The following is a 72089-nucleotide window of genomic DNA, read 5'->3' as shown; positions in this document are numbered from 1 at the left end:
GCTGATTTGCGGAATTTACCGCGATTTCGCGAGATTCACGGATCGCGAAATCGCGGAAAATCCGCAAATTCCTTGAGCGGAACGAATTTTCAGGCCATGCTTAGTTCTGACTCATTTGTTTGCCCTCTTACCCAATTCTTGTGGAGAGGTCAGATCTGAGTCCACCAGGTGCTGGTGTAGAAGCTGGTTTTGACAATTACTAAGGATCTGCTCCCTCATAATCAAATTATACAATCCTGTAAAGTCCTGTACTTTGCTGCCCAATAACCAGCCCTGCAGAGCCTTAGTAGCACAATCTACAAAATCAGTCCAGTCCTGAGTCTGTGTCTTCTGGGTATCCATGAACATCAACCTGTACTGTTCAGTGGTGAAGCCAAACCCATCAATCAGAGCACTCTTCAGGACAGTGTAATTGCTAGCATCCTCATAACTAACTGTGAGGAGCTTATTTCTGCCTTTTTCTGAAAAGGAGAGCCACAACATTGTTGCCCACTGACTTTGGGGTACCTGCTGTACTTTGAAAGCCCTCTTCAAAGCAGTTATCCATTTGTGGATGTCATCCCCATCTTTGTAGGGGGGCACAATCTTACTCAGGTGTCTATTGTCATAGGACCTGTCTTTATTCTCAGGGATGTTGCTGCCACCAGTGGGTTTTAACCCACCCAACTTCTGCTCTCTAGCTAGGTCAAGCTTCTCTTTGGCAAGGTCAACTTCTAGTTCTTGCCTCTCAATCCTTAGATTAGCTTCCCTCATCCTAGCCTGATGTTCCCTCCTTTCAGGAGAGGTCATCCTTCTCTGAGCAAGGGTATTGGATCCCCTAGAGGCCTGAGAGTGGTGGGAGTCACCTGAGTGAGACCTCCTTCTCTCATTCCCCTGGTTAAGTCTACTAATAGGTCTGTATGGGTCTTGCCCATGGTCAGCCCCATGTAGGCTTAGGTTAGCCGGGCTAAGTCTCCCAATGTGGACCTGTCTATATTGGAAAACCTCTTCTTCAGATTCTTCCTCTGGTTCATCTCCCTCCTCTCCTACAATAGGGGGGTCTGATGCATCATCTGTAGAGGGCAAGACATCTTCTGCATGAACTGAGGGACCTTGTCTAGAGGCCTTCTCAGCATCAGCCCTCTCTAGGACTTCTTTGAGATGGGAAATGGTAGGGTTGGAACCCTATTTCAATCTCCTTGAGGTACACAAGTGTCTCATATCTTGGAAATTGAATATTTCATATCTAGAGGGTGCCCTGGGAGGGTCACCTCCCACAGAGAGAGTCATACCTGTCCCACCTGTGGTAGACATGATTCTAGTGAGGAGTGGTGTGTGCACCGACCTACACTATGTGTTTTCCTACTAGAACCTCTCTAGGAGTTGTAGTCAGGGTATGCTAGGCCCTTTGGTCTACAACAACTAAGTTCAGTAGAACTTAAGTATTTTAAGTCTTGTTATATGTACCTATGGTACCTAATGTGATCTTTCAAATGATATCTCAAAGATTACAATTGGTAAAACAACAGCAAGCTCAAATCCAAACCGCTGCACACCAATGTGAGAAGTTAGCCTGGTATATGATGTTAACTATTCTAGTGAGCACCTTGCACCAGTCCAAACAACCCTTATGGTGATGGTTGTAAAGTCAACCTTATAGACCAGCTATCCTAGGGGTAGCATGGACAAAAGCAGTCGTAGGCCAAACTCAAAAGGGCATGTGAAGCCAGCTGTTTTAGCATATGCAAACCTTTTAATACCAAATGAAAGAACACCACACAGGTTATATATTCAAAATATATATGTATTTATTTCTAAAACAACCCTCTGAACTCTTTATGAGAACAGGAGCACAAGTGCATAACAAGTAACTTAATATAACATACAACATTTGCACAAATATGGATAGTCCCTGGTGGCCCGCTAAACCATATACTAAAATAGTGGTATAAGAACCACGTCATGAACAATGGTGAGGCCTAGGGCCTTAGAAATCGCTGGGACTACACTGGACTAACAGTAGTTAGGAAGCAGGAGGCCCACGGGATGCGGGTGCAGTGTCTAAATGCACACGCGTGCACACATAGAAGTCAATGGGTGCGTAAAGTTAGAAAGTTAAAGGTTTAGGAGTCTTCCGACTGGACTAGAAGCTAACCACTTGAAACTAGGACACTAGGAGAGATACTCTTTACAGGAGCAACGCAGTACTCGCGTTACCTGACCCTTAGGAAGCGGGTGCATAGGTCCCAAAGTGTTTCGGGTTTCGTCGTGGAGTTCTATGGAGCCTTGGAGAAAAGATGCGGCAGGCGACCAGGAGAGAAGAGTCCGGTTACATCCAAGGATGGATCGAGGATGAAGAGTACCTGAAAGCAGAGAGGACAGAGTCTGGGTCACTAGCCAGTGACCAGGAAGGAACCAGGAAGGAACCAGGCGTTGTCGGGAAGCAATCAGGTAATGTCGTGAAGCTTGTCTCTGCAGCCACGTGGACCAGGAGGTGTTGACGATGACCAGGAGCTGAATACGGACTGTCCCACAAAGGCTCTCGCTGTCGGAGGTGTCGGTTCTCGATTCGGAGTCAACAGACCTTGGCAAATGCAACCCATGCAGGAATCGAAGATGGCTTCTTACTCAGGCCAGCAAGGACTGAGGGGCTTCTCCTTCACAGGGAAGCAAGCGCCAGTCTGGAGCAACAAGACCAGTGGTTTAGATTTCGGGTTTCATCGTCACAGAGACCACTAGCCAACGGGCAAGTGACCGGACAGATGCATCAAGCAGGAAAATGCAAAAGGGCCCCACGCAGTGTAGTGTAGTTCCTATATTCCCAATCGGCTCTGCTCATTGGAATAATATAAACAGCAGTTTAGATGTATGACTGAGGTCGACTGGGTCTCTACTGACTATATTAGACTTAAGGTTTGCCAGCTAGCTCAGAGGTCCATAGAAACTTTACTCGAATAAACGAGGAGGAGTTTAACCTCCCAGGATAAACAAGAAGGGATTAGCTTCTGACAACCATAAAACATGACAACTTTGCTCCCTCAGAATAAGAGTGTATCTCTAGAGTTGTGTGAAAACAATAGACAGCTATTTCACTCAGTCAAGTGTGCATACTTAGTTTCACCAGAGTGCAGAGAAAAGAGAGATGGGCGTTTTCAATAAAAAGGTGTTATTTATTGAGCAGTCTTCTTTCTCATGCAAGAGAAATGAATTGCCACAATTGCAATACTCATAGTAAAGTAAAGTGCGTACAGTAAAAGGAGGATTATAAAATAATACTGTAAAAGCATTGATATGGTTTCTTAGCCATATGATACTTTAAAATAGATAAAATATATACATACATATATACATTAACTAAAGTACTCAACTGGTGCTTCTAAATACGCCGCCTACCCCGGTGTACCTGACCTAAGCCTAATACGTGGGAAGGAGTAAGTAAGTAGCAGTTTAAGTTAAGTTTGTTTTGCCAAGAATCTGACTCAAAAATTCTCTTTAAGGGTTTAGTCAGCTCCGTACCTGGGTAATAGAAAGCAGTAGGTCTTGTATCTCTCTCTCAGGACTCGATATCCCAGCAACCCGCAAGGGCGGCTGAGAATACCGGAGCTGGATTTCTCGGCAGGAGAAAAGACAGCGTCTCTCTCAGTGCGTCAAAGGGGAGGGGCAAGGGTCCGTGGGCTCTCGCATCAGCTGGGCTCTCGGGCAAGTAGATAGCTGCTTTGCTCCAAAACCACCACCGTGTGTTTGCTTAAGGCAACGTTGGTATATTTATACCTGAAAGGTGCCGGGTTTGACGTAAGGTTGGACATAAGACGTCAATAAAGATGTCACTAAGAACTGGCCGTTCTTACAGTGCTTTACAGGAGTTCTAGGAAGAAATCAAAACAAAAGCAAGGGGGATTTCCCAGGTTGCTGGAGGTTTGGTTTGTTTAGAGAACGCGTTGTGCTTTCTAGGAGTTCGGGGAAGTAGCCTTGCCTAATGTGACTGCATGGGCTACGACTAAAATATTGATATGATTCTTATGCCTTTATAGGGATATTATTGATTATAACCGTACAAGGGCATAAAATAGAAATATCGATTTAGGTTTCTAGATAAAAAACACAATAGCAGCACTCAGTGAGTGTGGAGAGGTGATCTTCGATGCAGTTGGTGCTCGGGGCTGTGGCTTCTCAATCCCCAATGCACAACTTTGAGGGTGCCTCAGAAGTTGCACGGAAAGCAATTCGCTGGCTTTCCAAGAGGGCCAGTCCCACGTCTCTCGTCACCTCCACGGGTCTCAGCTTTGCTGTGGCTGTGGATCGGGCTGTTAGATGTCTGGAAGTCCAGGTCTTGTCAGGCTCTGTGTTCGAGCTCCGGCGGGAGCAACGACAAAGCAAACCGTTGAGCGCTTGATGGTGCCTGCTTGCACAGGGTGGTCACTACTTGACCACAAGGGAGTTTCTTCAGTCTTCTACGTCGAGAAGGATGTCGAAGGTCCAGAGTTTCGTATCAGAGTTTCAGTCACGATATATCTTAAGTCTTGGACTCAGCTCCTACCTATATACCAAATCTAGGGGCTGGATTACCTGCTAGGTCCCTCCTATGGGTGGGACCCAGGATGTGGGTGGTTACACCCCTTTCCCTTTGTCGAGTTTCACGCCAGAGCTGGGGCTGTAGTGCGCCAGCACCGGTTTGAACTGGACTATGCATGGGACACCTTGTGTGCCCCAGGCAGTGTCTCATTTCATTCAGCCCTCCCTGCCCCAATACACTATAGCCTGTCTGGGGTGGTGCTAGCACCTCCCTGTGACAGGAAACCTATTGTCCGAGCCGCCCTCGCTGGAAGGACTCCCAGCAGCAGGAGGTCAGACTTGTGTCTGTGGCAGCAGCATCCATTTTGTGATGCTGAGGCTCTGGTTAACTTTAACCGGGATCAATGGAAGTAACATGTCTTCTCCCTCTAGAAGGGTGGAATGCTACCCCCGTCGCCAGAAATGACATCTTACACGACATGTTTTGATAAAGCCAACCCAAAGATAGCATTTAACCGCGAGGTTCATAATGCACTTAAGAGTATATGGTATGGCATTATCCTAGAACAGCTATAAGGATATGGTTCCGAAAGCTGTAGACAGGCTCAGCTCATGCTAGAGCACCATCTCACATAAAACCAAGCACTCTGCCTTCAAGATTGTTAAGGCCTGCCATAGGAGTGACTTATAGGTACATCTGTGTCTAGATATAAGGTTAGACATAGGTATACTATATCTAAGCAAGGGGTGATTACACGACCTTGCCCCAGCTGAGTGATCAGCCAGTTGTGTCAGTTTGGATGGCCAGCCAGGGGTGGCAAAAGAAATGCTGCAGCCCCTGGTAGGCCTTGGATGCACCTATGCCCTGGGTACCTATAGTACACTATACAGGGGCTCATAAGGTGACCCAATATCCAATTAGGTATGTACCTAGGGTACATGGAGCCCATTTGACAGAGAGAGCAGATAGCCTGGGGCCCTGATTAGCAGGATTCCAGGCCAACTAAGTCGAAAACCAGCTAAACACAAGGCAAAAAATCTGGGGTAACCATAGTCAGGTATCCACCTTCCTACACAACCCCCCCCCCCCCAAACAAAAGGAGATAAGGTTCTCCTAGACCAGGTAAGCCTATATTGCCTAAGTGGCCATATAAGGAAGTACCTGCACTAGCATGGTTACCCCCTGTCTCATGGTCCACTAAGCAATCCCTCACCCTAGGGGTATCAGAGGGTCTCCACGATAGGGAATCTGTACCTGTGGTGTGTGTTGGCAAAGTAAAAGGCTGGTGTTGAGATGGAGTACTGAAGTGAGGCTCCGCTAATGTAGGGCTCAGCTTCCTCCAATCACTATCCACCATGTGTGCCTTTCTTTCCATGACTGAGTTGCATTGTGCTCTCAGGGTCAACCTCTGGCTGCCTACAGCTGGAGGCTGGGTCCCTTTTGTTGGCTTACTGGAGGGACAGGTCAGGTTTGGGGGCTTTGGGTCCCATGTTTGGCTGTGCCCAACAGTGTCCATCTGGGGGAAGTTCCTAACTAGGAGTAAGGGAGATCCCTCAGGAGTTTCTAAATTTTCACCTTGCTAGGGCTGCTAGCTTTGATGCCCCATCTCTGCTGATGGGGGTGTTCTTGTGGACAGGGGGCCCTTTGGGGTCCACTGGCCTCCCCAACCTCTACAGCCCTGGGCTGACTGAGGCAGGGTAGAGAGGGGCAGGTTACCTGCTCCAGACTGGGTCGCACCTTGGAAGGGTCCACTGACATCAGAGGCTCTGTCAGGCCAGGCCTGGCTACCTCTGGGTAGTTTCTTCACAAGGGTTGGGGTCAGTTCCCTGAGGAGGCTGACTCTCACCTAATGTCGGGTGGGAGGGAGAATTTTCTTCCTCCCCAATACTCTCTGTCTGAGTGGAGTGATCCATAGTTGCAGGCTTCACAACACTAAAATCTGTTTGGTGACCATCACAGCCCTACCAACCTTTTCAGGAAGGAACTCTGTGTGTGGGCTGTGACCCTCACAGCCCTGCCAACCTTTTCAGGGAAGTCTGCCCGAGCTTGGGCTGTGATCATCACAGCCCTTCCAACCTCTTTAGGAAGGAATTCTGCTTGAGCTGGGGCTGTAGCCATCACAGCCCCACTAACCTTTTCTGGAAGGCCTACCATTTTGGAATGGGTTTCTTGTTCAACCCCAGCCCAGGCTGAGATCTCTAGATAATTTCCCGGTAGACAATCTACAGGCAAGTTTGTAGACATTGCCACTCTCTTGGGGCCAGTGACACCTCCCCAGCTGAGATTTACTACTGCCATGGGATGATCTTTCTGCACTCCATCATTGTTGGTCACCTGATAGGTGAACCCAGGTAAAAGTTGTCCTGAGGGGACTAGACTGCCAGTCACCATAGTGATGCTAGCCACTGTGTCTCTGTAGGCTTCAACTCTTTCTGGCCATTGATGTGGGGCTCCTGTCTGTACTTGCCCAAAGTGGTGGGACAAGCAGTGTAGTTGGAAAACCCCATGGCATCTTCACAGACAAGAGTAGCTGTGGTAGGGGACCTGGTTAGGCCAGAGTCCACCTGAGTTCCCAAAGTAAACCCAGCCAAATTCTTGGGGGCACTCCCACCACCTGGGGGATTACTGCTAACAGTAACAGGAGGTCTGGGAGTATTACTTGGGGGAATGTTTTCCTTATTGCTGGCCCTTGGGTAACTGCTGTCAGGTTTCCAGTGGCCAGGCTGTTTACATACATGGCAATAAGGTTTCTTTTGGTTAGAGGAAGTGTTTTGGGACCCACCCCCACCAGTGGAGTTTTGGGGCCCTGTGGAGGACTTGTCTTTTGATTTATCCCCACCTTTCTCTTGAGGCTTGGTAGAATCTTTCTTCTGGTCACCACCCTGATTTTTGGGCCTAATCCTAATTCGTATGGGCGAAATTTGCGAATTTGCGTTCCATGAATTCCCGCGAAATCGAATTCGCAATCCGCAAAATCCGCGAATTTGCGTGAATTTTCAGATTTTTGTTTTTTTCCGTGTTCGCTTGTTTTTTTGCGTGTTCGCGGGGTTTTTTGCGTGTTCGCTGGGCTTTTTGTGTGTTCGCGGGCCGCTTGCATGGCGAAGTTACCCATGCGGTCGTGTATGGGCACAGCACCCTCTGGTTCACCACTGCCACCCTCTGGTTCATGACTGCCACACTCTGGTTCACCACTGCCACCCTCTGGTTCCCCCCTGCCTACCTCTGATTCACCCCTGCCACCCTCTGGTTCACCACTGTCACCCTCTGGTTCACCACTGCCACCCTCTGGTTCACGACTGCCACCCTCTGGTTCATCACAGCACCTCTGGTTCACCACTGCCACCCTCTGGTTAACCACTGTCACCCTCTGGTTTAGCACCGCCACCCTCTGGTTAACAACTGCCACCCTCTGGTTCATCCCTGCCACCCTCTGGTTCAACACTGCCACCCTCTGGTTCATCACAGCACCCTCTGGTTCACCCCTGCCACCCTCTTGTGCACCACTGCCACCCTCTTGTTCACCACTGCCACCCTCTGGTTAACCACTGTCACCCTCTGGTTCAGTACTGCCATCCTCTGGTTCACCACTGCCACTCTCTGGTTCACCACTGCAACCCTCTGGTTCACCCATGCCACCCTCTGGTTCACCACTGCCACCCTCTGGTTCACCCCTGCCACTATCTGGTTCATCACTGCCACCCTCTGGTTCACCCCTGCCACCCTCTGGTTCACCCCTGCCACCCTCTGGTTCAGCACTGCCACCCTCTGGTTCAGCACTGTCACCCTCTGGTTCACCCCGCCACCCTCTGGTTCATCACTGCCACCCTCTGGTTCATCACTGCCACCCTCTGGTTCACCACTGCCACCCTCTACCGAGACCTTTTGTGACGCAGCGGCAGCACAAAAGATGCGCCATGGTGCTGGGTATTAACAAAGTGACGCATCTGAGAGATGTGTCACGTTGTAAAGCCCTGCGCCATCAGGAGGCAGTCCGGGGCAGGGGAGGGCTTTCCTGCGCAGGAATGCCTCCTAAACGTGGCTGAGGGAAATCTACAAGATTTCTCTCAGTCACTGTTAGGCCAATGCTGCGTCAATACCCTGTGCCTGCTTGAAGCAGCCGCAAGGCTTGATGCAGCCTTGGGGAGATAGGGCCCCCCAGAGCATTGCTGGAGCTGCGTCGCAAGCGCGACGCAGCTCAAGCAATGCGCTGCTTTTACGGCACAGATGCGTGACGCATCTGTGCCGTTTTTGCCACATGTTGCGCCGCATTGTAAATGCGGCGCACCATGGGTGAGACCTGTGGCGTACAATAACTGGCGCATCCCTGGGTATTCGCCAGTTATTGTAAATCTGCGCCTATATATTTAGCCAACGAGGGAGCACTTACTGATTAGACAGTAGAAAGTACTCCAGTTGAGTGGAGGTATTGCACAAAAAGGTGGCCTCTTCGTGGACAAACACGCAGGGCGAGATTCATACTCCCCCTGTTAGACTTGTTTTTTGTGCCCTTCTGCCCTCTGTTAGACTCGTCTTTCCCTTGTTTTTCTGCCCTTCTGCCCTCTGTTAGACTCATTTTCCCCTTGTTTTTCTGCCCTTCCGCCCATTGTTAGACTTGTTTTTTGTGCCCTTGTGCCCTCTGGTAGACTCATTTTTCCCTTGTTTTTCTGCCCTTCTGCCCTCTGTTAGACTCGTTTTTTGTGCCCTTCTGCCCTCTGTTATTCCCTTGTTTTTGTGCCCTTTTGCCCTCTGTTAGACTGGTTTTTTATGCCCTTCTGCCCTCTGTTAGTCTCGTTTTTGTGCCTTTCTGCCCCGTTAGACTCGTTTTTTGTGCCCTTCTGCCCTCTGTTAGACTCGTTTTTCCCTTGTTTTTATGCCCTTCTGTCCTCTGTTAGACTGGTTTTTTGTGCCCTTCTGCCCTCTGTTAGACTGCTTTTTGTGCCTTTCTGCCCTCTGCATTACCACATCATCACTCAGCACAACCCCAGCATCACTCAGCACCACCACATTATCACTCAGCACCACCACAGCACCACTCAGCACCACCACAGCATCACTCAGCACCACCACAGCATCACTCAGCACCACCACAGCACCACTCAGCACCACCACAGCATCACTCAGCACCACCACAGCATCACTCAGCACCACCACAGCACCACTCAGCATCACCACAGCACCACTCAGCGCTACCACACCATCACTCAGCGCCACCACAGCACCGCCACAGCACCGCCACAGCACCACTCAGCACCACCACAGCATCACTCAGCACCACCACAGCACCAATCAGCACCACCACAGCACCACTCAGCACCACCACAGCATCTCTCAGCACCACCACAGCATCACTCAGCACCACCACATTATCACTCAGCACCACCACAGCACCACTCAGCACCAGCACAGCATCACTCAGCACCACCACAGCATCACTCAGCACCACCACAGCACCACTCAGCACCACCCCAGCATCACTCCGCACCATCCCAGTATCACTCAGCACCACCACTGCACCACTCAGCATCACCACAGCACCACTCAGCACCACCACAGCACCACTCAGCGCCTCCCCAGCATTAATCTGCGCAACCATTCAACAACAACTGGTTCAAATATGTTCTCTCAATGTTTCAAACTTTATTACAAATGTCACAAAAAGATGTTAATATTTCACTTCTGTTCTTGGATTTTTGTCACAATAAAATACACTGAACATAATCTTCACAAAAGTTATTTACAAAAGTTTAAGCTATTGCCATTATAAATTAAAATCACTTTTATTTAAGTATTAATTATTTAAAAAAATTAAAAGCCCTTGTAATTTGTAATATCAATACAGCTAAGTCACGTAAATACAAAACATGTTGCATTACAAATGCTATAGGTGTCACATTTGCGAAAGTTATAACCATTGGCATTGTAAATGACAAAGCTATTAATTTAGATATTTTCAAAACCAACACATAAATAAAAAAAAATGTGATTTACAAGACCAATAGCTCAAACTTTCCTAATGCGAGACCTATTGCATTGCAAATGCTTGTTTTTATATCTGTCAGTGCTTCCTGTTGAGGTTTAATTTTCGTGACAGGCGTGCTTCAAGGGTCAGAGCAGGGTCAGAGAATAGTTGCAAGTAGGCAACGAGGCGCCAGGAAGCACTTACAGGCTTACAGCAGCAAGTGCCCAAGTTGAAGTTAATTTCTTTGTAACCCTTCTGTAAAAGGTTACAAAAAATTAGCTTCAACTTTTGCACCTGCTGCTGTAACCCTGTAAGTGCTTGGCTGAAAATTCGTCCCCTCTGATTCACGGATTTTACCGCGATTTCGCGAGATTCGCGGATTGCGAAATCGCGGAAAATCCGCAAATTCCGCGAGCGGAACAGATTTTCAGCCCATGCTTACTAAAATCCTTGTCTACACCACACAGGATTGATCGCTGAAGGAATGCTCTCAGTGCACACTTGGAACTACAGCCCTGAGGACTTTGCCTTGTTATAAAAAGGATTAAGGAGTGGACTCCCTGAAAGCATCAGGTTAACAGTGCTTCCCTGCACAATCTCCCTCAAGACGTCCCCAGCCTGGAGTGCGTCCAATTGACTTTTAAGTAGTTGGCCAAGTGCATTGTGGGCATTGTAACTCCAAACTTACAAGGTCCATTGCAGAGCTTCTAGACACGTGGATTTGTTTTGGACACTTTGGACCCTCAAGAGGAACTTCAGGAAGAAGTTCCCGAGCTTTGGGGACGTTTGGAGGACTTTTTGAAAAAGCTCCAAAAGTAGACTGTCACAACGTCGAGAGTCAAACAGACTACCTTCAACTGCAACCTGGATTTCAGGTTTGTCCCGCTGAAAGTTCTTGATCTCCAGACTTCAAAGATTTCACAGGGGCCTATCTGAATATCAATCCGACAATGTTGTATCTAAATCAGCCTTCTGGAGGGGATCGCACGACATTGAGAGAAAATCCTCCAGAAAAGTTTCTACGTGTGAAGGTAAAAGTTTGACTGGAGCCTCCCGCTTAGTGTATCTGATCAGGGCATCATTGCAATCAGCTTCAAACTTTGACTTTGTCTTGCTCAAGGGTGACCAGATGTCCCAGGTTGACGCTATATGTTTTTAAGCACTAGAAAGTGGTTGAAATTGAAAAATTCAGATCTCCAGTTATCGATATTGGATTTTCATCTTTTTGGTGTCATTTTAAAGAAAAAATATTTCCTATTTTTTATAAATTGGTGCATGATTTTTATTGGGTGTTGTGGCTTGCTTATTTAATGTATTTGAGTAAATTAAATGTTTTAGATACCTGTCTCCTAAGTTAAGCCTGCCTTCTCTCAACCAGCTACCAAGTGTTCAGCCAGGGCTAAGGTTTTGAGACATTGATTCAACCTAATATTGTATTGGTGGGCTTATTGCTAGTGGTAGGTACATACTTACCCTTACTAATAACCCACCTACCAACACCATTCATCTGTACTTGCTACTGTCCCTGACATCTTAGTGGGCACTGATGGATGTTTTTGGGTGTCTGGTGGAGGGGTATGAGGTCTGCACATCCATTTTCTGTGGTTTCTTCTGAGGTGATAGAATAGCGCATCCACAGATGATGTACCCGGGACTCCTCACTTATATTTGCATTTTGCATGCCGCAGGATTCCTTATCTCATTTACTATTTTAGAAGATGATTTAGATGTTCTTGTTTTGCAAGTGTGAACTTGCCAGAGTAATCTTTCTTGACCATACAAACTGCTCTCGTCGAGACAGTGTGCAATTTTCTCACCATTTCGTGTTGTGGCTTATTGCAAGGGTCCTGTTTTTAATAATCAATACTCTCTTTTTAATTCTCTTTTCAGCATATCAAGCTGTTTGTCATCCATCAATTTTCCCCTGTTGTATGTTACAGTGCACAAGGGAACCTCCTTTCTGCTGTATAATGCTAGCAGTGCCTCACAGTACTGTTCCCAGGTGGAGTGAATTGATACTCATTTAACAGATTCATGCAATCTTTAAAGATTTTGTCCTGAATCCTTGCATGCCATCTTACCCGTTTTAGATTTTCTGTGTTTGAGTCTGAAATTAGGATGTTGGATGCTGGTGGGGTGGGAGGTTTCTAACAATTGTCAGTGGATATGGTCACTTCCTTCATGCTCTTCTGTCCTTCTACTACTGCTCTTCTCTTCCATATCCTAAGAGTTTATCTCACACTATTGAACCAAATAATGCAGCCCTCAATCATGTTTCGACCCTTCTCTTACTCATGGATCAGTTCCTAAATTCTAGAAACAGGCAGTAGTTATTCCTTTATTGAAAAACAGCAGCCACAGATCCAACTAAACTGGAATATTTCTGACCCATTTATTTACCCCTGGCAACTGCACAGGTCTTGGAGAAATTGGCTAATCACCTATTAGCTTTGCAACTGGATTTTCACTCCAAACATAGTAGAGAAATGGCTCTTTAAAGTTAAAAGGAATATGATGTCAACAGTGCGATGCATTAAATAATCTCACACACCACATCAGGATTATTCAGATCTAGATAGCTCAGGAGATCAAATTTTGTCTTGATCAAGTTCAGACGGCCGTCGTCATCCTGTTGGATTTCCTGCAGCTTTTTACATTACCTCCCACTAGCTTTTTCTTTCCAGATTAGAAGATCAGGGGACTGGAATGTCAGCCTGAGCTATAGCCAATCTTTTTTATCTAACAAAGAACAAGCAGTGTATTTTGAGCCATTTTTCTCAGCACCTCAAGTAATGAAGAATGGCCTCCTTCAGGACACTTTGCTGACTGCTACATTATTTAATGTGCATATGACAAAGCTAGCATATATTGTAGAAAAAGTTTTAAAGTAATTTTCTACACCAATGGCACTCAGCTTGTCTTCTCCTTTGGGAAACAAGCTCTGGATGAGCCAGTTCAGTTCAAGAAAGGCCTGTTAGAGGTGGTTAACCAAATGAACAGAAATTGCCTAAAGTGCAAATCTTCCAAAATGGAGATCTTACTCTTTGCTGACTCTCTCTCTTCTTGGTCTAATGACTGGTGGCCCGGGAAACTATGACCTTCTCCCCACCCATCGTGGTGGTCAGAAATATAGGAGTCAAATTTGGCAACACTCACTCCTCCAGCTATCAGATCACTGCCATAGCAGGGTCTTGTTTTGCCATGATAAGGGCACTAAAATAGATGCTGGAATATGTTCCCTTTGAAGTTCAGAAAACCACTGTCTACATTGCCAGAAACTCAGGATTGAACTACGATAATGCCCTTTATCTGGGTCTCACTGCTCATTTACTTAATTGATTACAGATTGTGTCAAATGCAGCAGCCAAATTGATTGTGGGTTTGCCTGAATCTCAATCAGTCTGTTTACATATGAAATTGCTTCCGTGGCCTCCAGTCAATAAACTGATTATCTTCAAAGTCTTTGTTGTGAGGTTGAACAGGGCCCACACACAAGTCTCCTTTTAAAAACTACACGTTTAAGCTTAACATCTTTTTCTAACTGTAACTTTTTACATGCTTTGCACTTACACAATCGCATATTTAGAAATATTTTGTACGTAGCACATTTCATAGTAGGCATATTGTCATGTCATTCATACACTCTATGCAAGGATAGGTTCATTGAAAGCGATGACCGTGCATGTGGTTGCCTGGATGGAGACAGCAATGAGTCTCAAGACAAACAATCACATCAGGTCTGCACCTTTGACACAGTGTGATTGGAACAGCGCTTTTATTATATAAACTGCCTCTGTGCCACATTTCAGTAGAGGAGCACTTCTTTTGCTGGTATTATCCTCGAATGCTGTACTCTGTGACTGAGATGCAGCCATGCTGAATGTATCCTTCATCCTACAAAGGACGATTATCTGCTCTACACCGGACTGGCTTCCAGATGTACCATACACAGGTATGGGGAGAATGGGTTGTCCCAAGAGATCTGGCAGAGAGTCCTTCTGCTGTCCTCTTGCTAGTGTAGGTAGAAGTAGGTTGGAGTATAATTATTAAACTAATTATACAATCATATAATCATACATTAATTTCATAATGGTTGAACTGTTCATCTTTTTCACCATTCTTGTAATTCTAGTTAAAATGATATGTTTTTTCCTACTAATAATTGCAGCACAAGCATTTTACACAAGAAAACAGTTGCTTCAATAAATGTCTGGAAAGTCAATGTGTCTCTTTCTTCTGTCTCCCATGGCCAAACTTGAGTAACAACAAAAGGGTAGATCTGTTTACAAGATTTCCTTAGGGAATTAGAGTAGTCATGTTCTGAGGTTGCAGTTGCCATCAGGTACCCTGGGGTGGTTAGGGGTTCTGATGGGGCACTGTGAGCTAGCTAGGAATTAGGCCACCTACTCTGATGATATGTGGGGACTCAGTCCCCATATGCTGACAGTTATGTGGTCCACATACACATTCCTACTTTAATCATAGGAACTGTATAACACCTTAGTTATTATATTTCAGGACTTTTATCAGATGGCTCCGGGATATCTTTGCATAGACTCAGTCACTATCTGCCAGGAAGCCCTCAGCATTCAACGCATGCCCTTTTTTATGACGTCTATGGTTCTGTTTGAAAACCAGAGGAGGCTACTCTTTTACGTGTTAGCTGTCAAGTCCTGGAACGCTCTACCTTTAGTGTTACATCATCGTGGAAAGGAAAGACTGTTTAAGGATGATTGAAGACTTTTTTTTTTTAAACCTTTATTGAACATTTGGCATGTTACAGACAACATTTGGCAGACACTGCAGCACATATTGCAATCATGAAATAGCTGACATTGCATAATAGATACTCCATAATACACATCACAGTACGACTTGCCAGGGAAAATAGAGCATGGAACAATGAGAGTGTACAAGATTAGTGGACCATGGATGATCTGTATGACAACTGACACAATCGCATCAGGCTCCAATTCAGGGGTGTGGGTGTTAGTGATAGTAGGATACTTGAGGGGCTTGTCAGGGTTGTCTAATCTGTGAAGATAAGATATGAGAGGGCCACATATGTGCGGATGTCTGCTTGCAGCCGGCATCAGGTCCCAGAATTCAGGGTGTCTGGCAGTGAGCTGCATCAGATAGGCAGTGTTTAACATCGGCACCGGCCTCCGGCCCCAGTGCACTGCCACCCTTCTCTTGGCAAGTACCAGAAACCGGTCCTTGGATGCTTGATTCCGGTCCAGAGAAGATATGGCTTGGTAGTTCGGGCTGGACTGTTCCCATGAGGCACAGGGTCAAGACTGATTTGCATATGGCCATGTCTGAACTGGGGTGGTGTGGTGAGCAAAATAACGATGGATTAAACCCAGATCTGTGACTGGGGGTGAATGTTTTGCCAATGTGCAACATTCCATCCATCATCTTGTGTGTTTAGCTCTTGGCAAGTACCAGCAGCACTGAGACAAATAATTTAAGACTTGGTTTTTTTATCAGGATTAAGCCTTCTGTCTTCTGGTCCATTCTTGTGTTCTAGCCACAGGACACTTGTGCCACTTGAGTACTCTACAAATACAATGATTGAGTGATTGATTCTGAAGTCCCCTCTTTGCTTGAAAAAGGTCATACGGACTGCTGGGTAATCTATTATGGAGAGGGTTTTTGATGAGTTGTGTGTCCAGGCCTGGGACTTGATCCCCGTGGATCATCCATTTACAACTCACAAGCATGAAGCTGTTAACAGGGAGGCAAAGTGGAAACCTTGGCTATCCTTTCGTCTTAGTTTCAGAACTGCCTGTTATGGAGGAAGTGGTCATGGGCCTGTGAGGCCCCCTGTGTCCTATTTGTAAGGGGTGCCCCCTGCTTGATCTGCAGAAGCAGAGAAAAAATATGTGAGATCTGCATAGCCTCTCAGTTCTGCTGCCTGAAACTACAGGAAGATTGAGGACTGTCCTGTTGGAATCTTTATCTGCACCCAAGGGCCAGCATTCTGAGTTACTGTGCGTGCTGCAAACTCTGGTACATCTGCACTATATGAACACTCTTACTACAGCACTGAGGACTTTGCCTGACTTCAAGAAGGAATACGGACTGGATTCCCTGCAAGCGAAAGATTAACAGAGCTCACGTGCATCATCTTCAGCAAAATACCCCCTCCTTGAGTGAGTCCAGTGGACTTTTAAAGATTTAGCAAGGTGCATTGTAGGAACTGAAGTCCAGACCTCCCAAAGACCATTTTGGAGATTCCTGACCCTTGTATTTGTGTTTTGAAAACTTAAACTTAGAACCTACAAGGAGACCTTCTGGAAAGACTTCCATAGGTTTAGAGAGGTTTTGGGCACTTTTGTGAAAAAGCTCCACAAAATGACCGACCCGAACACGAGTGTTAAACCAGCCTCCTTCAACCAAGACTTGCTCAAGATTTCCGGTTTGCACCATTGAATGCTCTGAGATCCGAATTTCCAAGATTTGACCGGGGCCTCTCACGGAAAGTCAAGCCTGTGAACCTTCTCCGAATCGTGCCTGCTGGGGAAGGTCGAAGGCCATCAGAAGAAAAACCTCCAGAAATGTTTGTAAGTATTCAGATGAAATTTTGACCCCCACTCACCCCTCCCCCCCCCCCTTAGTGTATCCAACCAGGGCTCCATGCTCCATCGCAGTCAGCCTTAAACTTTGACTTTGTCCTAGTCCAGCACAACCAGATGTCCCAGAGTGGTGCTATAGGTTTTAAAGCACTGTAAAGTGGTTAATCCTCAAAAAGTTATACCGCTGTTTCCCTGCATTGGATGTTTATCGTTTTGGTGTCATTTTAAAGATCAAAATATGCCCCATTGTTATAAAGAAATTTTTTTAATAGTGTGTTGTATCTTACTTATTTACTGTATTGGTGTTTGAAAATGCCTTGCATTCCCGTTCCTAAGTTAAGCCTTCTTGCTCAGTGTCAGCTACCAAGCGTTGAGCAAGGGACTAATTTATAGAGACCCTCTTTAGGACCCAGTACTGTGTCATTGGCCTTGTTACTGGAGGTCGGTGCATACTTACCACCACCAATAAACCTCCTTCCAACATCACCGATTTGTGACATCTGAACTTGCATTCAGTCTCAGTAAGGGGCTTCCTATCAATAAAGAGCCATACCTATACAGGTGGAAGTGTCTACACATTCCTTCTCTGAGTACCTTCTCATTGCAGGTTTCATAGACAGACAAACATGTCTTGAAGAGACCCAACACATCATTCACAGGTCGAAACCCCTACACTCACCCCTTAGTGGTTATGCGATTCTGTCTAAATTGCATCACTTTTTAACTATTGGGCGGGATTCACTTTCTATAGTACTGGGATACCCAAGTGAGTTGTTTTCTTCAGTGTTTTTACTGTGTCTTTGTGTATATGAACCTATCTCAAGTAATGCGTCCTCGCACTTTCTTCATGTGTTCCTTTGCACCTGCCATTAAAACGTGTTTGAATAATTAAGGTACGTGTGAGAGTCTAAGTGCCTCTGAGTATTATTAATTCATGAAAGGAGCACCTGTGTGTAACTTCCTCCATACTAGATTGTGCTTGATTCCTACTAAGTACCTAGGATTAGTACTCAAGGTAGCAAGTTTAATGAGTGCCACAGGATCAATGGTTTGTATCCTATTATAGCACATTGAGCATGCTGGCAGGAGGGGTGGAGCCATACGAGAGCCACTGAGAGGATGCCTGATGCCTGGTGCATGTACATTGAATGTAACATGTTAACCTGCAGCACAACTACCCGGACACACCTGCACATCAGGCAGGAATGAGCCTGGGATGACCACTGGGAGTGAGTTCATTGGGGAATGCTGGTTGTCTTGCCTTCTTGAGACACCGGCGGACAGAGCTCCATAAACACAATCTTGCCATTTAGCACACCAACGGGTGGTTTAAAAGCCCTCATTTGATGTAGATTATCCTAAAGGCTTGTGTCATGTCACAGTCGTGGAGACATCTCTTCCCTCTGCCCCTCTCCTGGATCACCCTCGTCTCCAAGTCTCTTTTAAGAGGTTAGAGGCTCAGCCTATCTCACAAGGCATCCTGTAACCCATATTTTCTCCCCTCCTGACTTTGTGAAAATATTCTTTTTTTTAAATACTTTTACATGTATTGACAATTTCATTTAACCATTGGTGAGATGTTGCATGTACCATCCTCCCAGGAGGCAGACAACTATCTGTTAGAGAACAAACCATTTTTTATTTGAAACTTACAAAAGATGATGAGAGGAATGCTTTCAAAAGGTCTACAAACTGGCAATTTCTCTGGGGAGAATTCAGCTATTTTCGTGTTCACCATTGGGCCACTCTAGACAAAGACCTGACCCATGCACCTCAGTATTGACCCTGCTCCTCATGGGACCAGTTCACCCTGAAGTGCCATGGAGGCCTCTTCCAGAACAGAGCACAGTCCACTCCAGACTGGCCTGGGCCTTGCTTGGGATTCACAGTGACGTATCGCTTGGACCGTGTGGCACAGTGAGCACGTGGCCCATGTCTAGGAGTCACCAATGGGCACTTGCACGTGGCCCATGTCTAGGAGTCACCAATGGGCACTTGCACGTGGCCCATGTCTAGGAGTCACCAATGGGCACTTGCACGTGGCCCATGCCTAGGAGTCACCATTGCCACTTGCAGCAATTCATTGCTTCTACCTTTTTGTCTTCCTTCCACAAGGTGTTATAGAGATGGAGTGCTTTGGGGAGTAGACCCCAAAAGATAAAATGCTTTGTCGAGATTAATACAAAATTAAAAAACATATGGTAACGGTTTCTTGATAAAAGGGTAATGTAAGGCTTTGATGGGAATGGGGAAGTGGCCATGGATTTCTGGTAAAATGCTGTGCTGTGGAACTCTTTATTATGGGATTTGAGAGTCTGACATGCCTCTCGAGAGTGCTTATCATGTGTGTGTGTGTGTGTAGTTGACAATACCTAGGAACGTGTCCCTAAACATGTACTAAAGTGCATTATCAATTAAACAGTAAAAATCTTTTGGTAACAATGTATACTTTATGTTCTTTTCTGAGCTAAATATAGGATCCCACTAGTGACTACTCCTTTATAAATTGAATATCAATAATATCATGTCTTCATTATTAATAACAAAACATTCTGCATGCTTGCTCTGCTTAACATTAATGAACCCATATCACAGGCATGCTTTTTGCCTACAGATGCAGATTCTGTCCCCACACAGTCATGCTCTGCCTATCTCCAAGCACATCAACCTCAACTGCTGAAGCCACATGAACTTCTATTCAGGATGGGCAAAGTTCTCAGTCGTTATTAGACACAGTTCATCAGAGTTCCCTCCATTAAGTTGCACTTTAAAAAATCCACTTGCATATGGAGTAGCATCATTTTGATTCCACCCTGATAGGATGAAGGAGTGCGTTATAATCATGTGTAGTCAGCACCTGAAGATATTCTGTGTGATTAACGTTACTAAATGATAGTTGGGGCATTGTGTATTTCAAGTATGTTTAGAAGTGTGGCTTTTGGAAGGACTGATTTACTTATGTATTAACAATCGAGAGGGAACCGAACCTATAAACGTGTTCACGGTGTGGAGCCAATAAACGCTGCATGTAGAGAATGGTGTTTAACTGTATACACGTAACTAGAAACGTACATTGATAATGATATTGTATGTGAAGTTACATCTTTTCATGTTGTTTACATTTATTCATTTCTTAAGACATTGCATTTGCTCTATGTGTGGAGATGGGCACCTATTGAGACTCAGTGCACCCCTTACCCTAATGAGTTCAGCTCAAGCTCATAGGAACATGATACATTGCTTCATCTCCACTGAAGAAGGTTTGCTTTCATTCTGTTCCCACTGCAAGGGGTGGGACAGGGCCTCGTTAGTTAGAAGTTAGGATCTCCAATGTAACAATATGCAGACCAATGCAGCAGCATGTCTTAATGAGGAACGTAGGAAAATACCCATGTCTACCTCGGGGGAGTCCATCACCAACACAAGTCAGTGCCAACCCATGTTGGATGCCCGCGCCTGGATCATGAGTCCAGGCCAATGCAGCCATCTCCACTGAAGAAGGTGTGCTTTCATTCTGTTCCCACTGCAAGGGGTGGGACAGGGCCTCGTTAGTTACAAGGGGAGGGTTTTGTTCTCGTGAGATAGCAAGCAGTGATAAGGGGAATCTTGGCAAGCAGAAATGTGGCAACGAGCAAGGAGACGAGTTCTCATGGAGTTGGAGAAACATGGCAAGGATGAAAGAAGTAACAATTTATCGACGTGGGAAAGGTGGTGCCTGCATCCCTTTGGTGCTAGGAAGATTGAATTATTACTGAGGAGTCACATGCTTATTAACATATCTAATGCTGTATTGTGGAGCGGGACACAGCGGGACACAGAGGTCTGTACCTCGAGGGGTACAGACCTCTTCTTATGCTTTGTGTGACTCCATGCCACATGATCCTTGGTTGAATTTCTTCTACTGAAATCTTTGATGGTTGACACCTTTCTATTTGCCAACTCAAATTAAGCGCAATGCTTTCTTAGTTTAGGGTATCCCTTTTGCAGATAGTGTAGCGAAAGAGAGTGTACTCATGCTTACCATCAAGAATCACCAGATGCATTTGAATCAAATTTTTTTTCCTCCTCTCCTCTACCACTGTAATAGAGTTAGACGTATGCTTTTTGTTATATAGAGTTCATCTCTTCCGGGTATTTGGACTCACTTTGGGAGATATTCGCAAGAACGTGTGCTAACCATCACCCAAAAATGCTAACGCAACTTTACACATCGCAGCCTATCGCGGGAAAATAGCCCTGTATCGACGCGGAATTCACAACAAGGTGGTACCATGTGATAGTCTGCCGAAACCGCGCCCAATGTCTGTGATACAACTACCTCGATGGAGATAAAAACACAAACCACAACACAAAAAAACGGCGATGAAGCCCATTCGCGATGAGGAAAGCAGGGAGCACCGCCGGCCCGCGACACACACACAGCAGGTGGGAATAAGCACAACAAAAGGCCCAAAACTACAGACACAACAGCAACAGGGAGAGGAACCAGCAGGGACTGGGGCGGCGGGGGAAGATGGGCACATTAGCACAGATGCACAATTAAGCACAGCACAACTGCAGACAAACCATGCCCAAGAGTAACAATACCAACCAAGAGCAGTCACACAAACCGGCAATATCACACCCCTGAACAAGCACAGAAGTGAAAACCTCATTGCCTGAAAGGGAGAAAGGTGAGCCAATTCAGAGCTGAAGGGACATCTCACACACAATGCAGCACACACACATAGGAAGCAGAACACCCCAACATCGAACACAATGTGGTACAAACAGCAACATTTGCACAACCAATAACAGGACAAAAGTGCACCCGCCTGTGGCCAGTAAACGGCCATACGCATCTAGCAAAGCCCGAAACAGGGACATGATAATGCACAAGTACAAAACCATAGTCCTGATGGGGTAGAAATGTACGTATGGCAGGGAGCCAGAGAGTCTGTGACACATACATTGGCATACAAATCAGAACACAGTTGGAGACAAGTGAAAGTGCGGAAACTTTATCAACAAGTGCATGTCAGTACGGTCAAGAGAAGTGCAACATTATGCTGACCAATGCAGCAGCATGTCTTAATGAAGAACGTAGGAAAATGTCCATGTCTACCTCGGGGGAGTCCATCACCAACAAAAGTCAGTGCCAACCCACGTTGGATGCCCGCGCCTGGATCATGAGTCCAGGCCAATGCAGCCATGTCCACTGTCGTATTGGGACATGTGACCAGATTCCCAAAATGCAACCAGGCGTCTGAACACGTGGAATGGGTCACATCCAGTTGTGGCTGCAGGTACCTTGTCACTCATCCATAAATGTGAGTGCAGCAGCATAGGCCAAGATCTCCAATGAGCGATCGTTCTCCACCACATCCGACATGTTGTCGACGTAATCCATCAGCTGAACCGGACAGATGTGCAGACTCCAACCAAGCCCAATCGGGTAGTGGCTCAATGTGCTCCCTGCACACAACGACATGTGCAATCTCCCAGGTTCAGTATCCAGCCTGCATGCCAAACATCCATGCATGCCATAAACATGCATCACTGTGACACTCCTGGTCATGGGCCAACAGGGGCGCACACACACTTCGTAATCCAGGTCAGCTACGGTTACGTTGGAGAGGCAAACATCCATGGAGCACTCAAATATGCACGAGCGACATTGCAACACAGGCTGAACGCATGTGACGTCTGCAAGGCGGAAGCTCAGCCAGTAACTGATCCACAGCACTGCCAATGGCAGTGCCCCCAGTACATGCAGCAGACATGCATGGTACAGGTCCACGTGACTGGAGTCGATCATGTGTCTGGGATGGTCTGCAATTGCGTCAGTGGCTCTGCTTGAAGTGGCACTGGCTTTCCCTTCACCAGTCCTGTGGATGAAATGACACAGCTCGGTGCAATGAGCAGTGTCTGTGTGCAACGGGTGCGGGCCTGGGGTGGGGTGGCAGTACGTGTGAAGGCCATTTCATGCACGCTAACTTTGACCAAGGACTTCTGCATGCGGGATGTGTACACGGTCGTCTCATGTCGGGCAGTGTGCAGTGTGAGAGTCGCAGGCAAATGCTATTGTATCTGGCAGGGGGTGCTGGCCACAAGCAAGTACCTGCTCTGAGCTGCAGATGTGCTACCGCCTGATAGTTCAGACAAAGGACCTTTCATCCCTACAGTAACTTCACCATCTGCATGCATGCAGGAGATGTGCAGAGGCCTGTCATGGGTGTGGTGGGATGTCTGTGACACTGGGAATCATGGATGATATGCCCAGCATGTGGCACATGGGGGGCCTCACTGTGTGTTACGTTGCCACACAGCTGCTTCTCCCTCCCATGAGCCCCCACACTTGTGTGCGCTGCGCGGTTGCATCACGTGCACTCCCTCGGCACACCGTTGTAATGCCTGTCCGTGAATGTACAGCGGCATGCCAACAACACGGTGACGCTGGCCTTTGAAGGTCTGCGGCCACGTGAGTGTAGGCCAATGGTCCGGACAGGGCGGACACAGGTGTACAGCCCATGGCTGGCTGTGATCGGGCTGCGAATGAAACCAGGCAACTGACTCCTGCATCCGCAGGACTTAAGCACATAACACTTGCCATGCATTTGCTTAGACTCCGAGCAGATTTGCGCACCTACATGTCCCCGTATGTGCTAGCCCGCCCTCCTGGTGCATGCTACACTGCAACATCGACTACTGTGTCCCTGGTGGCAACAACACCCCAACACAGAGACACACTTACCGCACTTCCTGCCCAAGTCCAGGTCTGAGCCACGTCTTGCTCCCCCTGCCGAATCAGCACAACCCTGTGCTGACCTGATGTACGCCAGACCAGCACATGCCGCTTGTGCATTCAAGGTGGTGCGTGCGAAGCTACTTGTCCATGGTCACTGCCAATGCTGAGGTGACATGGTAACATCTGCTGAAGACAGCACACTGTGATGTTGCAGCACCCGTGCCCATCATGCTGATACAATGACCACATGGACACATTTGCTCAAATGGTGTGAATGGCTACGGGCATTTGCGCACGGCCACATTTATTAGCAGGTACGCATACCGAGTGACACCTATGTTGGATGTGTGTGGGGTGTGTGCACACCAGCCGGCAAGGGCAGCCTGGTGCAGTCAGAAATCGACAACAGTGTACATCGTAAAGGACACAACCATTCAACCACAAAGGCCCCATGACTTGTGCTGCATGGAGTTAGTGGACCGGATGCACAGCGTCCTGCATGGGCCTACCGCCACAGCCCGCTGACATGCAGGGCACTGGGGCTGGGTCAAGAGTGCAGAGCAGTTTTCCGTAGATGGCAAAAGGGCTTGTCGCGGAGTGTCTCGATGGACAGTGGAAGGTGTACCCCCAGGGCATGATGCAGAGGGCAGGACCACACTCAAACAGTCACTATGGTGGCGATGAATGGAACAGACACATGTCGGACACCAAGTCCGGTCCAGCCAGATGAAGATGCAGAAAACCAAAAGCCATGGACTCAGACGCCACCAAGGTCCAACCAGATAGTGCCCATGACTCACTGAGTACAGAGTTAGTGGCACCAGTGCTGTTAGGGGATGCTGCCTGTGATGAAGCATGTCCAATGGTGTGCACTCCTCCACATCTTACCCAAGACACAGTTCCACATGTGTGACCTACTGGACCGCAGTGTAGGCCTGAGGCAGCAGTCGGCACAGGCCATTCACCGAGTGTCTGCGGCTTAGGTTGGATGACTCCACCGGCCTACGTATTTCAGGTTCAGTGGCACCACGTGTCACCGGCATGCATTAAACAGGGTTAATTGCAAAAACAACAAGTGATGGACTGAATGTGAATCAATGTCACACACTCCCCCAGTCAAAAGATCTGGGCCCAAATCCATCGTTTTTTTGCACTCCACACCACCCTGGGTTAGACAATGGCGATATGCAAATCAGCTCTGACCCTGTTGCCCCATGGGAACAGTCCAGTCCGAACTACAAAAGCCATGTCCTTTCCAGAACGGAATCAAGCATCCGAGGACCGGACCGGTTTCGAGGTAACACCTCTCTTCAGCCCGGCTAGCTTGACTCCAAGTGGTGTGGAGTGCCTGGGACCCACGTCTGGGCATCCCCAGCGCACTTAGGGCGGCAATTGCAAAAACAACAAGTGATGGACTGAATGTGGATCAATGTCACACACTCCCCCAGTCAAAAGATCTGGGCCCAAATCCATCGTTTTTTTGCACTCCACACCACCCTGGGTTAGACAATGGCGATATGCAAATCAGCTCTGACCCTGTTGCCCCATGGGAACAGTCCAGTCCGAACTACAAAAGCCATGTCCTTCCCAGAACGGAATCAAGCATCCGAGGACCGGACCGGTTTCGAGGTAACACCTCTCTTCAGCCCGGCTAGCTTGACTCCAAGTGGTGTGGAGTGCCTGGGACCCACGTCTGGGCATCCCCAGCGCACTTAGGGCGGCAATTGCAAAAACAACAAGTGATGGACTGAATGTGGATCAATGTCACACACTCCCCCAGTCAAAAGATCTGGGCCCAAATCCATCGTTTTTTTGCACTCCACACCACCCTGGGTTAGACAATGGCGATATGCAAATCAGCTCTGACCCTGTTGCCCCATGGGAACAGTCCAGTCCGAACTACAAAAGCCATGTCCTTCCCAGAACGGAATCAAGCATCCGAGGACCGGACCGGTTTCGAGGTAACACCTCTCTTCAGCCCGGCTAGCTTGACTGCAAGTGGTGTGGAGTGCCTGGGACCCACGTCTGGGCATCCCCAGCGCACTTAGGGCGGCAATTGCAAAAACAACAAGTGATGGACTGAATGTGGATCAATGTCACACACTCCCCCAGTCAAAAGATCTGGGCCCAAATCCATCGTTTTTTTGCACTCCACACCACCCTGGGTTAGACAATGGCGATATGCAAATCAGCTCTGACCCTGTTGCCCCATGGGAACAGTCCAGTCCGAACTACAAAAGCCATGTCCTTCCCAGAACGGAATCAAGCATCCGAGGACCGGACCGGTTTCGAGGTAACACCTCTCTTCAGCCCGGCTAGCTTGACTCCAAGTGGTGTGGAGTGCCTGGGACCCACGTCTGGGCATCCCCAGCGCACTTAGGGCGGCAATTGCAAAAACAACAAGTGATGGACTGAATGTGGATCAATGTCACACACTCCCCCAGTCAAAAGATCTGGGCCCAAATCCATCGTTTTTTTGCACTCCACACCACCCTGGGTTAGACAATGGCGATATGCAAATCAGCTCTGACCCTGTTGCCCCATGGGAACAGTCCAGTCCGAACTACAAAAGCCATGTCCTTCCCAGAACGGAATCAAGCATCCGAGGACCGGACCGGTTTCGAGGTAACACCTCTCTTCAGCCCGGCTAGCTTGACTCCAAGTGGTGTGGAGTGCCTGGGACCCACGTCTGGGCATCCCCAGCGCACTTAGGGCGGCAATTGCAAAAACAACAAGTGATGGACTGAATGTGGATCAATGTCACACACTCCCCCAGTCAAAAGATCTGGGCCCAAATCCATCGTTTTTTTGCACTCCACACCACCCTGGGTTAGACAATGGCGATATGCAAATCAGCTCTGACCCTGTTGCCCCATGGGAACAGTCCAGTCCGAACTACAAAAGCCATGTCCTTCCCAGAACGGAATCAAGCATCCGAGGACCGGACCGGTTTCGAGGTAACACCTCTCTTCAGCCCGGCTAGCTTGACTGCAAGTGGTGTGGAGTGCCTGGGACCCACGTCTGGGCATCCCCAGCGCACTTAGGGCGGCAATTGCAAAAACAACAAGTGATGGACTGAATGTGGATCAATGTCACACACTCCCCCAGTCAAAAGATCTGGGCCCAAATCCATCGTTTTTTTGCACTCCACACCACCCTGGGTTAGACAATGGCGATATGCAAATCAGCTCTGACCCTGTTGCCCCATGGGAACAGTCCAGTCCGAACTACAAAAGCCATGTCCTTCCCAGAACGGAATCAAGCATCCGAGGACCGGACCGGTTTCGAGGTAACACCTCTCTTCAGCCCGGCTAGCTTGACTCCAAGTGGTGTGGAGTGCCTGGGACCCACGTCTGGGCATCCCCAGCGCACTTAGGGCGGCAATTGCAAAAACAACAAGTGATGGACTGAATGTGGATCAATGTCACACACTCCCCCAGTCAAAAGATCTGGGCCCAAATCCATCGTTTTTTTGCACTCCACACCACCCTGGGTTAGACAATGGCGATATGCAAATCAGCTCTGACCCTGTTGCCCCATGGGAACAGTCCAGTCCGAACTACAAAAGCCATGTCCTTCCCAGAACGGAATCAAGCATCCGAGGACCGGACCGGTTTCGAGGTAACACCTCTCTTCAGCCCGGCTAGCTTGACTCCAAGTGGTGTGGAGTGCCTGGGACCCACGTCTGGGCATCCCCAGCGCACTTAGGGCGGCAATTGCAAAAACAACAAGTGATGGACTGAATGTGGATCAATGTCACACACTCCCCCAGTCAAAAGATCTGGGCCCAAATCCATCGTTTTTTTGCACTCCACACCACCCTGGGTTAGACAATGGCGATATGCAAATCAGCTCTGACCCTGTTGCCCCATGGGAACAGTCCAGTCCGAACTACAAAAGCCATGTCCTTCCCAGAACGGAATCAAGCATCCGAGGACCGGACCGGTTTCGAGGTAACACCTCTCTTCAGCCTGGCTAGCTTGACTCCAAGTGGTGTGGAGTGCCTGGGACCCACGTCTGGGCATCCCCAGCGCACTTAGGGCGGCAATTGCAAAAACAACAAGTGATGGACTGAATGTGGATCAATGTCACACACTCCCCCAGTCAAAAGATCTGGGCCCAAATCCATCGTTTTTTTGCACTCCACACCACCCTGGGTTAGACAATGGCGATATGCAAATCAGCTCTGACCCTGTTGCCCCATGGGAACAGTCCAGTCCAAACTACAAAAGCCATGTCCTTCCCAGAACGGAATCAAGCATCCGAGGACCGGACCGGTTTCGAGGTAACACCTCTCTTCAGCCCGGCTAGCTTGACTCCAAGTGTTGTGGAGTGCCTGGGACCCACGTCTGGGCATCCCCAGCGCACTTAGGGCGGCAATTGCAAAAACAACAAGTGATGGACTGAATGTGGATCAATGTCACACACTCCCCCAGTCAAAAGATCTGGGCCCAAATCCATCGTTTTTTTGCACTCCACACCACCCTGGGTTAGACAATGGCGATATGCAAATCAGCTCTGACCCTGTTGCCCCATGGGAACAGTCCAGTCCGAACTACAAAAGCCATGTCCTTCCCAGAACGGAATCAAGCATCCGAGGACCGGACCGGTTTCGAGGTAACACCTCTCTTCAGCCCGGCTAGCTTGACTCCAAGTGGTGTGGAGTGGAAAAACGATGGATTTGGGCCCAGATCTTTTGACTGGGGTGAATGTGTGACATTGATCCACATTCTGTCCATCATTGTTGTTTTTGCAGTAACCGCTCTAAGTGTACTGGGGATGCTCAGACGTGAGTCCCAGGCACTCCACACCACTGGAAGCAAGCTAGCCGGGCTGATGAGAGGTGTTACCTCGAAACCAGGCCGGTCCTCGGATGCTTGTTTCCGTTCTGGGAAGGACATGGCTTTTGTAGTTCGGACTGGACTGTTCCCATGGGGCACATGGTCAGCGCTGATTTGCATATCGCCATTGTCTAACCCAGGGTGGTGTGGAGTGGAAAAACGATGGATTTGGGCCCAGATCTTTTGACTGGGGTGAATGTGTGACATTGATCCACATTCTGTCCATCATTGTTGTTTTTGCAGTAACCGCTCTAAGTGTACTGGGGATGCTCAGACGTGAGTCCCAGGCACTCCACACCACTGGAAGCAAGCTAGCCGGGCTGATGAGAGGTGTTACCTCGAAACCGGGCCGGTCCTCGGATGCTTGTTTCCGTTCTGGGAAGGACATGGCTTTTGTAGTTCGGACTGGACTGTTCCCATGGGGCACAGGGTCAGCGCTGATTTGCATATCGCCATTGTCTAACCCAGGGTGGTGTGGAGTGGAAAAACGATGGATTTGGGCCCAGATCTTTTGACTGGGGTGAATGTGTGACATTGATCCACATTCTGTCCATCATTGTTGTTTTTGCAGTAACCGCTCTAAGTGTACTGGGGATGCTCAGACGTGAGTCCCAGGCACTCCACACCACTGGAAGCAAGCTAGCCGGGCTGATGAGAGGTGTTACCTCGAAACCGGGCCGGTCCTCGGATGCTTGTTTCCGTTCTGGGAAGGACATGGCTTTTGTAGTTCGGACTGGACTGTTCCCATGGGGCACAGGGTCAGCGCTGATTTGCATATCGCCATTGTCTAACCCAGGGTGGTGTGGAGTGGAAAAACGATGGATTTGGGCCCAGATCTTTTGACTGGGGTGAATGTGTGACATTGATCCACATTCTGTCCATCATTGTTGTTTTTGCAGTAACCGCTCTAAGTGTACTGGGGATGCTCAGACGTGAGTCCCAGGCACTCCACACCACTGGAAGCAAGCTAGCCGGGCTGATGAGAGGTGTTACCTCGAAACCAGGCCGGTCCTCGGATGCTTGTTTCCGTTCTGGGAAGGACATGGCTTTTGTAGTTCGGACTGGACTGTTCCCATGGGGCACATGGTCAGCGCTGATTTGCATATCGCCATTGTCTAACCCAGGGTGGTGTGGAGTGGAAAAACGATGGATTTGGGCCCAGATCTTTTGACTGGGGTGAATGTGTGACATTGATCCACATTCTGTCCATCATTGTTGTTTTTGCAGTAACCGCTCTAAGTGTACTGGGGATGCTCAGACGTGAGTCCCAGGCACTCCACACCACTGGAAGCAAGCTAGCCGGGCTGATGAGAGGTGTTACCTCGAAACCGGGCCGGTCCTCGGATGCTTGTTTCCGTTCTGGGAAGGACATGGCTTTTGTAGTTCGGACTGGACTGTTCCCATGGGGCACAGGGTCAGCGCTGATTTGCATATCGCCATTGTCTAACCCAGGGTGGTGTGGAGTGGAAAAACGATGGATTTGGGCCCAGATCTTTTGACTGGGGTGAATGTGTGACATTGATCCACATTCTGTCCATCATTGTTGTTTTTGCAGTAACCGCTCTAAGTGTACTGGGGATGCTCAGACGTGAGTCCCAGGCACTCCACACCACTGGAAGCAAGCTAGCCGGGCTGATGAGAGGTGTTACCTCGAAACCGGGCCGGTCCTCGGATGCTTGTTTCCGTTCTGGGAAGGACATGGCTTTTGTAGTTCGGACTGGACTGTTCCCATGGGGCACAGGGTCAGCGCTGATTTGCATATCGCCATTGTCTAACCCAGGGTGGTGTGGAGTGGAAAAACGATGGATTTGGGCCCAGATCTTTTGACTGGGGTGAATGTGTGACATTGATCCACATTCTGTCCATCATTGTTGTTTTTGCAGTAACCGCTCTAAGTGTACTGGGGATGCTCAGACGTGAGTCCCAGGCACTCCACACCACTGGAAGCAAGCTAGCCGGGCTGATGAGAGGTGTTACCTCGAAACCGGGCCGGTCCTCGGATGCTTGTTTCCGTTCTGGGAAGGACATGGCTTTTGTAGTTCGGACTGGACTGTTCCCATGGGGCACAGGGTCAGCGCTGATTTGCATATCGCCATTGTCTAACCCAGGGTGGTGTGGAGTGGAAAAACGATGGATTTGGGCCCAGATCTTTTGACTGGGGTGAATGTGTGACATTGATCCACATTTAGTCCATCATTGTTGTTTTTGCAGTAACCGCTCTAAGTGTACTGGGGATGCTCAGACGTGAGTCCCAGGCACTCCACACCACTGGAAGCAAGCTAGCCGGGCTGATGAGAGGTGTTACCTCGAAACCGGGCCGGTCCTCGGATGCTTGTTTCCGTTCTGGGAAGGACATGGCTTTTGTAGTTCGGACTGGACTGTTCCCATGGGGCACAGGGTCAGCGCTGATTTGCATATCGCCATTGTCTAACCCAGGGTGGTGTGGAGTGGAAAAACGATGGATTTGGGCCCAGATCTTTTGACTGGGGTGAATGTGTGACATTGATCCACATTCTGTCCATCATTGTTGTTTTTGCAGTAACCGCTCTAAGTGTACTGGGGATGCTCAGACGTGAGTCCCAGGCACTCCACACCACTGGAAGCAAGCTAGCCGGGCTGATGAGAGGTGTTACCTCGAAACCGGGCCGGTCCTCGGATGCTTGTTTCCGTTCTGGGAAGGACATGGCTTTTGTAGTTCGGACTGGACTGTTCCCATGGGGCACAGGGTCAGCGCTGATTTGCATATCGCCATTGTCTAACACAGGGTGGTGTGGAGTGGAAAAACGATGGATTTGGGCCCAGATCTTTTGACTGGGGTGAATGTGTGACATTGATCCACATTCTGTCCATCATTGTTGTTTTTGCTTAAACAGGGTTAATGGCACCACGTGTCGCCGACTTGCGTTGAACTAGGGTTAGTGGCACCAAGTGTCAACGGCTTGCGTTGAAAAGGGTTAGTGGCACCACGTGTCGTAGGCCTGCCATATGAAATTATGCCTCACTGATTGAAGGGAGTCTGGTGCTGTGGCCACTGCCACGGACTTGGGGTCACTGCCATTAAGGACTCAGGACACAGTTCCACATGTGGGACCTACTGGGCCAAAGAGGACGCCGGTGGTGTATGTCAATGAGAAAGGAGTAATGTGGGCCAGCGCAGGGGGGACCAGCGATTGTCTGTGGAGGCTGCAGAAGTCGCGGGACTGATGCTTGGAGCTTCCACTGGCACGTGGTGGGCCCTCTTTGACACACACCGGTGTAGGCAGGTGAGCGGAGTCTCGTTGGTGCGCTAGGGCAGGCATGACAAGTCTGTGGACCAGCTGCCCGGGGTGCAGCAGGCGCACTGGGACAATGGCCCACCGAGCTCGGCACAAGACTCGTAGTGGGCTGAGAGAGGCTCCGCCCTAGCACACGCGTTGTACAAACCATATGAGAACCACGACCAGTGCAACGGGCTTTGTGTTCACAACTCTACACAGGCCTTGTGTACTCAGGTCCAACACACTATGCACACGCATGCAGGGGGGTCAGAATGTGTGCGACATTTCTGCGTTCTGCCCAACAGCCTGTGGGGACATGGTAGCGTTCATAGGCCACGACACTCTATGCACCAGTAGTTTATCTCCACATGGCCATTTCCGTGTTTTGCACTCTGGGGTCTGTCCGGCACCTCCACGCCACACCTGACATTGGGTAGGTTCACATTCCTTAGTCACTTGCCGCTCTTGCACATGCCTGCTCAATGCCTCTCCTCACATCTTGCTATTGTGTGTCTGTGGTGCCATGCCGCGGCTGGGTTGTGAAGGCATGGCTTGGCAGTTCGGGCTGGACTGTTCCCATGAGGCACAGGGTCAAACTGATTTGCATATGGCCATGTCTGAACTGGGGTGGCAGAGTGGGCTAAAGAACGGTGATGGATTAAACCCAGATCTTTTGACTGGGTGTGAGTGTTTGATTAGTTCAGATGCTGCGTCCATCACCACCCCCTTTTGTACCGCTTTGTTTGCCATAAGTTTGGCAGGGTATGCTCAGACGTGAGTCCCTTGCTCACTTTGCCACTGGATTCAAGCAAGCCTGGCTGAAGACGGCTGGAATGCCAGAAACCAGTCCTAGGAAGCTTGTTTCCAGTCCAGGGAAGGCATGGCTTGGCAGTTCGGGCTGGACTGTTCCCATGAGGCACAGGGTCAAACTGATTTGCATATGGCCATGTCTGAACTGGGGTGGCAGAGTGGGCTAAAGAACGGTGATGGATTAAACCCAGATCTTTTGACTGGGTGTGAGTGTTTGATTAGTTCAGATGCTGCGTCCATCACCACCCCCTTTTGTACCGCTTTGTTCGCCATAAGTTTGGCAGGGTATGCTCAGACGTGAGTCCTTGCTCACTTTGCCACTGGATTCAAGCAAGCCTGGCTGAAGACGGCTGGAATACCAGAATCCGGTCCTAGGAAGCTTGTTTCCGGTCCAGGGGAGGCATGGCTTGGCAGTTCGGGCTGGACTGTTCCCATGAGGCACAGGGTCAAACTGATTAGCATATGGCCATGTCTGAACTGGGGTGGCAGAGTGGGCTAAAGAAAGGTGATGGATTAAACCCAGATCTTTTGACTGGGTGTGAGTGTTTGATTGGTTCAGATGCTGCGTCCATCACCACCCCCTTTTGTACCGCTTTGTTCGCCATAAGTTTGGCAGGGTAGGCTCAGACGTCAGTCCCTTGCTCACTTTGCCACTGGATTCAAGCAAGCCTGGCTGAAGACGGCTGGAAGGCCAGAAACCGGTCCTAGGAAGCTTGTTTCCGGTCCAGGGAAGGCATGGCTTGGCAGTTTGGGCTGGACTGTTCCCATGAGGCACAGGGTCAGACTGATTTGCATATGGCCATGTCTGAACTGGGGTGGCAGAGTGGGCTAAAGAACGTGATGGATTAAACCCAGATCTTTTGACTGGGTGTGATTGTTTGATTGGTTCAGGTGCTCCGTCCATCACCACCCCCTTTTTTACCACGTGGCTGGGTTGTGGGCATGGCAAGGCCGGATTCTCAATAAAGTTGTGTTGTCGTGCCTGGTGGGTTGGCAAGTTGTATGTCATGTTGAATGTAGTTGCGCTGCGTGCCCATTGGCAGTGTTGTGAGTTGGATGACTGCGGGCCGGAGGTGTGTGGTGTGTTTATTTTGGACTTACCAAAGGGCACTGCATTTCCATGTGTGTCATCCTTGGAGCGCTGGGGGATAATGAACTGTCGGGTGATGTGAATATCATGCATTCTGCCTGGGGAGTTGGCCATGACATTGTGCCGGGCGGTCCACTATTGCCTGCATATTAATGGTAAGCGTGTGCTTTCTGTTGTGGTAGTTGTGTGCAGTGTGGGCAGGGAGCACGAGGGGTAGATGTGTGCAGTTGATTTTCCCTGAAACAGGAGGGAATCCAGCTATGACCTAGGGGCCTTGCTTGGTCTCTAGCTTCTCCTGCTCAGTGTGGGTGACGTGGGGGTGCTGGGGTACCAGGCTGATGTTGTCATCCAGGACAGGTGTGATGACCTTGGATAGGGCTGGCTGTGTAACTCATCCAACTCTGGCAGTCGTAGGTTGGATGGTACCAGAGGCCGGCATGTGCTGCACAGCCGGCAGCTTTATCTGCGGAGGGATGTTGGTTGTCCGCTGGGTTGGTACTGTCAGCAGGTGGGGGATGTGGTTCAGGATGCGGGGGATGGTTGTCCTTTTGGGCCTATAGTGGGCATTGTCCTCCTCTGGTGTTGGGTCTGGATGGCAGATGCGTTTCAGGTGGGTCCGCTGTCTTTGTGTACGCTGCCTCTGTGGTGTTCCCGGGGGTGGGGTCGGACGGGTCCTGGGGGTGGTGGCAGGCCTGGGGTGGTTGCGGTCGGTGTTGTGGCCCTCATGGGTATCCACGGTGCATGATCATTGTCTCCATGGCATCTGTGGGTTTTCAGGTTTGGCTCTTGGCTGGTCTTCCTTTTATGCTGCAGGTAGTCAGCCTGCTTAACACCAGCAAGTATTAATTCCCTGTTGCTACCGCGGCTTATCGTCTGTGTTTGGTTCGCATCGCAGATCTGGCAGTTCGTTGTGAAAGTGTTGTTGTGGTTTTTCATGTGTTTTTGCACGGGAACGTCTACTCTGCATCTCATTAGGGTTATTTGGTGGTGTCCACCATGGAGATAAATTTTGGGGCAGTTAGAGCGGGAATACTGGCAATGTCTGCAGTTTGCACCAGGTGGTGAATGTGGTGTTAGATATATCTCCACTTTTGATGCTTTAAGGTGGAGATCAATTGGAGATAAGTCCTTGTGAATGCCACCTTTGTTTGTTATGTATTTCTATACCATAATGCTGAGATTGGTTTATATCAATTTGTTTTTGAATTTGTAACTAAAATCCTTGAATTGGTTGAGTGAGTTAATATGTAGCGAAATTGGTTACACTGTATGAAATTTAAATGGTGAATGTTTTCTCCCTCTTACCTCTGAAGCAGGTAAAAAGGTTGTCAGAGTTATTGGGAATGTTTATATGGGTCTAGGCTCTATCACATATCTGGTGCAGTTTTCATATAAAAGCTCTTTTTCTGCAACATATTTTTGCAAATTTTCTGGAGATTCAGACTGATTGTTAAGTATCCTACACAACCCAACCAACTGTGTGTAAGTGTTTCCCCTTAGTTTTGCACTGCACTGCTTTCAACTCCGATTACTCTAAAAGTCCCATTTCAAGACTTTCAGTAGAAATTGATAATGTATATGATGACTATTTGGGTAATTGTATTTTAGTTTTTCTCTTTGTAACACATTTACGGCCAGATTCATGAAACGAAAATCGGCTCGCAAAATTATTGCATTATGGATTCATCATCCCAAATGCAATAATCGCTATTATAGAATTCGCAATTGTGCGAGGAATTGCATTTAAGGAATCTCTATTTGAGATTCCTTAAATGCAATTCATGAAACATATAAAAATTGCGAATTCGCAAATCTGGGATGCTATTTACCGCGAAGTCAAACCTCGTGGTAAATAGCGGAAACTAAAATGCACTTAAGTGCATTTTTCTAAGTTGTATGTTACACACACACATGTCCTTGGGACATGTGTGTGCGTAACACCAGCGTCCAATGTCATTTCAGGGGTGCAACAGGGTGTCCTTTGGACACCCCTGCAGCCTTGAAATCGCAAACTCAAAATGCCAATCGCTAATAGCGATTCGCACATTGATATGTCTTCCCATAGGCCCATAGGGATGAATGGGGAGTTATTCCTTATTTGCGATTAGCAATTAGCTAATCGCAAATAAGGAAGCTGTAGGACTCGCAAAAAAAACTGAGATTTGTACATGAATCCCGTTTTGCGAGTCTGTAATAGCGATTCCTTAATAATCGCTATTACACACTCGCAAAACTGGACTTTGATGAATCTAGGGGTAAATGTCTCAACATTTGTCCTACTTAAAAGGTTTCTAGTTGGCTTTTTTGAAAACTACCAGTGCATTAGTACTCCGGATCACCCCCACAATCTCCTGTTTACAATAGAATTGCATAAATGTCCAACAGTACTATTGATGTCTGTGGGGTCCTTCACATAATGTATCATTCGTGTTTGTCCATCTGGCTGTAGGCATTTATTTGTGCTTTTGCAACTTGATGATGGGTTTGTCCATTGTCAATGTTTGCAAACCATTGTCTGTCATGCCATGCAGGCCAGAGTGTGTCACTGTTAGGATAGGCATGTGCTTGGCCAGCAGGGTGGCTCTCTTATAGACAGAAAGACTTTTCAGGGAGGGGACCTGGTGGGCCTGACTTTGGTAGTTTGTCCATATTTTCTGTAGTAAGTCCAAACTGTTGTTGTCCTCGCATGAGGGTGAATTGCCTGACTTGTCCTGCTAATGATATGCTGATGTTTCTCTTGTGAGTTACTAAAGTTTGTGAATTACTGCTTTAAAAAAAATAATTGTATTGACATGTCATAACCAGTGTGTAGACCTGGCTCTCCAGGTGGCTCGGACCTGCACTCCCCACCCCCAGCGCCTTGAGACCCTCGCGGGTGAGTAGCGCGCTTCACAATTCCCCTATTGATTGATTGATTTAGCATGCTAATTTTAGAAATTCCATATTTACATCATGAAGGCAGTATCTCATTGTAGTCATGTCAGTGACATGATAAGCAGCGTTTCAATCAAGGCTAGGATGCCTGAAACTCTGATGTCTCAAGTACTAACACAGTCTAATGATGTCTATGCAGCTTGCTCCTGGGCCCTTTCCTGACTCATGGTTGGATTGTGAACTTATCCAGGCATATTTGTACTATTGAATATTGACCACAACAGCATTTTGGTGCAAGAAAATCAAGGGACAAATGAAGTGTGTATAGGGAAGTGTAGATATACTATAGCTAACTCCTCATCTAAGTACCCTGAAGATATATGTACTATGTAGGTACATAAATGTGTCACATTCACTTCAAATAAGGACACAAGTGCAGATTGTATGCTGTACTGGACTGAAATATGCAAGGTACGGGAATACAAGAAAAATCAAACATGAAAATATGTATCATTTTGGTAATATCCTTCTTTTCTTTCCATTATTATTATTGATGTCACTAATGGAATTGTCATTGGTACTGTAGAATGTTATACATGTAATGGAGAATTTTGTTGTGAACCTGAGTTCTAGATCTGAGAAGCGGTTGGAGCTGATCTGATCTAGATGCTTTGGTTTGTGCTCCAGTGGGTCCTTGGATTTAACATAAATAAATCCTATTTTAAACTCTTTATTGCCTCCTCCGCATCTTTACATTGGCGACGAGGTCTACTTAATAATTTATGGACCCACTGTGTTGCCAAGCGTTATCTTAAATTAATTTATTTTAAACTTGAATGAAAACCGAACTCACGGCGTGACCTTTTGACTTTTGCTCTGATGGCACCTGATGTATCTTCTATCTGCTGAACTTCGAGGTACTGTGAAGTTTCTATTTTTGGAGGATTTCAAGCCGCAAGATTGAGCATCTGTGAAGTGTTTCAACGGCTGTTTCTTTGCTCGTGCACTTGCACGCTGCTGTGTGACGTCAAGTGAAGCTTGAAACGCATTGTTGGAACGCAGCGTTTTGAAGCGTTCAACGTGGACTCCATCTTTATTTTATGAAATCGCAAGCGGCTGATTGAAGCGCAACGTTCATCTGGAACGCAACATCATGGCAGTGCTACGTCGTGGCCATTTTGCGAGTTTTATTTCTTAAGGTGTCGGAGATCTCCAGCTGAGTGAAGCAGTTCGAGGAATTTGGTCAACTTAAGGTCATTTCTTTTAATTTGAACCGCAAATTCAGTGATTCGCACACTCGTTTTTGTTATTGGCACTTTGTGGAAGCTATCTACATCGGTATTTACATTTATTTATTTACTATCTTCTACAGTGATACGCACACTTTTAATTTTGAAGTGCTTGTCACAATTTATTCCAACTGTGATCTGCACACATTTTTTTTTGTTTTTTTCAGTTTACTGGTTTGTTTGTGTAAGTGATTGAGATGGCAGTGTCTCAAATCTGTAATCAACCATCTATTTTTTTAGAAATTCCAGGGAAACCTAAACTGAGGTGGAAAAAATGGTTTGACACATTTGAGAATTATATCGTTGCCATTGATGGAACAAAATTTTCCGCAGAAAGGAAGAAAGCTATTCTTTTTAGTTATTTAGGTACAGCTGCAATAGAAATTTTAAAGAACCTTGTACCTATTGCGCCACCAGTTGAAGGGGGTGATGGATGGAATGTTTTTGTTGAAGCTGTTGCAAGACTTGAAAAACAGTTTGAAGAAGAACCTAATGTTATGATTGAAAGACATGCCTTTCATAAACGGAAACAGTCCAGTGATGAATTTGTTGAGGATTATGTGGCAGCTTTACGAGTCATAGCTGCAAACTGGGATTTTGGTGCCTATGTTGATACAGCTATAAGAGATCAGTTTGTGTTTAATTGTGCAGCTAAAAAAGTGCAAGAGCGACTCTTAGCTTGTCGTAATCCTACTCTAACAGAAGTGGTTGATTTGGCAAAAGGGATCAAGAAATCAATTGAGTCATCTAAGGTTATTGCTGCTAATGAAAACAAGAATGCTAGTGACACCTCAGTTTATGCTGTTCAAATGCATAATAGGGGTAATTTTCAAACTAGTAAAGTGTTAAGTTGTTTTAGGTGTAGGTCTAAGACACATTTGGCGAACTGTCCAGATTGTCCTGCACTTAAAAAGAAGTGTACTAAATGTGGTAAAATTGGCCATATTACTTCTTCGTGTAGGATTCAAAGGAAAGGTGGTAAGCCTAATTCTACTGTTAGTGGTGTTTCTTATGTTAATGATGATTTGGAGAATTTAGTCATCACTATTTATGATGATTCCTTTAATGGTAACATAAATAGTGTTTCTCTTGCCTTTAAAGCTCCTTTAGGGGTAGTTCATGTCGGTAAGATTGCCTTTGAAGCTATGGCTGATTCAGGTTCGCCTGTGACTATCTTATCAGATGTGTTCTTTCATGAAAAATGGAAAGGTGTCAAACTTGCTAAATCCGATATCAATCCCAAAGCTTTTGGTAATTTTGACATCAAAATGTTAGGTTTCGTAGAGGATTCGTTAAAATTTGAGACTCGTGTCATTTTTACCAAAATCTATGTTGCAATTGATGGAAAAAATATTGTTGGGTGGTATGATCTTGGTAAACTTGGCATTAATTTGTGCCCAGGATCGGATCGTCCCATTCAGTTGAGAGAAATGCCTGTTAACAATGTTTCTTTGGAGTATCCTCTATCTTCCATTCTGAATAAGTATAAGAATGTTTTTGAGGATGTTGTGGGTGAGGTCAAAGGTTTTTCACACAGGATTAAACTTAAAAAAGGAGCTTTGCCTGTACAACACAAGGTTCGCATGGTACCTATGGGTGTGAGGGACAAACTCAAATTACATTTGGATGATCTCTGTTCCCAAGGCATCATAGAACCTACTGATAGCTCAGAATGGGTTTCGGCTATCGTTATTGCTCTTAAAAAGAATCAAGAGATTAGATTGTGTGTTGATCTTCGATCTCTCAATAAAAACATTGTTGTGGAAACTTATCCTCTGCCAAGAATACAAGAAATGTTGGCTGCTGTAAATGGAGCGAAAAAATTTTCTATTATTGACTTGAAGGCAGCATACCATCAAGTTACTCTGGATCAGGATTCCAAAGATCTGACGGCGTTTATAACTCCGTTTGGGTTATTTAGATTTTTGAGGATGCCTTTTGGCCTGGCATCTGCTGCCAGCGTTTTCCAAAAGTTAATTGAAAATTTGTTTTGTAGAGTCAAAGGTGTCCAGTCTTTTCAAGACGACATTTTAATTTTGCTAAGTTAATTGATGAGCATAATGTCACTCTGGAGAAAGTTTTGAAGATCCTAAGCAGCAAAGGCATGACGGTCAGCAAGAAAAAGTGTAAATTCTCAGTTAAAGAAATAGACTATTTGGGCCATAAGATTACTCAAGAAGGGATTTTTCCAAAAAAAGATATCATCAGCAACCTTGAAAATGCTAGCAAGCCTCAGGACAAGGATGCTTTACGCTCTTTTCTGGGGTTAAGTGAATATTATGCGAAATTTGTGAAAGGGTATGCTTTGGTTGTTGAAACACTCAGACAACTACTTAAAAAAGGTTCGAGGTTTGTTTGGACTGATGTCCATGATTCAGCTTTCCAGGGTGTGATCAAGCTTATCCCTAGTGCTCCGGGTCTTAAAACTTTTGATCCTGAAGGGAAGTCTTTTGTAACTGTGGATGCAAGCACAGCTGGATTGGGGGCTGTTTTCACACAGATGGTTAATGGTAAGGAGAGAGTTATTTCGTTCATCTCAAGAGCGATTAGGGGTGCTGAAGTTCATTATAGTACCATCGAGAAGGAGGCTTTAGCCTGTGTGTGGGCTGTTGAGAAGTTAAAGAATTTTTTGTGGGGTAGGCCTTTTGTTTTGGTGACGGACCATAAGTCTTTGGTTTATATGATGGATGGCGTGAGGAGTGGTAGAGCATCTTCTAGGTTGCTTCGGTTAATAGCGAGACTGCAGGAGTTTTACTTTGAGATTCAGCATATTCCAGGTGGAAAGAATTTTGCCGCAGACTGCTTGTCTAGGTTACCTCCATCTGATGGTTCTTGTGATGAGGTCACTGATCAGCATGAGTGTGTAGTGGCTGTGTTGGGTACTGTAGAGTCCAGCAATTTTGGCATTGATGAGGATGAGTGGAATGATCATGTTGGTAAAGATAATTTGTTGGTTAAGGTCAAATCTTTTGTTGTTAATGGATGGCCCTCTGTTAAAAGTCTTGAATCATCATTGAGGAGTTTTGCACAAGTGGCGAATGAGTTATCGATTGAAAATGGAATTTTATTGAGGAATGATTTGTTTGTTCCACCAGGCAGTCTCAGAGAGAAAATTATCAAAGTAGCACATTCAGGGCATCCTGGTGTTTCAGGTACAAAGAGTTTACTTAAGTGTCATTATTGGTGGCCTGGGTTGGATGCCTCTGTTGAGAAGTTTATCAATAACTGTGCAGTGTGTGTTAGGTCTGACAAGCACTGGAAGGTTTCTACTGAACCACTGTCTATTAGTGAAGCTCCTACTGGTCCGTGGCAAAAGCTCTCTATTGACTTTTCAGGACCTTATGATTGTCTTGGCAGAGAAAATAGATTTTTAATTGTTCTTATTGATGATTTTTCTAAGTGGTTACATTATTCTTTTGTAGAGCATCCTAGTACTGATGCGGTTATTAGTTTCCTGGACAATGTTTTCAGGATTGAGGGGGCACCTATTTCTATTAGGTCTGACAATGGTGTTCAGTTTGTTTCCAATAAAATGGAAATGTTCCTTAAAAAGTTTGGAGTGTCTGACAAGAGGGCTCCTCTTTATAGTCCCCGTTCTAATGGACAGGTTGAGAGGGCCAACAGATTTTTTAAAGAAGGGATCCAAGCTGCTTTGGAGAGTAGTTTGGATGTTTTTGACTTTTTGAAAGACAAAATTTGGAGTTATCATTTGACTCCTAATTCTTGTACGGGAGTTTCTCCTTTTTGTCTGATGAGAGGCAGACAAGCTAGATCTTTGTTTTTGCCTCAACTTAAAGGTAAGAGTAATTTGACTGAAAGTTTTGAGGCTTCTGTCTCTAAAGCTAGAGATAATATCACTTCTGCACGAATGTCAGGGAAGTCCTATCATGATGATTTTCATCATTGTAAGAGTAAGGTTGTGAATGTTGGTGATTGGGTTAGGATTGCAAATCCTTCTCACACACCCAAAGGTATGTCTAAGTTCAGTAGGCCCGTTGAAGTGGAACAGGTTTCTGAATCCACCGTCTTTCTCAAGGGCAGAGGGTGGTGGAGTAAAAGTTCTGTGGTTGTTCTTAGACCTGGCCAAGAATTATTTTTTTATAAAAGGGAAGATGGTGAAGATGTTTGGTTTGATAATCCCTTTTCTGCTCCATTACAGAAGGGACAGTTTGCTTGTTCCAGTGATGGTCTTGGTTCTACACTTCGTTCAGAGTCTGATCCTATTCTGGATTCTTCTGTTTCTGATTGTGATGCTGGTACTAGTTCATCTGCTCTTGAGTCACATGTTTCTCATAAAAGATGTGTTAAGTTGCCAAAGAAATTAGATGATTATATTCTGGATTAATCTTTCTTTGTTTTGTTTTATCTTTCTTTTGTTTTGTTTTGTTATTTTATTTTGTTTTATTTGTGGAAAAGATACATGTGGTAATATCCTTCTTTTCTTTCCATTATTATTATTGATGTCACTAATGGAATTGTCATTGGTACTGTAGAATGTTATACATGTAATGGAGAATGTTGTTGTGAACCTAAGTTCTAGATCAGAGAAGCGGTTGGAGCTGATCTGATCTAGACGCTTTGGTTTGTGCTCCAGTGGGTCCTTGGATTTAACTTAAATAAATCCTATTTTAAACTCTTTATTGCTTCCTCCGCATCTTTACAATCATACAAACAATAAATCTAGAGCCAAGCATGAACACTTTATTTTCTTTTGTTTTCAAAATTTGATTTGAATTTTACAGTTGCATATATTTGGTTGGCAGTGTCAGTGATAGATTCTACGCTACAACTCAATTTAAAGCGCAATTAACATTTTTCATCTCAGGTTCTCTGTTGCCTTTTGCAGTGGTTACAATGAATGTGCCTGAAGGCTGTCGAATACAACTTCATATAATCAGCACACGTCATATTCTTTTGCCAGCAACAGAGAGAGCCTCAGGCATCGGCCCCCACCAGGCAGAAAGAGGAAAAAACATCAATTGATTTTTTTGCTGCCTCTAAGTGTTGTGTTGAGTTTGAGCGGGCAATTCTGCCCAAATACAGCCCATTGGAAGCCCTCAGAGACACCTTATGACCTTTATACTCAAGCTCAAAGTCACAGTCGGGAGACGTCTTGTTTTTGGCTGCCCTGATGGCTTGATCCGCGGGTCCTGGGCGCAGACATAGATACGCGCTCTGGTAGTCGGTGATGTCCACCTTCCCCCCGTTCACGACGCACACCTGCAGCCAGGTGCTGCTGTTCCTCTCCAACTGACCCACGAACCCCTCGGACGTCAAGCTCCAGTACAGGCCGATGTCCAGCTGCAAGGAGACCCCCCTCGGGGAGCACATGAACCCACGGGAACCATCTGTAAGAGGAAAGATGGTTTATACTTCTCATACTTTTGTAAATAAATGTCATCTTACCTAATGGTGCATTTGTACATATTATAGATGAGGCCGCTCATTGGTTAGTAAAATAACTCCGGCCTCACATCTAGGTTAATAGACCTAGCACATGTGGCTAAGCTTTCTGTTGCATCTTACCAGACGTAGCCAAGTTGTATTTTAAGTGTTTCTTTATTAAGATAAATTTGCAGGATGGCATTCAAGGACAATAGGTTGGTTTCCATGTACATCTGCCCTTTAGCCTGGTAATCCTTATACTACAGCCCCCCCAGGAGCAGCCTCCCTGCTGCTCAGCCCCTCTCCAACTGTCCCCACTCATCCGCACAGGAACCCAAGCATTCCACGCATCACAGGCACCGAGGCATTCCACGCATCACAGGCATCCAAGCATTACAAGCATCACAGGCACCCAGGCATTCCAAGCATCACAGGCACCCAGGCATTCCAAGCATCACAGGCACCCAAGCATTACAAGCATCACAGGCACCCAGGCATTCCAAACATCACAGGCACCCAGGCATTCCACGCATCACAGGCACCCAAGCATTCCAAGCATCACAGGCACCCAAGCATTCCAAGCATCACAGGCACCCAGGCATTCCAAGCATCACAGGCACCCAGGCATTCCAAGCATCACAGGCACACCGACATTCCACGCATCACAGGCACCCAGGCATTCCAAGCATCACAGGCACCCAAGCATTCCACGCATCACAGGCACCCAAGCATTCCACGCATCACAGGCACCCAGGCATTCCAAGCATCACAGGCACCCAGGCATTCCAAGCATCACAGGCACACCAACATTCCACGCTCAACACTCACACTGGCTGAGCAGCAGGGAGGTAGGTAAACTGGGATACATATACTTAAATAAACAGGATATAACACTTTCAACTTTGAAAAGGGATGCATGAACAATTACAATTAAAATCAGTGCACCCATTCAAGTGTCAAAAGCAGAACAGCAAATCAGATATCTCGGAATGTAGTCTTTAACTGTTGTGTAGGCCCACAGCAGACATCTGACAATTTAGAGGAATAGGAGAAAGGTGGGTGGAAGGAGGATGACAGGAAAATCTATCAATCAATCAATCAATCAGTACTTGTAAAGTGTGCTAATCACCCCGCTAGGTATCCAGGCGCTGCGTGAGGTGGAGCTACTTCAACAGCCAGGTCTTGAGTGCACTCCTGAATTTCGCGAAGGAGTTAGAGGTTCGGAGGTGGAAGGGGAGGTAGTTTCAGGTTTTGGCTGCAAGGTGGGAAAAGGAGCATCGCCTGGCTTGGGTACAATGGATGCGGGGGACAGTGGGAGGGCCAGGGAGGCTGACCGCAGGTGTCGGGTGGGTTGGTGAAAGATGAGGCGGTTGTCCAGGTATTCTGGTCCCATGTTGTGTAGGGCTGTGAAGGCGTATGTGAGCAGCTTGAAGTGGCATCTCCTCTTGATAGGGAGCCAGTGCAGGCTACGGAGGTGGGGGTGATGTGGGATCAGCTGGACAGGTCCAGGATCATTCTTGCTGCTGCATTCTGCATTGTTTGAAGGAGCTTGAGTAGGAGTGTGGTGGTACCTTCATAGAGGGCGTGCCGATAATCAAGTTGACTGGTGATGAGGTCTTAAGTGAAGGTTCTTCTGGTGTCGGTTGGGATCCATCTGAAGACTTTGCAGAACAGTCTGAGGGTGCTGAAGCAGGTGGAAGCAACCGAGTTGACCTTTCGTCTCATGGAGAATTCGTTGTCGAGGATGATTCTGAGGTTGCGTGTGTGGATGGTGGGGGAAGGTGCTGCAGGCCACCATCCCATAGTGAGGGGTGTTCCGAAGAGTAGAACTTTGGTTTTGTCAGTGTTGCGTTGAAGGCAGTTGGCTCTCATCCAGTTGGCGGTGTCGGTCATGGCGTTCTGGAAGTTCGCCATGGTGGTGTCAGTGTCTTTAGTGAGGGAGAGTATAAGCTGGGTGATAAAGCGCAGGGGATGATGTTGAAAACGTGGCTGTGAACGATGGGTGCCAGCAGAGTCATGTAGATGTTGAACAGTGTGGGGCTGAGTTAGGAGCCCTGGGCTAGGCCGCAGATGATGCTCTTGGGATCAGAGGTGTATAGCGGGAGACAAATTCTCTAAGTGTGTCCGGTGAGAAAAGAGTATAGCATCTTGAAGGTGTTGCCGTAGATGCCAATGTGGTAAAGTCTTTGGATGAGGAGGTGGTGGGAGACGGTGTCAAAGGCAGGTGACAGGTCGAGGAGGATCAGGGCTGCAGACTCACCGCAGTCAAGGATGGCTCTGACGTAGTCCATGGCAGCTATAAGGGCGGTTTCTGTGCTGTGGTTTGAGCGGGTAGCCGGATTGGGAGGGGTCAAGCAAGTGGTTGGATTCCTGGTAGACTGTAAACTGGCGGTTGACTGCTTTCTCCAGTACCTTGGCTGGGAAGGGGAGAATCGATATGGGGCAGTAGTTCTTGAGGTCGGACTGGCCCGCTGTGGGTTTCTTCAGAAGTGCTTTACCTTCGGTGTGCTTCCAGGTTTCCGGGAAGGCAGCAAAGCTGAACGTCGAGTTGATGATTCCATTGAGGGAGGGTCTGATTTCTGTCCGATGGTGAAGACCGGTTGAGACAGGGGTTGTTTGGAACTCCGCCTAATAGCACCATGAGTTTGGATATAGTCAATCATGCTAGTTAGTGCCCAGAACCTTGTTCTCACCTGCTACTCAGTAAGTCTGATAAGAGCCAGTTGTGATAGTTATTGGTTGGCTCTGATGGAGCGAGATTTGGAAATAAATGTATTTCAACTCGCAAAGTTAAACTTCCATAATAAATAATAAATACTAATAAAGTGTACAGTGAAAAATACTAAGCAACCTAGAGTAAAAGTTGCGAAATCATGACATGCGGGAAACTAATATGTGTGCTCATAAATGTGCATTATGTTGCATCTGAATGTTTGTGAAAAAAATAATGAATTAATCAAGATAGGTCTGTTGGTGATTTTTCTAGTAATACATTTTCAAGACTCCTGGCTGAATATGTAAAGGTCATGGAGGTTAAGGATTGTTACATTTGTGTGAAGTTGCCTGCTTCTGTTTCAGAGGGAGTGAGGTACAATATGCTTCCTCTTACTTACGGCATAACCTGTAGTGTAATAGCTAGCTTATTTTATCAGACTGGTCATTTAGAGTATTATTATTCTAATTATGACGAAATTTTTGCAAATCTGAAAATTGAGAAAAGCTTAAATAAACACAAGCAAGCTAAACAGATGAGGGAATTCTTTATTGTAACTAACGAACTCACCTATGAGTATGCTTTCAGAAATAATTTGACATGCAAGTTGAGAACTGAGAAAAAATCTTTCCTGAACCTTGTTGAGGAGAGAAGAGCAATCTATAAAAGAAATGAGATGGTCAAGCAGACAAAATCAAACTTTTGGCAGAAGGAAGACGAAAAACTTAATGGCAAATCTTTTGAAAATGCTGCTATTCATATAGATAAACCAATTAGTGGAAAATGTTGTATTAGGCGAGACAATACTTTATTTGACAATTATTTTGTGGGTGCGAGTCATTGTGAGGACACTTATCAAATTATGGGGGGTTGGGGATTCAAAGGTGGTGAAGATCCTATTTTTCCTGGGATTTATTTTGTTTGTGGAGATAAGGCTTACTACAACCTACCAGATCACTGGTATGGGACGTGTTTTGTAGGATTAGTTTTTCCTAAAATATTTCATGTTGACAGAAATACAGAAGGTTCATTTGAAATCAGCAAACACTTGAACAGATACAAAAGAGAAAGTTTCTCAGAAATGTTGGGAGACATTTTTGAAGCAGTGATACCTTTAGTGGGTATAACCCTGAATGCATACTGAGCTTATTGCAATTCGGACTATGGTAATGCAGAATCGTCTTGCCCTTGACATTCTGTTAGCAAAAGAGGGAGGAGTCTGTGGCATTTTGCATGTCCAACACTGCTGTACTTATATCCCAGATGAGAGTCAGGGTATTGAGATGTATATCAAAAATATCACTGAGCTGCATTCGGAAATTGTTCCTTTAGAAGAGGATGATTTTTCAGAACGGTTGTCCAAAAGATTTCAAGCAATCAAAACCTGGTTTGGTGGTTCAGTTCTTGGCAAGATTCTAACACCTTTATTTGTAATAATTTTGTGATACTTTTGTTGAAGATCAGTTGCATGTTACACAAGAGAAAGAAATACCTGAGGGAAAAGAAGAGAATTTACAAAATCAGAAAGGAACAGGAGAGAGAGATAGAACTGGAAGAGTTTAGTAAAACTCAATATGAAAGTTGCAGACAGACAGCTGAGACAAGCCTTTAGAGATACTAACACAGTGAAATCAAATCATGTTCATCTATTAGATAAAATTTGCTAAATTTTTGGGTGTAGTTTGGTGATTTTGAAATCACCAGATGAGGGAGTTAATGGAGCGAGATTTGGAAATAAATTTATTTCAACTCGCAAAGTTAAACTTCCATAATAAATAATAAATACTAATAAATTGTGCAGTGAAAAATACTAACCAACCTAGAGTAAAAGTTGCGAAATCATGACGCGCGGGAAACTAATATGTGTGCTCATAAATGTGCATTATGTTGCATCTGCATGTTTGTGAAAAAAATAATGAATTAATCTTGTCTATTGTCATGTCAGAATTTAATGCGGCTGTTTTTATTAATGGCATGTGCTTATTTCTGTGCGCTTTTGTTTTGTTTTTCTGTCCTAAATGTTGCACGAATCTGTTTGTTGCTTTATTTGCTTCTGCTAGGTAACATAGATTTATGGGTAATTATTAGCAATGGTGGGTGGGTAACAGAACAAACTTTATTTCTCACATTAATTGATGTTTTGTGTTTGTTTATGCATTAGTTTTACGAATGGGCCTGACAAAAATGGATGGCGGTTTTGCAGTTTGTGAAAACTTGACCAGAGAGAAAGTTTCACCCATGCGCAGTCGCGCTGATGAAAGAGTCATCTTTCTCTTGAACAGACAACGTTTAAACAATGTCAAACATGGTCGAGTCAAAATGTGTTCTTGGTGCCCTTGTCAAGGACAGGATGCTGCGGAACCTGCCAAGATTAGGAAACGAGAGTTCCTCCTCAGGAAATGTAACTTTTTGAGGAAGCAAAGAGGATGGTAAAACTAAGAACAATAAGGGCTGTAATGAAGCTCCGGACTTGGTCAAAGGACAATGACCTAATAGTGGGCCGATGTGGTTTAGCCAATTGAGAGTTTAGTTTCTCGAAAAAACGTCCGATAATGTTACTTTAGCTAGTTAGAAAGGTATAAAAACGGTCCCTCTGGGAGGGAGGGTGCTGCTTGCTGCTCATCTTCTCCTGACACCAGTTGGGCGTGACGTGCTGACGGACTTTTCTTGGAGCACGTAAGAATCAATAGGGCTAATGACTTTTTCCCCTTATTCTTTGACGAAGCAAGTTTAGATAGGGACCTAGGGCCTTATTTATGAAGGCCTTGCGCCACCGGTGCGTCACTTTTTCCCATGTTAAAAGTGACGCACCGGCCGCGCAAGGCCTTCATAAATAAGGCCCCCAGGGTTTAGGTGATGGCAAACTGTTTATTCCATTTGAATTATGCTATTTGATTTTTTGCTTAAAACTGTCATTACTTTTGCTAAAACCTCAAATAATAATGCTTGAATAAAAAGATTATAATGCACTATCTTTGAATAAATAGCTAATAAATAAGATTTTGAAAAACAAGCTGGACTTTCTATTTCATGTGTTTTAGGTTACCATTAGCAGATTCATTTGCCTTAGTGGCTTAATTAAACATAGAGCTTTATAAAACATGATGAAGTCATTTTACTTCAGATGTATATAAATGTGTATATAATTTGTGAATAGGTTTTATTAATTAGGTCACATGATTCAGTTGCTCAATAATATGTCACGTTAGTTTATGGGCCTTGTGAGTGTTTTATGATTAATGGTGAGTATTGTGGATTGGGTATTGTTGCTATGACATATTTTCTTTAGGGGCGCTGGATCAGCTCTATATCCACTAATGCTACATTAGAGGAGAGCTGTTTTCCCTACAGTGTGTTTACGGGAAGCAGGAGGTGAACTCTTGCTGAAGGCATCAAGTCAGCCACCTTTAGTGAGCCCTAAAGTACCTCTTGTGATATTCAGGTACTCCTTAGACATGTTTGAGTAAGTAACAGTGCAAAGAGATCATTGTTGTGCTTATGAACTGTGATTGTCTTTGTGTTAAAGTGTATATGTTCTTCAGGATTCCAAAAAACAGTTAGCCTACTTCAGTATGCAAGGTAAGAATGAATGAAGTGCATAATAATACCAGCAGAAGAACTACTGGAGAATGGACAGCACCCTTAGCGACGTAAGTGCTGGATGATCTACTACTACTGAGCCATGTATGAGACATTATTATTTAGATTTCCTGGGCCTTCCAGGCCTCAGCTTATTTTCACCAGTGTGCAGTTCAGAATATGGGGTGTTCGGACAAAATATCAGAATACATTACAATAGAAAACAAATATTATGATGCAAAAATATTGTGCCCTACATTATCGTTGTCAAGGTCTCAATAAATTATTCTCTTGCTCACCCCTTGGTAGTTGGTACGAGCATGCAGGCTCAACTTAGGACACAGGTGTTTAAAGCATTTAAAAAGACTAATTCATTAAATGAGTAAGATCCAACACATAATAAAAATCCAAAGCCAATATATAAAAATAGGAAATATGTATAAGGTTAAGATGGCACCCAAACAAACAAAATCCAATTTGGGGAAAGAGAGAGATAAATGTTTAGTGTTTAAATGTTTTCTAGTGCCTAAAAACAAATTGCAACAGCTTGAGACATCTGATCGCGCTTGACTGGGACAAATGCAAAGTTGAGGTCCACCGCTATGGAGCACAGGTCATCTACACTGAGTAGGAGGTCTCTGTCAAGTTTTTACTTTTGCACTTAATCATTTTTCTGGAGCTTTTCTCTTGTCAATGAGCGAGGCACCTCTTCGGGCCTGGTTTCAAGTTTACCACGGCGGTTTGCTTCAGCTCGAGGTCTCTGTAAAAATTCTGGAAGTCTTGTCGATGTCAAGAGCTCCGGGTCTTTCAGCCAGACGTACCTGAAATTCTGGCTGCATAGCGGTTCGACAACGGCGGCTTTACACTCAACAATGGGTCAGTCAACTCATTGAGTTTTTTATAAAAGTTGCTCAAACTTCTAGATCTTCTTACATAAAATCTTTCTTCAGTTCAAAAGGGTCCACAACACCAACTCAAGGTTCCTGAAGCTCTGAGTTTCTCCTTGGGATATTGTGATTACGTTTCCCACAATCCACCTGGCCAACACCTTTAAAGTCAACTAGATGCTGTCCAGCTGGGTTCTTCTTGATGGTGGTGATACAGAAGGACCTCTTTTCACCTTTTGATTTCTGGGAGTTCACGCCTTACGCTTTTAGAGTCAGGCAAAGTCCTTCTTTTGCTAGAGCCCAAAGTGTGCAGCAGGTGCAGTCCTTGTGAATGCAGTCCTCCTGGTGCAGGCCAGGGGTTCAGCAGGGCATCCCTTTTTCTTCTTGTTTCTTTCAGGCAGGGATCTCAGTTGCCTTGCAGCTCCCCCATATTTATCCAGTGTCCCTGGGCATCAAGCAGGGGAGCACCCCTGACTAATGGCATCCAGAGTGCCACATTAGGTATGACTACTTCCTCCAAAAGGTTTAGCAGGGTAGCCCTTCTTCAGATAAGGATCTCAGTTGCTGTGCAGCTCCCTCATATTTATCCAGTGTTTCTGAGAGCCAAGCAGGGGGACACCCTTGACCAATGACATGCAGGGTGCCACCCTCAGGTATGACCACTTCCTCCAAAGTGTGCCATTTTATTGTCCCAGAAAACAATATTCTTGCAAAATCCAAAATGGAGAAACTCTCTCCTGAAGGGTTAGAGCTGGCTTAGCCAACCCACTGGTCTGGTGTGGCTACGTTTGTTTAACACTTTTCTTCCACCCCCTCTGCTAATCCAATTATCGGGGCTCCTGTCTCGCTGGGGGCGCAGGTAGTGGGGGTGAGCTTGTGCTATCTTAAACTGCCTTTCATCCTTTGAAGGGCAGTTTGGCTTCTCTACCCCATTCTGCCTTTAGCTCTGCAACTGCAGATCTCCTCCCACAGGATGTCCTTTGTCCCTAGTCTGGCTGCTTGACACCTCATTAAGACAGCTTGGCTCAGCCTGGTAAAGCTGGCCAATTAGGAGAGGGCTGCTGGAAGGCTGGATTTTGGCTCACAGAAAAGAAAGTTACATAACTTATTTTGTGTAATAGTTACAAATCTAACAGTGGCAAGTTGTTAGATTTATCGTAACTGTCCTTTTGATACTTTGAAATAGATTTGTAGCCAACTCCAGGATATATTTATACTTTAATAAAGTATTCCCATGTTAGCCTGTCAAGCTAATACACTACAATAGGGAAAACTGAATTTAGCAGATTTTCTGTCATCAGGGCATATAAAATATCTTTTATAATGTCTATGCTCATAGTTACAAGGCACCCTCCACTAGGGCACCTATGGGAAACCTTTCAGGGAGACTCAAATATAAAAATAAGGTAGTTTGAGTCTCTGGAAGTACTTTTATAATTTCAAAGTTACATTTGCATATAATGTTATTTTTAAAGCAGCCTGCGAGGCAGCAATGACTTTTAAAATGACAGCAGGTACCTTAACAGTACACACTTAAGTGCTTTAAATCTACTGGGCCTCTAAGCCTACATGCCCTATTATATACTAGAGACTTACAAATAGTCTGTCAGTACCAATTGTAATTACACCTAATTACCATATACCATTTAACCAGAGCACTGGCCCTGGGTCTGGTTGGCAAAGCCAAGGGCACCATCAGAGTCAGTTACCACCAGTGTCAGTCAAAAATTGGGGGTGATCAGGGGAAAAAGGATGACTTTCTCACACAGACCCCTCAAATGAAAGGTGATGGGTAACTAACCTACACTCTGGGAGCCCTTATCAGCTAAGTGGAAAAACATGGGGAGTTCACCTGCTTTGACACGTCAGTCCCAGGTCTGTGTACCACTGTGAACTTGAGCCCCTGCAGTGAAATTTTCCACCTCAACAGTTTAGGATTTTCTCCCTCTTCTGCATGAGACATCTGAGAGGTCTGTGTTCCGTTTGAACACGGAAGTGAGTGCCAAACAGGTTTGGCCTCAGCTTCTTCAGGGACCAGACCACAGCAAAGGCTTCCATCTCTGTTTTCTCTAGGGAGACGTTGCCTGCTGATGAAGGCAAATGGCTGACATAGGCCCATTTCATTTACTTGTGCCAACACTGCACCAAACTTGTTCTTAAGCATCTGCCTAAACTATAAATTCCTTTCTGTTGTCGGGGGGGCAGTAACACTGGGGCTAAACATAGAGCCTTTTTCAAAGTGTCAAAGGCCTTCTGACACTCTGGGGTCCAATTGACTTTCTTGGACTGCTTTTTATAGGTGAGTTCTGTTAGGGGGCACTATTGTCCCATAGTTCTGAACAAACCGTCTATAATACACAGTCAACAGGTGAGATGGGAAATAATATATTAGAGGCCAGAGTGCAGGAAAGCGGAAGAAGAGACAGAGTGCAGAGATGGTGTGCATTTTTAAGGGATTATTGAGGATGCTTCCGGAGGTGTGTGGATGCACAGGAGTTTTTATTGTTCTCTGTGATCATGGTGTGGTTGTTTTTTGGGGTTTCGAGTGAAAAGAGGGACTTCAGGGGGAAGACATTAGGTTTTGGAGGGAGGGGTTCAGGTGTGGTCCCCCAGGCGGAAGACTGATCACTCTGGTAGAGTAAAATGTGCCAATTTACAGAGCTACACATATGAGAAGATTTGCCCTCTGTGCTGGTGGGAGTAGTTTTTTTGAGGGGCGAGCAGACAAAGGGAGGTTTTTCAGCTTGATAACTTGGCATCGCAAGTTCTGGGAGTAATAATGAGAAAGGCGTTGTTTGCAACGTGGTTAACTTGGTACTCACTCATTTTGTATTGGTTTGGTGACAGCAGCGGAAGTCCGGTGTTGGTCTGCTGCCGAGAGTCAGCGTTTGGGGAGGTGAAGGTCAGACTGTTATAAGAGGTATGTACATTTGGGATGGACACTGCAGAATGGTGGCTTTAAGAGTAATGTTTTTGTTTGTTGCAGGATGCATTGCAGGACCTGTCATGATTTAGGGCATTCCTTCATAAAATGGACAGTCCATCATTTCCGAATGATAGAAATTTGGGAAGCAACTGGGGTTTGAGAACCTGACGGTGCAAAAAAAATGGTTCGGTAAAGGTGTAATGTATTGGCACAAAGCCCTATGAAAGTTGGAACTGATGAGGAGAGCGCCTGCTTGCCTACATTTGCTAGTTATACATTTAGGAGAGAATAGTCTCATGAACAGGAAAGGTTTGGCCCTATTGAAATGTACAAAAGAGGACCTTATGGGAATAAAAAGGTTGTTTGGACTGAGCTTTTGCCCCATAGGGAGTGGAGAGGCACCAAGAAACCAGGGGCTATTGACAAAGCAATGAGGAAGTTTAATAGGGAAATGACCAGGGTTTGCAGAGTTAAAGGGGGTTTCTTGCTGGAGCATCCTGGCATTAGGTGAGATTCTTCACTTTTTTAGGGATGATGGTGTGCATCTGACTGTCCTTGGGATGGAGCTCTATCTGCTTCAGTTGCATGGTGCTAGGAAAGAGTTGTTGCACTTCCCTTGCTAAGGTTTGGGGAGAGCAGAAAAACGCGGAGTTTGTTCAGGTGTCATTTGGGTTTTTACAACTTTTCAAATTATTTTAAGAAAATTGGTGAGTTTGAGATCCATTTGAGAGAGAAGGGAGTTGGAAGGCAAGAGGAAGGCAACAGTTTGAGCATGCGCAGTGATGGTCGAATGCATGAAGTTGGGAGTGAAGACGTGATATGGGTTATTTGGGAGGGGGAGGTGGATGGGTAGGTTGTCTTAAAGACAAGTGAGGACAGGGTCCAATGCTAGTTCGTACGGCATAATGACAAGGGTTGTTTCAGTGAAATCCGCTCATCTGTCGCATTAAAGCAGACTTTTTCACATTTGACACTGTTCATGTGGTCTTTGGCAATGCTCTGGATATCGATGGAATCAGCTCTATAGTACAAGGTGTTACCCATTCATCACCTGTATTTATTTGTAAAATGAGTCATTCTGGGATGAGTAAGTGAGGCCTGCCTGGACCGCCTTTATTTTCTTATCCCATACATTGCTCACCGCCTCCCAGAGTAGAAGAAACACGCAAGGTGGCTTCCTACCTGATGCCCCGCAAGGCCCGCATGTGGCGTTCTGTCCACGAGCCGCAAGAACCATGGCGACAAACACTGCCAGGGAATACATCAGCGCCATCCTGTAAAAAGAAGTAAAGAGTTACTTTCTGAGATAAGACCTCTGACTCCCAAGGGTGCAGCTATCCATGGTGAGGTGGCAAAAGCTTCCAGAGGGGAGGGGTCTTTTCTCTCCTCCACAGGATGCAGTCATTCTAACACACCACCCACTCTGACTTTGTTCACAACATCTGCCCAGGGCTTGAATCTAAGTTTACTCTGAGGAGAGGGTGGGAGGGCTTGAAAGATAAGTTACTGTCCCAAGCTCCAGACAGGCAGTAAAGAGAAGTCTCTTATGGCCATATATTGTAGCATGGATGACTACTGCTGTATCCAATCACAAAGCAAGTTAGCATCAACGAAAAAGTATCACAAGGAAGTGCTCTGCCCCAAGGTACATCATTTCTGGAGCATGCATTGTTCTTGGCTTCAGTTGTTCCTGGCTGGAAAGGAGATTCAGGAGTCGGGGTCATAGCTGGACACCACCTGGATACCAGGACAGGTCATAGCTCGCAACTACATTGAAAGTAAAGGAGAACATAGCTTTCTTATGCCAACTCTATAATAATCTTCCATTTCACAGAAGATCTACAGAAACAACCCTTCCATACCATCATTCTCAATACCCGTAGAAGTATGTCAATAGAGTCAAACACGTTTTTTTGTATTAAAAACTTTTTATGAAAACAGGGGGGCATGGATGGCATATCACAGTCATTAATATTGGGTCATCTCAAACACATTTCACTATTATTGTTAAATAGATAGGTCCCACAGAGTGATGTGCTTTTGTCATGTTTATCACGGACGGTGCCAAGTTGTGGATTAGTTTGCCATTCGTGATATTATAATTGTAGTCAACTGGACCGGTTCATACACCCGGGTTGCTTTCAGACTTAGAGGGCACCACTATGCTAATTAAGGGCATGGTCCGTGCTAACAACCGTATCAGGAACAATGCAACGGCAGGTAGTACTCAAAAATCAAGAATCGAAACAATGCCAAGTCTGCTACGACTGTCAAATAGGCAATCCAGATAATCGAGTGGTACTAATTGACTGGCATTCTAGTGACTGCTAACCTTATTCCACTCAATGAGATCGTTGAGCCCCAATCTGTCCGTTTTTTCGGAAAAAATCCACTTGGCCTCTTTTCTTGCAAGAATCTGTTCAATGTTATGTCTATCCCCAAGAATCCTCTCAAGGACAGTCCAACGCAGATCTCTGGGATCATGCTGCTTCTCAACAAAATGCTGGACCATCCATGGTGGCGCAAGGGTATCGCAGGCTGGCGCAGGGAAACTGACGCATCTCTACAGATGCGTCAGTTTCTTTGTAAATCTGCCCCTTATTTTTTAGTAAACATAAGGAAGTTTAAACATGGACCACAATTTCAGGATGTAAAGTTAACATCAATTCTAAAACCTTGGTCCCCAAACTCGAACCTTGATCCTTAGCACCAAAATACATAAATGTTTCTGTTATGCCACATCCTCTTGACTGCAGGAGTAAGATTGTAATTACTCCCAGCTCTCAGGAGGGGCAACTGTAAACGAGCATGACAAATACATGCCTTTAACAAATCAAAATGCAGAATGTAGGAGTCAAAATGCAACCTGCCGAAGCAAGAAGATAACCTGACTGCAAGCTTACTGAGTAACCCAGGTCCCAGTGATATCACTCATTCACCCAGGTCCTAGTGACTTATTGGGTTAACCCGTGTCTCTTAACACGTACTGAGTAACTACAGCAGATCTCGGAGGAAACAGCACACGCTCCTAGAACGCCACACACAATGATATATTAGGTGTGACTGTATGGGCCATCACTGGCAGGATGGGAGGGAGGAGCTAGGGTCAGCCTCAATTACACTGAATAGGCTGTGTCCCACCTCCTCACAAAGGGCAAACCTCCTGTAGTTAGTCTGGAGCCAGGGCAGGAAACGCATGGCATCTGTGCATTTCAAAGGTGGTCCTCCAGAAGCCTCTCCCCACTTCCAAGGCACAACTGTGTATAAAATAAGGAACTCGCACAATACCACTTCAGTACACTTCTGGAGGTGTGGGTACTTGCCAGGAAGAAATACTACGGTGCTGCTACAAGGACTGCCACTCTGCTGGACCGCTGCTCCAAGAGGAACTTCTGTGCTTCCGGTTGCCTGCTTCCCCCTTCCCTGGGGAAGAATAAATGGACCTGAAACTCCATCTTGAACCCAGGATCTTAGAGTGACTCAAAGGGCTAGTCTGCTGGCCTCGTATCTGAGCCTCAGGGACATAGCAGACTCCCCAATAGCTCCTGGACCCATCTTAATCGAGTTCCTGATCCCAAAGGTGCCTCTCAGGCCCTGGGACCTTGGTGTCGTTTTTGGGGCTTAGGCGGGGGTTAGGGTACTTTTTAGGGCTCGGGGTGTCAGATTACATTTTAGGTCTCGATGGTGGCGGGGAGGGTTTGTTTTTAGGGCTCAGGAGGACCCTTAAAGATACATCAAATAGTGGCGCCTCAAAAATGTAGATGCCCAAATGAATTGGCTGCATTCACAAACTAGTCGTGCAAAGCTCTAATTCATCCAGACTCCCTATTCTGAGTCCTCGCAGCTCTGCTACTTAAAGTCCCCAGCTTGGCTGGGTTTTGTTCCTCGTGATATTTCAAAGCCCTTCGATCTCATGAATTTGATAATTGATCCCCTCACTATAAATGCTCTCTGGTTAAAAATGGAGCAACTAAATTCATTCATTAATGCTTCCGTTATTACCAACTCACAGACTGATTTAGACCCTCATTTTGGGCCCACATAGTGCCCTCAAGATGAATTAATCTACTGCTTCACTTTCTCCCATAGGGCAGGAGTTGCATTTACAAAAACTTCAATACAACAACATAAGACTAAGCCCCCTTTAAAAACCATGCACACGGTGGTGTTGTGCAATGGTACAATCCACCCCAAAAGAATGCGAAAGACAAACAGTGGTAAATGGAATGCTCGATTGAATCTTTGCCACAGGCTCGGATCGCATTCCATTGAATTGTTTTTAGCTCAGTCTGCCTTTTCAGATAGGGATAAATCTTATCCAGCGCGGTTGTTTGTCCCCCAAACCACTTACCGGAGGCCTCAGAGGCAGGCACCGTGGCTAGTTGTGTTTTTTTAAAGCCATACGGTGCTTATGTTCAAAATATTAATAGTAAGACATTCTAAAATAGGGAGATAGGTTTAAAATAGCTTAATGATAATTAATTACCTATGACTATCAGAGACTGAGGTATCAGATCAGTCGAAGCATCGCTTTTCTTTCGGGAATCTCGAGGACAGCTAAACATACGTCTACAAAGAGCCATATAAGGAAAAGTAAACAATTATTATTAAGCAAAAAACAATGATCCAATAGACTGTTCTGGGCAATCAGAAATTCTTAGGTTAAGCCTAAGGCGATGTAGCGACACAGCCAGGTTGAGGGAGATTTGCGGCCCTGATTTTTCCCAACAATTTGGCTGCTCTGTCAACAAATTTATTGAACCAAAGGTTCAGCTTCGTATTGTGTGAGTTCAGGGCAGTAACAATGGCTTGTTGACAGGTACGAACTCCGAGTTTATTCCATTTGTCCCGTAGTGAGGACCTTCTGTCTATCAGCAGAGCGGGACAAGCACAGGCTATTTGCTCCATTGCTTCGGAGAGATAGCCGCACTCCATGCATTTGATACTAACATTGGAGCAGCGCCATTTGGGCAAATTCTTTAGAAAAAGGCCATTCTCCCATCCGCAGGGCCATAAACTTTAGCTTCCAGAAAAGTGCAGATGTGCTTAATAAATAAGATGATTCGACCCCAGGTTTAAAATCGGAGATTACTACCTAGGCGTGTTTCCTTCTGGACAGTGTTGCCCTGTCGGAGTAGAAAGACCACAGCCGGACGCTTTACTTGATGACTGCCTTTAGCACCGGCTGGGATAGTTTTGTTCCCCAATATCCTTTGACACCGAGTAGTTGCAGGGAATAGTCCTGATGATGCCGATGTTTATGACTAAATTGGCTGGTCGAAATTTGGTTCCAAAGACTGGCCTCCCGACAGCGCTTCCGGACATTACGCATTTTGTTGCAGAGCTTTATGAACGCACCTGCCTCGACACCGTGATAGTCCAATAAGCCGAATTCTAGTCTAACTTGGGCTGTTGATGCGGATCTTGGCAGACGAAAAGCTAGTTTGAAGATTTTGATGGTTAGTTTATTTAATAAAGTACTTATTACGCCCTTCATGATCTCATGCCCATATGACAAGGAGTTGGTAATCTTTGCCTTAATCACCTTAACATTGGGGTTAGACTAGGGAGTGGACGAGTAGTCGTTTCAAAAGTTTCACGGAGGCAGCCTCAAGTGACAGAGCATTGGCCCTTTGTGCCTCTTTCTGCTTTACAAATGAGTCTCTGGTGTCAAGATAAATTCACATGTATTTGTGGTATAGATATGTATAGATACATCGTGCTAACGCAAAGGGCCCGATTCACAGAACTAACTTAAGAAAAAATCCTAAACTTACTACTTTTGGTATTCACAGAAGTTAGGATTTTGTCTTAAATTAGTTCTGTGAATCAGGCCCAAAGATTAGGATAAAATCGACTTCATCCCTCAGAATCACCCTTTTAGCATGATGTAGCTAACTAAGGGAATTAGTCTTTGGGTGCCTTGCTGGTTGAGTTTTTTGTTCAGGGATAGCTACTGGTGAACGGCTTCTGGCTGACTTTAGTACAGAGAAGGGAGCCGGACTTGTGCTAGAGGCATAGGCCTGTGTGTTTGTTAGTATTGATGGATAGCGGGGGACGTGTGGTGTGGTATTTATTATGTCCCTGTTTTTAAATTTTTTGGCTTTTTATTGAACCAATTCCCGGATAACTGAGGACGCTAATGTGATTTGGGTTGATTCTCCCACTTGGGTGCCTTTCCCGGGTATGAATTCAATGGCAATTATGTCTTTTGATTCCAAGATGCTTAGGTCTGGGGATGATTTAAAGAGTCTGAGAATGTCCCCATGATTTAAAATGTCATGTGGGCCTCTGGAGAACTATTCTGGAGTTAACAGCAGCTTCGTCTTGAGGCTATTAGTTGCTGGGTGATTCACTACCTCTGCTGTTGGAGACTCGGTTGGCTTAGAAATTATTTCTGGTGCCAGCTGGGAAATGCATGTGGCAGGCAAAAGGGAAATCTGTTCGCTCAGGTGGTCGGATGGTAATGGAATGGGGAGTGTTTTATCCATGGTCAAGATTGTTGACTAGATGGGGTTAGCGGATGTGGACCATCCGGCGCTTTGGCTGCATGCTGCAGGTCTGATCTATTGATCCCCACTTGCTGTAGCAAAGGTGAAGTATTACAAAAATAACATAAGGAGCTATACCTACCAATAGCCCCACTTATCGTCTTACCAAATAATCAATCAGTTGGCAGTGAAGAAAACTCAATTGTTTATTAGTCAATCAATACTCTATAGCGGAGCCTCTCTGACGACACCCAGCCAGTGCGTGGAGAAGACTGTTGATTCACACTTAATACATGGCATATATACTTTCATTGCGTTACATGAGGTCACCATACATGGAATTTTACTGGTAGGCACAGTAGCTAAAAGACCATATATGGCACACAAATCTCATTTAGAAGTCAGTTTCTGCTATTATTGGGGAGGGTCAAGAAAGGTGACTCCCGTTCGTCTTGGCGCATGGGAGTACGGGTACGGCGCCTCCAGGAATGTGCTTATCACCTCCTGAGACCCGATGCGACCTTGGTTCCCAGAACAAGGAAGAATCGTATGAGTTCAGCTGTCTGTGTAATTCAACTAACAAGGTTTCTTCTTGGCTGCTGGAAAGTGGCACATGACCACCGGAAAGTGGAACGTGACCACCGTTTGAGCCTAATACATGTAACGACAAAATGGAGTCTGTTTGGCTCTCTGTTTAGCGTACAATCAGAAATATAATGCTAAGGCAGGAAAGAAGTTTCCTCACTAGCCTGACTAATTAGTATATCTTATAATATGCATGCAAGTATAGATACATCGTGCTAACACAAAGATTAGGATAAAATCGATTTCATCCCTCAAAGGGGCACTGATGGCGAGGGATAGTTTTTGAGGGTTTACGGTCGTGGCTAGCACACTGCCAACTGGAGGCTCCTCTATGACTTGCAATTGGTTAAGACCAAATGTAACTTGAGTGGATGAATGCCGGGGGAACCTTGAGGCTTAGTACGACTCTGCTATTAGTGATCTATTCAATTTTGAAGATTCTTTTTGAGGCATTTGAGGGTTGCGCTGCTGATAGCGAGCTGGTATTGCTTTCGGGCAAGTCCTGTCATGTCGCTGCATTATTCTTTTAAAAATAACTGCTAATAGTGTTTTTTGATTCCGCTATGTGCGTGTACTGGCCTTTCTGCAGTCTTTTTTTTCCCGTTTCGACAGCCGATGAGTATCACGATGGTGAGGTTGTGCATTGGGATCTGCTGGCACCTGGATTCATGGGGAAGGGGCTCGGGTTTGTGCGCTTGTGGAAACTGGCACTTTTGAAATTGTCCCAGTGGGTTCATGCACATGCACAGATGTCATGAACTCAAACAGAGATATGCCAACAGCTCAGATGAAAGTTTACTGAAATATCATAAGGCCAATAAATCATTCAGGGGATTTATAAAGCATTCTACTCACCTGTAAGGGTCTCAAGGTGCTGGGGGGGGGGGGGAGGGGGGAGGGGTGTACATCTCCAGGCCAGTCGAAGAGCCAGGTCTTGAGTTTCTTCCTGAAGGTGTTCAGAGTGGGGGAGCGTCTGATGTTAGCTGGGAGCTTATTCCAAGTCTTTTCTGCGATAGTGATAGTCTTTGCTTCGGTAGCATAATATCATGCTGAACATATAATGTACATCATTAATGCATTTGCTATGATTTCACAAAACAGGACGCTTTAACGTACATTGATTTGTTGATCTGTAGTTGTCTTGATTCCAGTGAAATGGGCAATGTAAGAAAGAACAATAAAAACAGAGGGGCATATTTACTAGGAAACTGTCAGAGCGTGGCATTAAGCCAAGAAGGGCTAACACTGCCCTCCGACAGTTTCCAAAAGCAGGGATGCGCCATATTCACAAGAATACGGCGCACCCCTGCCTTTCCTTTAGCACTGGCGCTAAATGTAGCTGCCTAGCGCTAACACAGGTACTCATTTTTTAATTTTTTTATTGAACAAGTACAGGTGTAAAAGTCATTGCGTACAGATAGTAATTTGTTGCGAACACAGGCACTCTTGCTCCATTGTGCAAGGGTGCTACGTTGCAGGGAAAGATAGTAAATGTGCAGGAAGGTGTTCCTTCCTGCACATACACAATCATTCATGGCTCTCTGATCTTTCTATGTGTGCTGTAGAATGCAGCACAGATAGAAACAGCAGAAATGAGGAGAAATAAAGCATTTCTCCTCATTTCACCATGTAAAGACCAGGTTTGTCCTGGGCTCACTTTTGACGCTGCCCCATATTTATGCCACCCTTGTAAATATGGGGCAGCATAAAAATCAGTGGGTGTTGTGGCGGAATGCCCACCGTAACACCCATTGCCCACCCCTTTCAGTAATGTCCAAAGCAGCATGTTCATTCATGGGAATGTGTGACTGCCTTTCCTATCCGTCATCTAACCCTGACCCTAATTAGAATTGTTACAAAGGCTCCATACAGACCAACAATCTTTATGCATTAGCACTAAGCATTGGCTACTCCAGGAGGTGAGAATGAAATTCATGTTTACTGCTCCAGCCTCAAAGTCCTTAGACATCAACAACCGGCACAAGTCCACTCCACCCTAAATACGCCCAGAAATCCCAGAGGACAAGCACTTCTGCGACTGGAATCAAGAAGATTTAAGCCTTACTGAGTCCTTTTTAAGGGGCTGCTCCGGCTTTATGAAACTCAGTACCTGAGGGTACTGTTACTTTATGGAAAAAAGATTATTATTTTTTTGCCCATATCAATGTTTAGGTCCATGTTTATCAAGGTTTTGCGTCACCCCTTGTGCCACGAAAGGGGAAGCAAGGGCGGAGCAAAACCTAAATGAGATTTATCAACCCTGTGTAACTTGATAAATCTAAAGTAACTCAGGGCAGCGCCAATCCATGCCTAGAGTTACTCTGTGGCAGGGAGGCGTGTCATGGGTGGAGCGTGGGTGTCTGTGGCAGGGGGGACACACGTTCCCTCCAGCTGAAGGCGGGGAGAGTCACTCATCTTCCTGGGGACTCTCTTCATCGAGGCGGAAGAAACGGGACAGGCCATCCGCGTTGGCGTGGTCGTCGCCAGGGTGATGCTCCACAGTGAAGTCCATCCCTTGGAGGGAGATGGACCATCGCAGCTGCTTTGGGTTTTCGCCACGTATCTGCATCAGCCACCGCATTGGCCGGTGGTTGGTCTGGACCCGGAAGTGGGTGCCGAAGAGGTAGGGCCAGAGTTTCTTGAGGGCCCACACAACGGCGAAGGCCTCTCTCTCAATGGTGCTCCATCGCTGCTCTCTGGCCAGCAGCCGCCGGCTAATGAAGGCCACAGGATGGTCAATCCCTTCGGGGTCAAGCTGAGATAGGACCGCCCAATGCCGTGCTCCGAGGCGTCGGTCTGGACTACGAACTCCCGGCTGTAGTCAGGGGCTTGGAGCACAGGGGCGGTGCAAATGGCTGTTTTCAACGTCTCGAAGGCCACCTGACACGCGGGTGTCCATTGTACTTTCTGTGGCCGGTTCTTCGAGGTCAGTTCTGTGAGGGGCCCCACAATGCTCCCATAGTTTTTGATGAAGCGCCGATAATATCCAGTGAGCCCCAGGAAGGCTCGGACGGCGGTCTGGGTGACCGGGGGCACCCAGGCTACGATGGCGTCAATCTTGGGTCGGAGGGGAGCCACGTGGCCGATCCCCACTTGGTGTCCCAGGTAGGTCACGGACCCTTGACCTATCTGGCACTTGCTGGCTTTCACAGTTAGTCCGGCCCGTCGGAGGGCCGTCAGGACCTCCCAGAGGTGCTTCAGGTGCTCGGCCCAGTGGAGGCTGTACACCGCAATGTCGTCTAGATAGGCGGCACTGAATTCCTCTAGCCCCGCCAGCACTTTGTTCACCAGTCTCTGGAAGGTGGCTGGGGTGTTTTTCATACCAAAGGGCATCACCTTGAATTGGAAGTGGCCATCGGGTGTTGAGAAGACCGATCGCTCTTGGGCGCCAGGGGTGAGGCCGATCTGCCAGTACCCGGCTGTGAGGTCGAATGTGCTGAGGTACTTGGCGGCTCCCAGACGGTCGATTAGTTCGTCGGCCCGGGGGATGGGATGTGCGTCGGTTCTGGTAACAGCATTCAGTCCCCGGTAGTCGACACAAAACCTGAGTTCTGGAGGGGTGCCAGGAGCGGCTACTTTGGGGACCAGGACAACTGGGCTGGCCCAGGGACTATCGGAGGTTTCGACCACCCCCAAAGCCAGCATTTTGGTAACTTCTGTCTGGATGCAGGCCCGGACTCGGTCGGGAACTCGGTAGGCCCGGTGTCGCACTGGCTGGCTGTCCCCGGTGTCGACCTCGTGGACACACCACTGGGTAACCCCGGGGATGAGGGAGAACAGATCCATAAATTGTCCCAACAGCTCTTGGCAGTCTCGGCGCTGTGCGGGGGTCAGGTCGGAGGAGAGAGAGATTCCCTCGACGGAGCCGTCCTTCTCAGCGCACCTTAGGAGGTCAGGCAGGGGCTCGGTGTCGTCTTCGGCCCCGTCATCTGTAGCTAGCAGCAGGCTCAGTTCTTTGCGGGCAAAATGAGGTTTGAGACGGTTTGCGTGCAGAACCCGGAGGGGGTTCCGGGGGGGACTCCATGTCCACGAGATAGGTGACGGGGCTCTTGCGCTCGATCACTTTGAAGGGGCCCGACCATTTGTCCTGGAGGGCACAAGGTTCGACCGGGGACATGACCCAGACCTCCTGGCCCGGCTCGAACTCGATGGATGAAGAGTTCTGGTCATACCAGCGTTTCATGTCCTCCTGACTGGCCTCAAGGTTGGCCTCGGCAAGGGCCCGGAACTTCAGAGTCTGGCTTCGGAGGGTCAGGAGGTACCGGTAGACATCCGGCGGTGCGTTCTGGACTGTAGTTTCCCAGCCTTCTTTGACCAGGCTGAGGGGACCTCGGACAGGGTGCCCGTACAAGAGTTCAAAGGGGCTGAACCCCAGGGATTTCTGCGGTACCTCCCGATAGGCGAACAGGAGGCAGGGCAGCAGGACGTCCCATTTGCGGCGGAGGGGCTCTTCTAGGCCTTGGATCATCCCCTTGAGTGTTCGGTTAAACCGCTCCACAAGCCCATTCCCTTGGGGGTGATACGGGGTGGTGAACTTATACGTGACCCCGCACTGTTGCCACAGGGACCGCATATACTTCGATATAAAGTTTGTGCCCCGATCGCTCACGACCTCTCAGGGGAACCCCACTCTGGAGAAGATCCCCATCAGTGCTCGGCCCACCACGGGAGCCGTGATGGTTCGGAGGGGGATGGCTTCGGGATAGCGTGTGGCATGGTCCACCAGGACGAGGATGAAGCGATGCCCTTGTGAGGTTTGGGGGTCCAGGGGCCCCACGATGTCGATCCCCACTCCCTCGAAGGGGGTGGTTACTACTGGAAAGGGTTGGAGCGGGGCCTTCACCTTCCCCCCGCTCTTTCCGCTGGCTTGGCATGTCGGGCAGGTGCGGCAGTGGTTATGCACATCGTTGTGCATTTTTGGCCAGTAGAAATGGGTCACCAGGCGGCTGTAAGTTTTGTCCTGCCCCAGGTGCCCGGCGAGGGGCACATCGTGTGCCAGGTTCAAGAGGAGGTCTCTCAATCGTAGGGGGACCACCAACACTCGGCTGGCCCCCAGCTCGGCAATTTTCTGTTCACTGTATAGGAGGCCGTGGTCCCAGTAGACCCAGTGGGACCCCGAGGTGTCCCCGGCAGCTTGGGCTGTGGCCTGCTGCCGGGTCCCCTCGAGGGAAGGGCAGGCCTTCTGTTCCTGCCGGAATTGTTCTCGGGTGGGACCGCCCTCCTGCCGCCATTGGGCTAGTTCGAGTATGTCGCTGAGCTTGTTGCTGTCTTCGTGGTCGGGCTCCGAGGGCCCGGGTTCAAGGTCGGATGCTTCCTGTACGGCGGGCGGGGGTGGCGCTGGCCACTCCGGCTCTTCGGTCGGGGCGGCCTCGGTCGCCGCCGGGGACTGGGCCGTCATAGATCGGGTCGTAGCGCAGACCCACTCTGGTAATCCCATCATTCCTAGATGTTCTCTCCGCTCGACTTGGGCCCAGGGAGAGATCTCGAGGTCGTTTCCAAGGAGGCAGTCCACGGGGGCGTCATCCCGGACGGTCACCTTGAGGGTGCCCGACACCCCCCCCACTCGAAGGGGATTCGGGCCATCTGACACAGAATCTCGGAGTTTTCGGTGGTCCTCACGGGGCACCGCACATTTGGTATGATCTGTTCGGGGGTCACCAAGTGGCAGCGGACGGCCGTCACACTGGCTCCCGTGTCTCGTAGGGCTTCGGTCCGTCGTCCATTGATGTGGACCCACTGACGGTATTTTTGAGTGTTCCTCGGTAGCGGGGCCTGGGGGACCATGTCTCTTTCGCCCAGGCAGGCTAGGGCCATGGCGGCCGGTTCATTCTCGGTCTGATCTTCGTTGTAGATCTCTTCGTCTTCTTCTCCCCCTTCCCCTAGGGCTGCAGCAGTGAACTGGCGGGTCGGAGGCCTGGTGGTGCCGGGGCGCTGGTTCATGGGGCAGAGGGGGTCACTGGCATAGTGACCGGTCCGCTGGCATCTGTGGCAAGTAATGTTCGGGTGGGGCCCCGGCCGTGCTGGAGGGGGCCCTCTTCTGGTCAAGGATGGCGAAGTGTTCTTCTGGGGGGACCCCCGAGGCGGGCTCCGGCCCGGGGCCGACGGGAAGTCTCGGCTCCGGTTCTGGCCTCCTCCACCGCCACGCTGGCGGGGGTGCCCCTGGCCGTTCCGTCCCGTTTCTCCTATCGGGGTCCAGGGGACCCGGGTGCTCACCCATCGATCAGCCTCGACGGCGAGTTTTCGGGGCTCGATCAGCTTGCTGTCGAGGAGGTGCTGCCTGAGCTCGACAAAGCAGTTGTTGGAGAGGTGCTCCCAAACGATGAGGTCGAACAGCTGCTCGTAGGTGGACACTTTGCTGCCCTTTATCCATCCTTCCAGGGCCCGGCTATAAAAGTTTACGTACTCCACCCACGTGGTACCGGGGATCTTTTTGCAGTCTCTGAACCTCTGCCGGTACATCTCGGGGGTGAGGCCATACCGGGTGAGCAGGGCGTCCTTCATGTGGTCATTGGAGGACATCACGTCCTCGGCCAGCTCTAGCAGGGTGTCTCTTCCTTCGCTGACAAATCTCCCCCATAAGCCGGCCCCCCAATCTTTTTGCGGGATGCGGTGCGCGGTCATGGCAACTTCATACGCCTTGAACCATTGCTGGATATCGTCATTCTTGTAGTATTCCTTGACGATATCCTTCGGAATGTGGACCTTCGGTTCGGCTGGAGGTGGAGGGTCCCGGGTCACCGCGGCGCCCGCCTCTTCGATCTTGGCTTTGATCTCTAGTTCTTTGAGGCCACGCTCGTGTTCGTACGTGAGATTCTTTTCTTCCAATTCCCTTTGCCTCCGCCTCTCTTCCAGATCTCCCTCTAATCTTAGTTGCTCAATGGCCATTTTCTTTTCTGCTAATTGAAGCTCTCCATCCAGCCGGAGTCGGGCGAGCTCGAGTTCATGGAGCCGACTCCTCTCTCGCTCCCGGGCGTCTTCGTGGGAGAGGCCCGGTTCTCTGTTGGTGGTTCTTTCTTCCACTGGGGCTATGACGGTACTCATGGGTACTTCTAGGACAATGTCATCGTTAGTTTGGGGTGGGGCCGCTCCAGGCTCCACCCAGGTTTGCAGCGCTTCTTTAAAATCGTCTTTTGTGCTTAGTCCGGTGGTAGCGGTACCCAAGGCTTTGCAAAATTGTTTAAGTTCTTTATGGGTGTACTCTTCTAATAGCTCTTTCTGGAATTCTGTGGTCGTTCCGGCTTCCTTAGTACTCATGGTTGCTGTGTGCCTCTGTTAGTAGTGACGAGTTACTCGCTGTACGATTTGCGCGGGCTCGGATCCTGTCGCTTGCCACCAATGTTGGAAAGGCGATCCCAGGGGAGACAGAAGGTGTCTGACTGCCCGCCCCGAGACCCACCTCTCTCTATGGAATAGGCCGAGCGCCGTAGGGAGGCCTTCTTGGCGAGGCTCCTCTCCTACAATCGTAACAGCTGAGCAAACACACTACTACAGATGGACACCGCACAAAGGGATATTTACAAGAATCTTTATATAAGAAATGAAGGCACGTTCTTGGCAGTTTAGCAGGCGGGGATCGAGGGATCCGTAAAGTCTTGGTTTCGGGAATAAGGGGGTAGCGGGACAGTCTTGGCACCAGCTGGTGCATGGATAGTTCAGGGTGTCAGGCCGCGACGGCGTCAGCAGGGCCTCGAAGATGGTTCAGCTTGGTCAGGCCGCGACAGCGTCAGCAGGGCCTCGAAGATGGTTCAGCTTGGTCAGGCCGCGACAGCGTCAGCAGGGCCTCGAAGATGGTTCAGCTCAGTCAGGCCGCGACAGCGTCAGCAGGGCCTCGAAGGTGGTTCAGCTTGGTCAGGCCGTGACAGCGTCAGCAGGGCCTCGAAGATAGTTCAGCTCAGTCAGGCCGCGACAGCGTCAGCAGGGCCGCGAAGGTGGTTCAGCTTGGTCAGGCTGCGACAGCGTCAGCAGGGCCTCGAAGATAGTTCAGCTCAGTCAGGCCGCGACAGCGTCAGCAGGGCCTCGAAGGTGGTTCAGCTTGGTCAGGCCGCGACAGCGTCAGCAGGGCCTCGAAGATAGTTCAGCTCAGTCAGGCCGCGACAGCATCAGCAGGGCCCCGAAGGTTCCAGGAGCAAGAGTTCGGATCAGGATCAGCCGCGACAAGGTCAGCAGGGCTTCGACTCCAAGATACAACTGAAGTCCTAATCCAGGGCTGGCCCAGATATAGGACTGGAGTCCTTTGATGTCCGGACCCTCGCGCCTGGGGGTCAGAGGGGCCGGGATGAAGGTGTCCAGACACCCAGCAGGGGGGTGGAGCCAGCGCCCAGGGAGGCTGTAGGGCGATTGATATCAGGCGTCCGGGGACGGCTGGAGGCCCATCGAAACTCCCCTTCTCGGGGATCCGCCAAGTGGCCACTCTACCACCTGGGAGGATCTTGGTGCCTCGATGTCGGGGCTTCGCTGGGGCCGGAGCCAGGGCGGCTGCGGCCACGTGCTCGTGACGTGATGGGCCCAAGATGGAGTCGGCCCGGGGATGGTGGCCTGGCATGGTCGCCAGACCGGCAGTGTTGGCGAGCAGGGTCCGCCGGTGTCCCAGGAGGGGAGAGCTGTAGGTTGCCAGGGGGGCTGCTCTCGTCGAGGTTTCGTGAAGGTTCGTGTCAGGGGGGTCGACAGCGAGTCGACGGAGGGCCGATGTCGTCCTGGGCCCGCCATGCGGGAGGGGTAGGACCACGCCACGAGGCCGTGTCCAACACAGCGCATTGCTGCTCTCTCCCTTTCATGCAGCGCAGGCAGCAGGAATGCACCGTATAATGTTAAATACAGCGCATTGCTGCCCTCTCCCTTTCATGCAGCGCCGGCAGCAGGAATGCAACGTATAATGTTAAATACAGCGCATTGCAGCCCTCTCCCTTTCATGCAGCGCCGGCAGCAGGAATGCAACATATAATGTTAAATACAGCGCATTGTTGTCCTCTCCCTTTCATGCAGCGCAGGCAGCAGGAATGAGCCTTTTAATGTTAAATACAGTGCATTGCTGCCCTCTCCCTTTCATGCAGCGCCGGCAGCAGGAATGCAACGTATAATGTTAAATACAGCGCATTGTTGTCCTCTCCCTTTCATGCAGCGCAGGCAGCAGGAATGAGCCTTTTAATGTTAAATACAGCGCATTGCAGCCCTCTCCCATTCAAGCAGCGCAGACAGCAGGCATGCACCGTATAATGTTAAATATAGCGCATTGCTGCCCTCTCCCTTTCATGCAGCGCAGGCAGCAGGAATGAGCCTTTTAATGTTAAATACAGTGCATTGCTGCCCTCTCCCTTTCATGCAGCGCTGGCAGCAGGAATGCAACGTATAATGTTAAATACAGCGCATTGTTGCCCTCTCCCTTTCATGCAGCGCAGGCAGCAGGAATGAGCCTTTTAATGTTAAATACAGCGCATTGCTGCCCTCTCCCTTTCATGCAGCGCCGGCAGCAGGAATGCACCGTATAATGTTAAATACAGCGCATTGCTGCCCTTTACCTTTCATGCAGCGCTGGCAGCAGGAATGCAACGTATAATGTCAAATAGGGCGCATTGTTGCCCTCTCCCTTTCATGCAGCGCAGGCAGCAGGAATGCAACGTATAATGTTAAATACAGCGCATTGTTGCCCCCTCCCTTTCATGCAGCGCAGGCAGCAGGAATGCAACGTATAATGTTAAATACAGCGCATTGCTGCCCTCTCCCTTTCATGCAGCGCCGGCAGCAGGAATGCACCGTATAATGTTAAATACAGCGCATTGTTGCCCTCTCCCTTTCATGCAGCGCCGGCAGCAGGAATGCAACGTATAATGTTAAATACAGCGCATTGTTGCCCTCTCCCTTTCATGCAGCGCAGGCAGCAGGAATGAGCCTTTTAATGTTAAATACAGCGCATTGCTGCCATATCCCTTTCATGCAGCGCAGACAGCAGGGATGCACCGTATAATGTTAAATACAGCGCAGTGCTGCCCTCTCCCTTTCATGCAGCGCAGACAGCAGGGATGCACCGTATAATGTTAAATATAGTGCATTGCTGCCCTCTCCCTTTCATGCAGCGCAGGCAGAAGGAATGCAGCGTATAATGGTTAATACAGCGCATTGCTGCCCTCTCCCTTTCATGCAGCGTGGGCAGCAGGAATGCAGCGTATAATGGTAAATACAGCGCATTGCTGCCCTCTCCCTTTCATGCAGCGCGGGCAGCAGGAATGCAGCGTATAATGGTAAATACAGCACATTGCAGCCCTCTAACTTTCATGCAGCGCCGGCAGCAGGAATACAATGTATAATGTTAAATACAGCGCATTGCAGCCCTCTCCCTTTCATGCATCGCAGGCAGCAGGAATGCACCATATAATGTTAAATACAGCGCATTGCTGCCCTCTCCCTCTCCTAACAGATTTTAAATGGTTTGAACACATCCCACCGGCCCTCAAGATCCTCAACTTGCTTCCCATAAAAGGAAGATGCATTTACAAGACTGCTTGCATTACCCACGAAGCATACATTCATCTATCTAGACAACAAACTTATGAAAGCAGGATGAACCAGAACTCTGAGAAGTTCCAATTCACTTCTTCTCATACCTCCCAAACTGAAAATGAAATCCACCCAGATTCACGCCTTCTCTGGAAATGCACCGAGGAAATGGAGCTCACTTCAGAGAGATCTGTGATGCAACCCCTCCTTCTCCTGCTTCAAAAGGTGCCTGAAACTCCTTCTACGCAACAAATACTTTAACACGCATGCTAACTAAACTGTGTTCCAATACCTCACTTTCTCTGTGAGCAGACCCTTTGCCGCCACAGTCGGTTGGAGGATTGTTTCAGCTGCCTTATATGCCATTTACTCCTTTAACTCTTGATGTTCTAATTATCCGAATACTGTAACCACCCTTACTGCCTTTATCTCTATTGATACATGTTCTTGAACCTAGGGTCTTGCATGATATGTAAAGCCTATTTTTATGTAAAGTGCTCTGATACCTTCGGGTCCAGCTAGTGCTATATAAAACGTATAAATACGTAGATAATGCCACAAGACCACACCCACGATCCATCAACCACATTCATGCATCCCACAATAAGTATTCCAAGATGAGGCTGACATCCTTTGACATCACACAACACCACATAAAAATAATGCTGCCCACCTACATCTCAAAACATCACATCCATAGTTGGGCACCTTCCCCACACCCAGACACTGCACCAGTAACCCAAGTAGAGACCGGTGCAAAGCCACTCACTTTCCAAGACACCACGCCTTTTAATTCATCATAATGGTAATTTTTTTAACACAATCGTACACCTTTGAAAAAGGCCTCTCGTGCTATAGAACAAAGAGAATAAAGGGCAAGATGTCAAACAGCCAAAACAGAAAAGGTTAATTTTTCCACAGTTGCCCTCAACACCACACCTACATCACAAAATCCCGCTTCCAAATCCATATAAGATGCTTCCACAGAGACTGAACCAAAGCAAAATTCATCCACCAGAAAGATAATGGCATATCACAGGCCCACATTTGAAGATGTCACAGCAACACCCTAAAAAATAAAATACCAAATGCCATTGTATAACTCGAGACCGCAA

The 72089-nt window shown here is 47.3% G+C and overlaps 1 long non-coding RNA gene across 1 annotated transcript; it reads right to left on the bottom strand.

Annotated features, from left to right (window-relative positions):
* Window positions 1-42651: 42651 nt before the first annotated feature.
* LOC144752924 (uncharacterized) lies at window positions 42652-54684 on the bottom strand. Its single transcript, XR_013594144.1, has 2 exons — window positions 54590-54684; window positions 42652-43265 (listed from the first exon to the last, which is right to left on the bottom strand). It is a non-coding gene; the product is annotated as an uncharacterized LOC144752924 (long non-coding RNA).
* Window positions 54685-72089: the final 17405 nt, after the last annotated feature.

Source organism: Lissotriton helveticus, chromosome 5_1 (assembly GCF_964261635.1).
Source record: "Lissotriton helveticus chromosome 5_1, aLisHel1.1, whole genome shotgun sequence".
NCBI classification, from domain to species: domain Eukaryota; kingdom Metazoa; phylum Chordata; class Amphibia; order Caudata; family Salamandridae; genus Lissotriton; species Lissotriton helveticus.
Note: the sequence above shows the minus strand (reverse complement) of the source record. Positions and strands in the feature narration are given on the sequence as shown.